Source organism: Loxodonta africana, chromosome 17, assembly GCF_030014295.1.
Source record: "Loxodonta africana isolate mLoxAfr1 chromosome 17, mLoxAfr1.hap2, whole genome shotgun sequence".
NCBI lineage: Eukaryota > Metazoa > Chordata > Mammalia > Proboscidea > Elephantidae > Loxodonta > Loxodonta africana.
Window position 1 is genome coordinate 63,199,623 of NC_087358.1, and position 72,089 is coordinate 63,271,711.

General features: G+C 40.9%; 1 long non-coding RNA gene across 1 annotated transcript; it reads right to left on the reverse strand.

Annotated features, from left to right (window-relative positions):
• Positions 1–19,444: 19,444 nt before the first annotated feature.
• Positions 19,445–43,718, reverse strand: LOC111751336 (uncharacterized). Its single transcript, XR_002786402.2, has 5 exons — positions 39,986–43,718; positions 26,753–28,348; positions 25,585–25,736; positions 20,330–20,514; positions 19,445–20,169 (listed from the first exon to the last, which is right to left on the reverse strand). It is a non-coding gene; the product is annotated as an uncharacterized LOC111751336 (long non-coding RNA).
• Between the last annotated feature and the right edge of the window lie 28,371 nt (positions 43,719–72,089).

Below are 72,089 nucleotides of genomic sequence, written 5' to 3' on the forward strand. Positions count from 1 at the left end.
CACTCTGTCTGAATTGACTCAATGGCAACAATACCTTAAACATCCTATATTTTAGCAACAAAGATTTGTAAAATTGTTTTATTTTAGTGACTTTAAAAATTTAATTTCTATATAGAAGTAGAGTATTGATTTAGAATCTAAGCAAAACAAAAGTCAACAAGGAATGGCTACTGTCTCTTGTAAATAATGGCCATTTTGATAACCTTGATTCAAGGTGTGACAAATATTATAATGAAGGTCATGCTAGGTTAATTATATGTCATGTTGCAGGCACAGAAAATTAGATTGCTTATTTACAGCCATTTATTACAGTTAGGAAGTACTGTCATCAAATTTGATTTAGATGGATTTTATTGACCAGGAAGGAGTTGGTTTAATTGAAAAAAGTTTCTATTTTAAAACACACTAGAGTTTTCTACTTGCTGGGTCTGGACACGTAAAGCCTGAATCTGCTGTCCCTACACCACTCCCTGCCCGAACTTGATTTAATTAAATTGAGTAATGAAACATTTTGACTTTTCAAATAATTGCGATATTTATGAATCTTTCTACTTTGAGATACTCAGAACAAAAGTTTGAAATTAGAAAGATTCATAAATATCACAATTTTTTGAAAAGTCAAAATTGCAGCAGTTGTGTATCATCCTATCCTTGGACAATATAATCTTCTACATTAAGTCATTTCCTATATTTGAGCAAAGGCCCAGATCTTGAGCTATCTCAAGGGGCCAAGAGAACACATTAGAAGAACTAAAAACTTTGCCTTCACGACTTAAGCCATGTAGCTCCCATCATTGCACACTGTGTACACAGCTTCATATTTCCATCAGTAACTGAGTCAACACCATGTGTCTGGCAGTGTAGGGTACCATACAGGGTGCACCAAAACCCAAAAGCCACCCCCACTACCGTTGAGTCAATTTCTACTCATAGCGACCCTATAGGACAGAGTAGAACTGCCCCGTAGAGTTTCCAAAGAGTGCCTGACGGATTTGAACTGCCGACCTTTTGGTTAGCAGCGTATCACTTAATCACTACCCCAGAAGGGTTTCCCAGGGTGCACCAGAGAATGAAAAAAAAAGTTGCCCTTGAGTCGATTTTGGCTCATGGTAATCCTGTGTGTGTCAGAATAGAACTGTGCTCCATAGGGTTTTCCATGCATGATTTTTTGGAAGTAGATCACCAGGCCTTTTTTCCGAGATACCTCTGGATGGACTCGACCCTAAACTTTTTGGTTGACAGCTGAGTGTGATAAACTTTTGGCATGACCTAGTACTGCCACCAGACGAAGTTGTCGTATGGCTTTGAGTTGATTCTGACTTGTTGCAACCCGACAGAGGCGGAAAATTTCACCTGAGCAGCCATTTTAGCTGATGAAGTCTAATTTAAATGACATTAAAGAACAGAAATCAGGAACAGACTTAAATCCAATGCGAAACTAGCTGCAAAGACTGCTCTACTTCACATTTATTTATCAGAGTGATACTTCTTATAAATGGCGTCAAAGGCCCTTCTTAATCTGGGCATTCTATTTCAGTCTCTTCTCTCATGGCTTCCTACCTCAAAACCTATGTTACTGCTCTACTGCGTTCTCAGGCCATGCCATACTTCATCATGCTTGGGCCTGGAATTGCTGTGGCCCCTCATTGTCTAACTCTGCCTGACGAATGCCAACTCATCTTATAACTCAATCTTCAGCTCATCCATGAAGGCTTTTCTGATAACTTTTACTCTTCATACCTCAAGGAGAATTTACCACTCCCTCTTTTATTCCATTTCTCCTATTTATGTTATAATAAATTATTGTGCTAGTGTATTTTTCCTGCCTGTCATCTTCCACCAAGTTGCAAGCCTTTACAGAGTGAGAACCACATTTGATTTTTTTTTTTTTTGTACCTCAAATTCTAGAATAATTTCTAGCACATAGAAGCTGCTCATTAAGTCAGTTGGTAGGTTTGCTGATTGATTGATAAATGAACAAAGACCCAAAATAATACTAGTAAAGTTTCTCCATTTAATGTACAGCAAAAACTATAGAAATAAGTGTCTGGGATTCTATATTCACTTTTTTTTTTTTTTTTTAAATAGGCCCATCTCCCCTACTAGACAATTTATTCTTTGAGGGCAGAACCCATGTTTTATGCTTCCTGGTTGTGACAGAAATCATTAATTACTGGTTTATCTGATATCTGCTCCACTCTTCCAGATTTTCTGAAGCAATGTATCTCAGACTCCCTTAGAGATAAGTGAGGGTATGTGACAGTTCTGGCCAATGAGACGTAAATGAAAGTGTGGGTGAGACTTCCCAGAAAAGAAGGTCAGACTCAGTTGGCATGTTTTTTTAGTCCTTTGCCATTTCCCTTTTTCTTAGCTGGAATGCAAAGGCAATACTCAGAGGTGAAGTAATCATTCTGTGATGACAAGGTAAATGGTACATAGTAAGGATGGCTAAACAAAAGGAAAGACAATATCTTTACTTCATCTCTGCTCTTGAAACGTGTTTTCTTAGTATAAAATTCAAAAATGATATTTATATTCTCCCAGCATTGCCATTGCTGCTGTTGAGAAACTAGTCACCACTCTAAACGCCTTTTCTTTCTAGGTAGATGGCTGGGTTTTCTTGCAAGTTTTTTTTTTTTTAAATCTCCTTTTCTTTGGTATTTTGATTCACTGTGATATGTTTATGTGTAAATTTCTCTTGTTTATCATACTTATGACTTATTGGCCTTCTTGCAAATGAGGATTGGAGTCTTAACAATTAGGAAAAATTTCCAGCCATTATCTCTTCAAATATTGCTTTTTTTCTCATCTCATTATTTTCATCTGGAACTCCCATTAGATGTATGCCAGGTATTCCTACCATATCCTTCATGACTTGAACCTCTCTTTCATATTTTGTATCTCTTGATCTCTCTAGATTGCATTCTGCATACCTTCATTAGATCTGTCTTCCAAGTGATTCTCTCTTCGTCTTCATCTATCTTACCTCCTGTTTACATTGCCTTATTAATTCAATTTGTGTATGTATATATATAACTTCTTGAAGTTCTAGAAGTTCCCTAGTGATTTTTTTATGTATATATCTTGTTCTTCTTCTAAAATTTCTCATTCTTGTTCATATCCTCAAGCTTTTCCTGTATTTCTTGAAGCATTCAATGTAGCTATCTTATCTTATCTTTAGTGTCTGATAATGTCAGTATATGAAGTCTTTGCAAGTCTGATTCCCTGTTTATTGTTTCTTCTGGTTTTTACTTATGGTGTTTTAGTTCCTTATACGTTTTGCAAATTTTGACCGTAAGCTGGTAATTTTCCTTATAACTTTATCAGTGGGAATTCTTTGAGTAGTGAGTTGAAATTCTTACAAAAGTATTTGTATTTGTTTTGCTTCTGTCATATACCTAGGGGCACCACTAACCTGGAACTACTTTAAAATATTTACTTTTTTTTTGAGATACAAAGGCATAATGAACTATATTGCAAGCCAACGTGAAGAAAGTTCTGTGGTTTTGAATTCTCAGAAGAGATTCCCCTCATCCCCTACCTAGGTTGAGACAGGAGAATTTCTTTGTTGCCCCTTCTGGATGGTGATTTTATTTCTTATTTACCCTTAAAATGAAGAATGAATGTAACGTTTTGGATCTCAGCTTTATGTTAGGTGTTTCCTATTGGCTTTAGCTCTTTGTGTGGACTATTAGCTTTACTCCCTGCGTCCTGCATTTCAACAACAGTAACTTAAATTTTCCAGGGCTCCACAGAAAACCTCAGAAATAAAAACAATTTTGGCAATCTTATGCTCCACAGGATTCCTGTTTTCACTTTATTTTTGGCCTCTGAGGATTCCTTCCTTATCTACTAGTTTATATATTGTATGTTGTATCCAGCATTCTGATAGTTTCAATTAAGAAGCCATTCGAGTTTATCTATTGGTCATATTACCAAGCCATAAATGAAATTTTTTTTTACTTTGGTAAAAAAATAAAAAATAACCTGAATATCTAGCAATAAAAAAATAATAGTGCATATATACTAAATGTCATTGTGATCATTAGGGTTATGTGTCAACTTGGCAGGGCCATGATTCTTGGTGGTTTGGTAGTTATGATATAATCTGGTGGTCATATGATGTTGGGATCACTTCCATGATGAGATTTGATATGGTGTGATCACCTCCATGAAGGGATCTGCTATGAGTAGCCAATCAGTTGAAGGAGATTTTCCTTGGGAATGTGGCCTGTATCCAATGTGGGTGGACTCTCTGGCAATGCTCGAGGGCTTTTGGTTGCTCTGAATCCTGCAGCTGGCTCCTGTTCACCTGACCTCTGGTTTTTGGGACTCGAACTAGCAGCTTATCTGCCGTCTTGCCTGCAGATCTTGGGGTTCATCTATCTTCACAGTCTGTGAGCAAAAGCCCTGCTCTCTAACCTGCCAATCTTGGATTTGCCAGCCCCTGCAGCTATGTGAATCAGGAGAAGCCTCTATCCTGACCCATGGACTTGGGACATTCTAGCCTCTACAGCCCCGTGAACAATTTCCTTGATATAAATCATTCTCTGTACATATTTATTTGCTTTTCTGGTTTTGCTGCTCTAGAAAACCCAACCTAATACATTTGGTACTGAAATTGGTTCTAAGGAAACAAAACTGTAAGGGTGAGTTTTCTAAATTTGTTCTCAAGTTTGGTTAGTTGATTAGTCTTAAAGATGTAGAGGGCACTGCTGATCCATGGCTTGAAGTGGCAATACAAATATGCATAATATAACCACCAATAGATCAGGTATTGGTGAAAGGTGAGGCTCTGGGTAATCACATGTGTGGTACCTTTCTACAATTTTGTCATAATGAGAAGCATAAGGAAGCTGGTTGGTTGGTCCTAATTTCACTAGACAAACTGGTGAAAGAAAAAGATGAGCTCAGGGTTTCAGAGTGAAACCTCAACTGCTGCACAAATGTCCACTTGTGCCTTGAAAGAAAGCTTTATTTCTTACAGTAACAGAGCTGATATTGCCGAAACCAAACTCAGTCTTATTCTAAGAGTGGCTGAATTACAACACCAAATCAATTCCCAACCTCGCGTGGTGTCTGAAGTTAAGGTGAGGGCATTGATTAGGAAGAAAGAGGATCCTGAAACTTGGGATGGGGACATATGGGCAGATAATCAGGAAGCTGGGGACACTGAGTCCCTAAATTCCACTGAACCACTCTTGGTAGCAGAACCAGCCCTCTCACTCCCATCTGAAGAGATTTCTCCATGTTTGTCAGCTAAGCCATCCTCCACAGTAAGACCATTAGCCTCTCCCATCTAATGAGATTAACCAAGGTATGTCTAAAGAGCCTTTGTCTGAGTCATTGCCTGGGGCATTACCTGAGGCAGATGGTTACAAGACAATGCTGAATGTTCTCAAAACACTTCTCCACCACTGATTTTGGCTTCTAGACCTATAAGTAGACTTCAGTTTCAGAGTGCCCCAAATGGTGAAGTACAAAGTGTGGCACAGGAGGAGGTATGTTACACTCCAAAAGAACTGCTTGCTTTTCTTATATGTACAAACCTGGGTAATATGTGTGGCAATGGCTATTAAGGGTGTGGGATAAAGATGCAAGGAACATAAAGATGGATCAGTCTAAGTTTATTGATATGGGTACACCAAGCACAGATTCTTCATTCAATGTTTCAGTTCAAGAAGTTAGGAAAGGGTCTTATAGTTTATTTGGTTGGGTTGCTGAAGCATGGATTATGTGGTAGCCTACACTAAATCAGGTTGAAGTACCAGACCTGCCTTGGTATACTGTAGAAGAAGGTATCCAAAGGCTTATGGAAATTGGCATGGTAGTGTGGATAAATCAGATTAGACTCACAGAACCACACATGGGTGCCCAGGGAACACACCTTTTGCCACAACTGTGAGGAACAAAGTTGTGAAGGGAGCCCTAGCATCCTTGAAGACTGCTGTGGTTGCTATTTTATATAAGTCACATTTGACATTGGGAGCTGCCCTAACTGAATTAAAACGCCTAAGTATAATGGGGCTGATTGGACCCTGTGGTAGTAGAGGCCAAGTGGCGGCACTCAATCGACAAAGACAAGGTGGGTGTAGTTACCGTAATGGCCAGCAGACCAGCAGAATCAAAACAGTACTCAAAACAATCTGACTTATATGGACTTATGGCATTGGCTACTTAGTCATGGTGTCTTTAGGAGTGAAATAGATAGGAAATCTATGAAATATTTACTTGATATATACAAGAGGAATAATTCTATGTCGAGTGAATGGCAGTCTAACTAGAATTTTCAGAACAGAGTCACAGCCCCTCAACAAATTCCCAGGCTTGTGCAAGTATAAAGACCCACAGCCCCTTGAATGAAGGAGAAGCCGGGTCCCCTTGAGGAAGGACCTCACTACATTGCCAAAAATTTATATTGTTAATCTTTCTCCCAGCCTTCCCCAAAGGGATCTACAGCCTTTTACTAGAGTGACTGTTCGTTGGAGAAAAGGAAATAATCATAATTTTAGGTGAGTACTGGATACTAGCTCTGAACTGACACTAATTCCAGGAGACCCAAAATGTCACTGTGGCCCACAAGTCAGAGTGGGGGCTTATGCAGGTAGGTTATTAATGAAGTCTTAGCCCATGTCCACCTCACAGTAGCTCCTGTGGGTCTCCAAACTCATCCTGTAGTGATTTCCCCAGTTCAGGATTGCATAATTGGAATAGATATACTCAGCAACTGGCAGAACCCACAGGTTGGATCCATGACAAATGGAGTAAGGGATATTATGGTAGGAAAAGCCAAGTGGAAGCCATTAAACCACCTCTACATAGGAAAATAGTAAACCAAAAGCAATATCGCATTCCTGGAAGGATTGCAGAGATTACTGCCACCATCGAGGACTTGAAGGATGCAGGGGTGATGATTCCCACCACAACCCCATTCAACTCGCCTACTTGGCCTATACAAAAAACATATGGGTCTTGGAGAATGACAATGGATTATCACAAACTTAACCAGGTGGTGATTCCAATTGCAGCTGCTGTCCCAGATGTAATTTCATTGCTTGAGCAAATTAATACATATCCTGGTACCTGGTGTGCAGCTATTGATCTGGCTAATGTCTCTTTCTTCATACCTGTTTTGAAGGACCACCAGAAGCAGCTTGCCTTCAGCTGGCTAGACCAAACAATACACCTTCAGTGTCCTACCTCAGGGCTATATCAGCCCTCCAGCCCTATGTCATGATTAAGTCCACAGGGACCTTGATTGCCTTTACCTTCCACAAGATGTCACACTGGCCCATTACACTGATGACTTCTTGCTGATTGTATCTGGTAAGGAAAAAGTGTCAATGACTCTGGACTTATTGGTAAAAACATTTGCATGCTAAAGGATGGGAAATTAATCGGGCAAAAGTTTAGGCTCCTTCCACCTCACTGAAATCTCTAGGAGTTCAACGGTGTGGGGCATGTTGAGATATTTCTTCTGAAGTGAAAGATAAGTTATTGCATCTGGCCTCTCCCACAACTAAAAAAGAGGCACAATGCCTAGTGGGTGTCTTTGGATTTTGGAGGCAACATATTCCTCATTTGGGTGTGCTAGTCAGGCCTATCAAGTGACTTGAAAATCTAGCTTTGAGTGGGGCCCAGACCAAGAGAAGGCCCTGCAACAGGTTCAGGTTGCCATGCAGTGACTCTGCCACTTGGGTCATATGATCCAGCTAATCCAATGCTCCTTGAAGTGTCAGTGGCAGATAAAGATGTTGTTTGGGGTCTTTGGCAGCCCCCAATTGGTAAATCACAGCCCAGACCCTTAGGATTTTGGAGCAAAGCCCTGCCACTCTCTGCAGGTAACTACTCTCCTTTGGAGAAACAGCTTTTGGCCTGTTACTGGACCTTAATAGAGACTGAATGCTTAACCATGGGCCACCAAGTCACCATGCAGCCTGAGCTGCCCATTATGAACTAGGTGTTGTCTGACTCACAGAGTCATAAAGTTGGACATGCACACCCGCCCTCCATCATGAAATGGAAGTGGTATATAAGAGATTGGGCCCGAATAGGACCTGAAGGCACAAGAAAGTTGCATGAGGAAGTGGACCAAATGCCCATGGCATCCACTTCTGTCACATTACCTTCCATCTCCTAGTCTGCACTTATTGCTTCATGGGGTGTTCCTTATGATCAGCTGACAGAGGAAAAGAAAACTCCTGCCTAGTTTACAGGTGGTTCTGTGTGATATGGACAGTGGCAATGCTACAACCCCTTTCTGGGACCTCCCTGAAGGATAGCAGTAAAGAGAAACCCTCTCAATGGTCAAAACTTCGAGCAGTGTACCAGGTTGTTGACTTTGCTTGGAAGGATAAATGGCCAAATGTGCAATTGTATACTGACTCATGGGCTATGGCCAATGGTTTGGCTGGATGGTCAGGGACTCAGAAAGAACATGACTGGAAAATTGGAGACAAGGAGGTTTGGGGAAGAAATATGTGGATAGACCTATCTGAATGGGCCAAAGAAGTGAAAATATTTGTTTCTCATGTGAATGCTCACCAAAGCGTGACCTCAGCAGAGGAGAATTTTAACAATCAAGTGCATAGAATGATGCGTTCTGTGGAAACCAGTCATCCTCTTTCCCCAGCTACTCCTGTCATTGCTCAATGGGCTCATGAAAAAAGTGGCCATGGTGGCAGGGATGGAGGTTATGCAAGGGCTCAGCAACATGGATTCTCTCATCAATGCTAGCTTCAGTACAGCCACTGCTGAGTGCCCAATCTGCCAGCAACAGAGATCAACACTGAGTCCCCTATAAGGCACCATCCCTCAAGGTGATCAGCCAGCAACCTGATGGCAAGTTGATTACATTGGACCACTTCCATCATGGAAAGGGCAGCATTTTGTTCTTACTGGAATAGGCAATTACTCTGGATATGTATTTGCCTTCCCTGCACTCAATGCTTCTGCTATAACTACCATACATAGACCTACAGAATGCCTTATCAACCATCGTGCTATCCCTTACAGAATTGCCTCAGATCAAGGGACTCACTTCATAGCAAATGAAGTGTGGCAGAGGGCCTGTGCTTATGGAATTCACTGGTCTTAACATGTTCCCCATCATCCTGAAGCAACTGGCTTGATAGAACGATGGAATGGCCTTCTAAAGACACAATTATGATGCCAGCTATGTGGCAAGACCTTGCAGAGTTGGGGCAATGTTCTCCAGGAGGCAGTATATGTTCTAAAAAGCATCCAGTATGTGGTGCTGTTTCTCTCATAGCCAGGATTCATGGGTCCAGGAATCGAGGGTGGAAATGGGAGTGGCACTACTCACTATTACCTCTAGTGACTCACTTGCAAAGTTTTTGCTTCCTGTCCCTGTGACCTTATGCTCTGCAGGTCTAGAGGTCTTAGTTCCAACTGGAGGAATGCTCCCACCTGGAGGCACATCACTGATTTCATTGAACTGGAAGCTAAGAATGCCATCTGGCCACTTTGTGCTCCTTATGACTCTGGATCAACAGGCAAAGAAGGGAGTTACCATACCAGCCGGTGTGATCGATCCTGATTACCAAGAGGAAATTCAATTGGTATTACATAATGGGGGTAAAGAAGAGGATGTCTGGAATGCAGGAGATCCCTTAAGGCATCTTTTAGTACTACCATGCCCTGTGATTAAAGTCAGGAGAAAACTACAGCAACCCAATTCCAACATACCTACTAATGGCTCAGACCCTTCGGGAATGAAGGTTTGGGTCACCCCACCAGACAAAGAACTATGACCAGCTGAGGTGCTTGCTGAAAGCAAAGGGAATATGAATAGGTGGTAGAAGAAGGTAGTTCTAAATACCAGTTATGACTACGTGACCAGTTGTAGAAACGAGGACTGTAATTGTTATGAGTGTTTCTGCCTTGTATGTGTACATCAATTATTTTTGTTTTCTTCACTATAAAATATAAGATGTAAACAGGGCTAGTGCGTATTTGGTTGTATGTGTGTTGTATCATGTTAGGTGCAAGTATGACTTTTTAATTGTCTTTATCAGAGATTTCATATGGTTTAAGGAGCTGTATACAGGTGCCAAGTTGACCAGAGGTAGACTGTGATCATTAGGGTTGTATGTCAACTTGGCAGAACCATGATTCTTGGTGGTTTAGCAACTTAGATGTAGTTTGGCAGTCATATGATGATGTGATCATTCCACGATGAAATTTGATATGGTGTGATCACCTCCATGATGGGATCTGCTTTGATTAGCTAATCATCTGAAGGGGAGTTTCCTTGGGGGTATGGTCTATATCCAATATGGGCAGACTCTCTGGCAAGGCTCGAGGGCTTTTGCTCATTCTGAATCCTGCAGCTGGCTCTTCTTCATTCGACCTGTGAGCAAGAGCCCTGTTATCTGACCTGCTGATTTTGGGTTTGCCGGCCCCTGTTGCTGTATGAATCAGGAGAAGCCTCTATCTTGACCCACAGACTTGGGACATTCCAACCTTTACAACTGTGTGAGCCATTTCCTTGATATAAATCTATACATATATTTATATGCTTTACTGGTTTTGCTTCTCTAGAGAACCCAGCCTAAGATGATCAGGGAGCCATTAAACAGAATGTGTTAAATATACATGCACTGACATAGAAATATCTCTAACACATAGCTTTAAATGGAAAAAAAAAAAAAACCTAGTTACATGACAGTATGCACAATATAATTCTGTTTATGTAGAAACATGAGAAATACAGATTTTTTCAAGGACAAATGTTTATATTTAAATGAGTAGGGAAAAAACTAGATGTTTACATGCTAAAATTAAAAGAATTTTACCTTTTTTAATTTAATTTTTGTAACGAGAATGTATTCCTGTATCACTTGAGTAATTTTTTAAATACACACTAATTTGAAGGAATAAATGAGATAAGGCATATCACAAGGACTTAATACATTATTTTCATTTTTTAAAAAAGTGATCGATGCATAAGAGTGCAGAACGGGATGCGACGGTGGCTTGTGAAGCAGTACAAATCAGTAGCAGATTCAGGTTATAAACTTCATTTTTTGATTAAAAATACTAATCTGGCCCCAAACTGTAATTTATAGGTCACTTTTTTCCGTTGCTGCTTTTAGGTATTATTAGGTGTTATTCCAAGAAAGGATCTGTGATGAAATGAATTTTTTAAAATGCTGGGTTAAAAAGTGTAATTTTTTGTTTGTTTTGCTTTTTTAACAGAAGGACTTGTCAGAGACGTAAACTCCTGTTATGCATTATGAGCCTAAAAGAGGTAGATCTTGTATAAAGCATTCGCCAAATTTACTGAACCCCAGAGCCTGTCCTTAAGCAGCTCCAGGGGCTTTTCTTCCATGAGACACCCTTTAGGAAATACTTAATTATCTGTTATGCGTATAACAGATACCACAACATCCATTTACTGACTCTGATCAAATTGTGTTTTTTACAGCCAGGTTGTCGCAATACTTAACGGATAGAGCATTTCTCTTTTGCCCTTTAATTTGTCTAAAACAGGTCCCAAGTATAAACACTGGTTTGTTTTGTAAGTGAAGGCAAGAGGCCTTCCCTGTCAGTGTCTCAGAGTACTGAGTGCTTCTTTGGATGGGCTTTGATTAATGGGTGGAAAATATGATGTGTTTAAAGCTGTTTCACGGCATCAGATAGGGGCAGGCATGGAAAATAAGAGGATACAAGAGCAAGGTCCCTGATGTCTTTGATCCCGCTGCCTGTTGCCACACAACCAAGGACCCTGCTGACTGAGAAAAAGTAAACGGTCATCTGTAATCAGAAGAAAAGTATTTGTTGCACACTCTTGGACTGCGTAAAGGGAAACTCAATAAGGTCAGAAGACATCAAAGCAAAATACGCAGTTTGTTAGCTGTAAGCTATTAAATAACGAATACGTATGTGCTAAAATCTCTCCTTCCTCCACATCCTACCTCTACCAATTGTACCAGGTTTGCAGAGAGCTGTTGTCTTGGCATTCTTTATCTCTTTGAAAATACACCATTTTAATGTGTACATTTGTTCTCACAGCGTACATACATCAAGGAAAGGGCGAGCAATGGAAAAGCAGGGGAGACAAGAACGAGTCTTTCAATGTCCTTATTCCTGCTGACGGTTACCACCTTCAGACACAGCCAGCAGGGCACAAACATTTTGCCCTGGATAGTAGATTAGGTAGAGAGAGATTACAAGCTGAGGCTTATGGGTATAATGATTTAGACAGAAAGGAATTGTTTCCATTTGCAACACTGGGAGTTAGCACAGCTTTGCTTCTGTAGTATGCTCAACCTGGTCTGACATTGAATATCCCAGGCTGCAGGGAGGCAAGATTCCTTACTTCCAAGAACCACCTGGAAAAAAAAAAAGGGGGAACCCTCTATGAGACATGATTATTTTAAAAACCTTTTTCAAAGGAGAAGAATTCTTTGGCGACATCAAGAAGGCTTCCATTCTCTAATCTCTATAGTTAGCTGCTGTGGAGTTGGCTTGACACACAGTGACCCCACGTGTAACGGGACGAAATGTTGCCTGGTGCTACACCAGTGGTTGTGGGTCAGACTGTTTATGACCCTTAGGGCTTTTGTTGGCTGATTTTTCCGAGCAGATTCCAGGCTTTCTTCTTTGTCTACCTCAATCTGAAAGCTCCACTGAAACCTGTTGACATCATAGCAACACGCAAGCCTCCACTGAGAGGCAGGTGGTGGCTATCCTTGAGGTGTGTGCGCTGGAAATAAAACCTTAGTCTCCTACAAGGAAGGTGAGACTTCTACCACTGAACCACTACTGCCCCCTCCGTAATCCCTGTTGTGTCGTTTCATGCCGTCAAAGAATCGGTTCCGACTCATTGTGACCGCACGTACAGCAGAATGAAACGCTATCCGGCCCTGCAGCGTCCTCACAATCATTACTATGTTTGAGCCCATTGTTGCAGCCACTGTGTCAATCCATCTCATCAAGGGTCTTCCTCTTTTTCGCTGACCCTCTACTGTAACGGAATCGACTCGACGGCACCGGGGGTGGGTTCTACTATCCCAAGGGACCGGTCCCTTCTGGTAACATGTTCAAAGTAAGTGAGGCAATGTCTCACCGTCCTCGCTTCTACAGAGCATTCTGGCTGTACTTCTTCCAAGACAGATTTGTTTGTTCTTCTGGCAGTCATGGCGTATTCGATATTCTTTGCCAATGCCATAACTGAAAGGCATCAATTCTTCTTGAGTCTTCCTTATTAATTGTCTAGCTTTCACATGCAAATGAGGCAACTGAAAATACCATGACTTGGATCAGGCACACCTTAGTCTTCAAAGCGACGTCTTTGCTTTATAACACTTTAAAAAGGTCTTCGCGGCACATTTGCCCAGTGCAATGTGTCGTTTGATTTCTTGACTGTGGCTTCCATGGGTATCAATCGTGGATGCAAGTAAAATGAAATCCTTGACAATTTCAATCTTTTCTCCATGTATCATGATGTTATTTATTGGTCCAGTTGTGAGGATTTTTCTTTCCTTTATGTTGAGGAGTAATCCACATTGAAGGTTGTAGTCTTTGATTTTCATCAGTAAGTGCTCTTCCCTTTCAGTAAGACTGGTATTGTCATCTGCATATCGCAGGTTGTTAATGAGTCTTCCTCCAATCCTGATGCTGTGTTCTTCTTCATATAGTCCAGCTTCTAGGATTATTTGCTCAGCAAACAGATTGAATGGAGCCCTGGTGGTATAGTGGTTAAGAGTTGGGCTGCTAGCCAAAAAGGTCAACAGTTTGAATCCACCAGCTGCTCCTTGGAAACCCTATAGGGCAGTTCTATTCTGCCCTATAGGGTCACTATGAGTCAGAATTGATTTGATGGCAATGGGGTTTTTTTTTTTTTTAATACAGATTGAATAAATACGGTGAAAGGATACAACCTGACACACATCTCTTCTGGTTTTAACCATGCAGTATTCCCTCGATCTGTTCAAACGACTGCCTCTAGGCCTGTAATCCCTAGAGAAATTGAAGTGAATAGAACTTCTCCTCAGTCTGAAACTGTACCATCACTTTTTTCTTCTCCATGATCTAGAAATGATAGGAATGATGATTTGGATTCTTTAATTTGAAAATGAAAGTAAAAACTAAATGTAGGTTTTGCTAAGCCTCGTCTCTGAGTGGGCGTGATGTGGTGAAGGCACTGGTGAGAAGGAGGCATATGGGTAACTGTGTCCAGGAAATTCAAGGCTCCTACAAAGCTGAATTTGATCATTGAATTAATAATAAGTGGTAGAGCCTGGGATATGTCTTCTACTGACCTGTATTTTAAGAAATAGAGAATCTCATTGCTCATCTGTGTTTTCTTGCTCCCCATGAAAATGACAGTGAAAAAGAGCTGGCCATTAACACAAAAGCAAAACATAATTCAGTAATGATGCTTGAAGCTCCCTGAAATGCTGAAGATTTTAGAAATCATTAATAATAAATTACCAGCAATGCCATGGGCAGCTGACAGCTCCTTTCTGTGGCAGATAAAACTCTCCATCATAAAACAATAATTTACGAGGTCATATGTCACAGCCTTCGTGATTTTCTTAAAGCAATTTTACTTTAAGATCAGTGTCACCAACATTGAATGCATTTTACAGGTGGGAGAACTGAGGCTAGTCTACCAAACGATTTGTGTCAGAATGAATCAGAGCGTTGTAACTGAGATCAGAGATTTAGTTCCATATTTGAAATCTGGAACTCTGGCATATTTGTTAAAATGACAGGCACAAATACAAACCACTGGTTAATGAATTTGGAGTTGGAGTGGAGTCGAGGCTCCATTAATCACAAACTGTAAGTCATTTGTTTCATCCATCAAATTTAATAACAAGCAACAAAATGATAAATTATTAAAAGGTAGACTTGGCTCATATTTCTCAACTCATGGTTTGGGGCCACATGAGGAGTAAACAAGGGTTCTATTAGAGGAATGGAAATAAACACAAAGTTTGCAAACAGAAAAGCCCCAAATCCAGTTGCTGTCCAGTTGATCCTGACTCCTGGTGACCCATGTGTGTGAGAGTAAAACTGTAGGGTTTTCAATGGCTGGTTTTTTGGAAGTAGATTGCCAGGGCTTTCTTATGAAGCACCTTCAGGTGGACTCAAATCTCCAACCTTTTGGTTGGCAGTTGAGTGGCTTAACTGTTTGCACCACCCAGGAACTCCCCTAAAGCCCAAGACCCTTGTTTATCTGCTTACAGGCTCTCTACGCAGCTATAATACATAGCAGGGCCCAAAGGAAGCAGCAAGTTCAGATAAGATCCAAGATGCTTCCCTCCTCTCATTTCCACTCAGCAAGTGTCCAAGAACCTGATGGCTTTCTCCTAATTGCAGAGTTTGCAGAATCCACAACAAGAAATAAAAATGGCCTAAACATATACAAAGCTCAAACAAAGTCCATAGAGAAGAATTTCATAAAGTCTAGTCCATGCCACTGCTATCATTTGAGGCTTTCTCTTTGCAATATGCCCAATCATTCTGCTAGAATAACAACTGACTCAAGCTCTCAGTTCTGTTCTCTGAGGAAAATTCATATAAATTGTGTGACTTTGAGCAAAACACTTCACCTCTGGGCCTTCACTTCCTTATGGGTAAATTAGATAAAAAATAAGTCAGGATCCCAAATTAAGGCCCTCCAGAGAGCCAGGACTACAAGATGGCTTAAGTGTTTCCCTGCTTCAAAATTCTATGGTGCTAACGTGACCAAGGCAAAGTTATAGAAGCTTCATAGACACATCCAAACACTTTAAGGGAACGAGTTACTAGGGCTGAGGGCTTGCAACCATGGTCTCGGGGACATCTAGGTGAATTGGCATAACATATTTCATAAAGAAAATGTTCTCCTACTTTGGTGAGTCGTGTCTGGAGTCTTAAAAGCTTGCAAGTGGCCACCTAAGATACATCTATTGGTCCCATCCAGTCTGGGAGCAAAGAGAATGAAGAAAACCAAAGACACAAGGAAAATATTAGTTCAAAGGTCTAACAGACCATGTGAACCAAAGACTCCACCAGCCTGAGCCCAGAAGAACTAGACGGTGCTGGCTACTACCACTGTTGGCTCTGACAGGGATCATAATAGAGGATTTCAGGCAGAGTGGGAGAAAAATGTAGCACAAAATTCAAATTCACAAAAAAAGACCAGGCTTACTGGTCTGACAGAGACTGGAGTAACCTCTTAGGCTATGGCCCCCAGACACCCTGCTAACACAGAAGTGAAGCCACTACCGAAATCCACCTTTCAGTCAAAGATGAGTCAGGCCTGTAAAACAATAACACATGTGAGGAGTGTGCTTCTTAGTTCAATTAAGTATAGGAGACCAAATGGGCAACACCTGCCCAAAAACAAAGACGAGAAGGCAGAAATGCGCAGGAATACTGGATGAATGGACATGGGAAACTTGGGTGTAAAGGGAAAGGGGGAGAGTGCTGACACATGGCAGGGATTGCAACCAATGTTACAAAACAATTTGTGTATAAATTTTTGAATGAGAAACTAATTTGTGCTGTAAACTTTCATGTGAAGCACAATAAAATTAAAAAAAAAATTGTGCTTTTGTGTTGAATAGCATTGGTATTAATCATAGATCCACTCCATTCCTGGCCAGATGTATATAGCCTGCTAATTTATAAATTCCTAAGACAAGAATCCTCCACCAAATCAGAAATACAAAAAGCCACATAAAATAACAAGGTCCTGAATATCTATCACCTTTTCTCCTTTGACAGTTGAATGAGAGTCAATAGCTTGTGAAACAGTTGTAAACTGTCTCTCTTCTGTCTTCTTTGTACTGTTAGAAAGCTAAGGATTCTATTTCAAGTAAGGAATCAGATCTTCCCTCTCATTCTCCAACTTTGAAACTTTTTTTTGTTAGGTGCTATCAAGTCAGCTCTGACTCGTAGCAGCCTTATGTCTAACAGAACTAAACATTGCCCGGTCCTATGCCATCCTCCCAATAGGAGATATGTTCGAGCCCATTGCTACAGCCATTATCTCAACCCATCTTGTCGAGGGTCTTCCTCTTTTTCACTGACCCTCTACTTCACGAAGCATGATGTCCTTCTGCAGGGACTGATCCCTCCTGATAATGTGTCCAAAGTAAGCAAGACGAAGTCTCACCATCTTCACTTCTAAGGAGCATTCCAGTTGTATAGGCAAACTCAATAATAATGATTCACTGCAAAGCCTTAAAATCCAAGCTCTCTTAAAGAAAAAGCACATAATATAATTTACATATAATCTCCAAACCTCATTCCAATCAGGTACCAGAACCAAATTTCTTATTAGACCTTGACGTTGTTCGTTGCCATTGAGTCAATTCCAACTTGTACAGAGTAGAACTGGCCCACAGGGTTTTGAAGGCTGTGGCCTTAGTATATATGTATTCGATTTCTTCTTTTAAGTTAAAACCTGAAAGAATGAAAGAACACGTGGGCCAGAAAGAGAAAAGAAAAATGTGTTAAATAAAAAGCCTGATACATGTTCTTAAGTTTACCAGCCTATGTCATGTAGTAGAAAAACAGCTGTGAATATATGTTCCTTTTTCCTGGAAGTAAAATGACTTTGCTCAGGCTATCACCTTCCCTAAGTCCTTTCTGATGGAAAAGGTTTCAAACCAGCTGCTCAACCATGCGGGAGCAAGGGAAATGGCATCTCCCATTCTGGAGCTTTAAGAGGAAATTGCTGCAGAAGTGTTGTTTGGCTTCTCTTTTCACGTACACCTGATTCAGATCCAGGACAGATTTATTTTTCAGTGAAGGGAGAGTTCATTAGTGCTTTCTCTAAAATGGCCTTTGTTTTTCAGAGCCAATTGCTTGCCCATCCTTGTGTGGCATCTCCTAGAAAAGCGATCCTGCCACCTTAGATGGCTTTTGACAACTGGAGCTAAGAAAGTTCTCTGACACATTTGGACTCTTACTTGGGTTAGTGTCCAACATCCTGCAGGCACTCCTGGGAATCTGAACAAATTTTCCATCTCTTCTCTTGTTTGTATTACTCCCTGGGAAGGTTTAAATTAGGCAAGGTCAATATTTTGATTGGGCAACATGATAAATATCCATAGTCAGGGTTTGTAATTGCATTTTTTTTGACATGTTAGAATGGAAGGGGTAAAACAAGCAAATAAAATAAATCTAAACACCACAGAGAGAAAATCAATTAAGAGCCTTGAGAAGAAGTCCTATAGAACAATCTCTAACAGAAGAACACTCCGTCTCAACATTTCTGAGGCTGAACTTAAAGATCTTTCAAAAATCTGGCCCTCTTCCTGTTTCTTGTTTCAGAGACTGGCATCAATATCAGATCCATTTGCACAAGTAAGGAACTGAAAACACAACCTGGATGCCTCCTTCGCCCTCAGTCACCATGTACTGTCCCTCAAGTCCTGCTGATTTCACCTTTTAAATATCTCTTGAATGTGACTCCTTTCCATCCACTGTCACCATCATCATCCCTCATTTCCAGTCACTGATAACAACTGCTGGGCTTGTGTAGTCTGTTTAGGCTCCTCTATTGACTCTGGCCTTCTACTATCCATTCTCCGTGCCACCGCTGGAATGATCTTTCAAAACATAAATCCAATAATAATATAAACCTGCTTTAACTCCCTTTGTTGACTTCCCATTGCTCTTTGGATAAAGTTCAAAATCCTTAGCGTGGTCTACAAAGCTCTGAATGTCTGGCTTTGCCCAGCTACTCTCCTTCATTTGCATACTGTGCTTTAGGTTGCTTGGCTTCCTTCCAGTTCCTCAAACTCATGTGCTCCCTCCTACCACATGATCAAGGAACCCTGGAGGCGCAAGGGTTAAGCACTTGGCTGCTAACTGAAAGGCCAGGAGGGAGGGAGGAAAGACCTGGTGATCTGCTTCGTTAAAGATTTTAGCATAGGAAACCCTATGGAGCAGTTCTACTCTGCTTTATAGGGTCATATGAGTCAGAATTGACTCAAAGGCCCACAACAACAATTATAAGTTCTTTGCAGATGCTATGCCTTAGGTCTACAATGCTCTTTGCTCCACACTTATACTTCCTATCACCTAATTAACCACTATTTACCCTTCAGATCTGAGATCCAGTGTCACTTTCTCAGAAAAGCCTTTCTTGATTCCCTCAGCCCAGGTCATGTTCATTCTTATAAAGCTGTCTTCCTTTCCTTTGGAGCACTCAGCTAAGTTGCAATTTTACATTCATTGGTGTACTTATTTGATTACCATCTATCTCCCTTACTGTAATACAAGTTCAATGTAGGCAGACACGTTGTCAAATTTTGCTTACAATTATATTTTTTGTTTTCTTATTGTATCAATTTCAGTGAAAATATATTTAAAAGCTTCTACTGTGATTCTGGAATTGCCTATTTCTCTTTTAGTTCTTTTTTTTTTTTTTTTTTGCTTCATATATTCTGAAGTTATATTATTAAATATTATAAATATAAGACTATTTTATCTTCCTAGTGGATTGACCCTCTTTCCATTGTAAAGGGTTACTTCTTACCTTACCGTTTACTTTGTCTGCTATTAGTCTAGCTGTATCAGCTTTCTTTTGGTTTGTGTTTGTATGCTTATCTTCTTTTTTTATGCTTATTCTATCTGTACCCTTGTATTTAAGATGTTTCTCTTACAAGCGGAAACCCTGGTGGTGTAGTGGCTAAGTGCTACAGCTGCTAACCAAGAGGTTGGCAGTTCAAATCTGCCAGATACTCCTTGGAAACTCTATGGGGCAGTTCTGCTCTGTCCTACAAGGTCACTGTGAGTCGGAATCAACTCGACGGCACTGGGTTTGGTTTTTTGGCTCTCTTACAAGCATTGTATTGCTGGGTCTTGTAGTTTTTAATCCACTAGCCAGCCACTGCTGTGTAGTTTTTAATACAGCCTGACAATATAAATTTTAAAAATTGTTTATGTTTAATATAATTGCTGAAATATTTGGATTTAAATCTACCATCATACTATTTTTTTTTCCTATTTGTCACATCTGTGCTGTTTCTTATCTTCTTCTTCTTACTTTCTTTTGAGTTAATCACGTAAGTTTTGCTATTTCATTTTTTCACGTCTTGGCAGTCACACAATCTTTTGACATTCTTTCAGAGGCCAGAGATTCCACATGCTGGATTTATTAAGGTATAATATAAATCAGTATTTTTTAATCAATTTCTGTAAAATGAAAAAAACCTTTGAGCGCTTTGACTGAATTTATCTTCTTTCTGACTTTTATGCTATCATTGTCATGTATTTTATTTGTACATATATTTAAACTCCATAAGATACTATTAGTATTGTTTTATATGGTCAATGTTAATTTAGACTAACTTACATTTGTACCTTTCCTTTATTCATTATTCTTTCCTACAATTTTATGCTGTCATTTAGCATCACTTTCCTTCTGCAAGGAGATCTCCCTTGTGGCTTTCCTTTAGTGTTGTTTGAGAATAGGTTGAGATTTAGTGTTGCACTGATGAAAATTCTTCCAGAAAACACAGTTCAAGGCCCTGGCTGCAGCTGAAATTTGCAAGAAACACAGATAAGAGAGGGTCATGCTGGACTGCACCGTAATGATGAGATTAACAAAATCCAGACCCTGAGAAATTCTATAGGTCAAATGGCCCAGGATCATCAACAGATAAGGTTTAAGGAAAAGCAGGGAATGGAGGGAGCTCCTGTAGTTTGGAAGAGAGTTACAAGGCATATCAAAAACTTTTTAATGGACAAGACTATACTATTCTGTCCAGTGATGCACACTGACATGCAAAAACTATAAAGAAACATAAGGAAGATTATAAAAAAGTATAATGAAAGAATAAAAGTTATTTTTAGGGAAGGCAGTGCATTATAATTGGGGTAGCACACAAGGAAGGGCTTCTGAATAGCTGGCAAAGTCGTATTTTTATATGGTGGTTGAAGAGTGTTTGCCAGAAAATAGTTAATGAAGCCATTTGTTTGGAGTAGTTTCTGAATCGGTGTTGTATAATAAAAAACCAAAAAATACATTAAAATTAGTAAATCTTATTTTCAGTATTGAATGAAAATTTTTCTAGTCATATAAGCCTAGTTTAGCAAGATATTTTTCTCCCTTAGAGATGGTATACCATTGTCTTTGACTTCCATAATTTTTTTAAAGTATTCAGTTGTCAATCTTATTGTTCTCTTTGAAGACAATGTGTCTTTTTTCTTCTAGCTGTTTTTGGATATTTTTCTCTGTGTTTTTAGTTTTCAACAGTTATATTATGGTGTGTTTTGTGTTTAAGATTTAATAGTTGAAATACTAAAACATTTTGTATTTGTCCATCAAGGGATTCATAGAGTTTCTTGTGTCTGTGTCTTTTCATCAGCTTTTGGAAAGTCTCTTCAAATATTGCTTCTGCCCCTTCTTGTTCTCCTTTCTGTCTTGCACTAAAATTACATATGTGTTAAACCTTTTTACAATGTTCTGGGTGGTGCAAACAGTTAAATGTTTGACTACTAGCCAAAAGATTGGAGATTCAAATCCACCCAAAGAAGACTTGGAAGACAGATCTGGCTATCTACTTCGGAAATACCGCAGTCTTGAAAAGCTTATGGAGCAGTTTACTCTGCACACATGGGGTCACCATGAGTCAGAATCTACTCAAGAGCAACAATGTATATATCCTACTGTCTTTTTCTCTATTTTGTATCTCTTTTTCTCTGTGTTTCAGTCTGGATATTTTCTACTGAGGATGTATTTTAGCTCACTTTTTCTCTCTTCATTTGTGTCCAATCCACTAATCTAACTATTGAATTTTTAATTTTAGTTATTGTATCTTCCAATGTGAGAATTTCTTCCTGATTCTTTTTATATATTGCTGTGGTCTACTGAAATTTTCCATCTCATTCTGCATTTTATTTAATATAATTAACACAGTATTTAAAATCTGTGTCTGATAACTCCAGTATCTTATAGTATCTCTATCCTTTATGGATCTATTTCTATTGCCTCCCAATGCTTTTCAATCATTTGGCTTGTCTACTGGTATGCTAGATTCCACTGGAGCCCTGGCGGTGTAATCGTTAAGAGCTTGGCTGCTAACCAAAAGGTCAGCAGTTCAAATTCACTAGCCACTCCTTGGAAACCCTATGGGACAGTTCTACTTTGTCATATAGGGTTGCTATGAGTCAAAAGTGACCTGACGGCAACTAACAACAACAACCCTGGCATGTTAAGATTTTTTCAATTTGAACACTGGTCATTATTATATGAAAAATTATAAAGATTATTTGAAGCTCTGGATGATGTTATCTTTCTTCACAGAGAATAGCTTGTCAAGTAATTAAGCAAGGCAAATCAGTGTAACTCAACCTGGCCTCGAGATGCTTAGAAGATGGGTTTTAGTGGTTGTGAGAGCTGGTCTATACCCCGTTTGCCCTTATTCTTAAAACACCACCTTTTAGAGGCCCCAACAGAAAACCTAGGGTATTTTCCATTGCCCTTCTCTCTAGCTGCCCATGAACTCCAATTTTGTCTCTTCAGCCACATATGAGCTGGCAAATGCTTTGAGGAGAAAGTAGAGTTGCATTTTTATCTCACTTCTCAGTATTTACCTTCTCTCTGGAATCTTGTCTACTAATGCCCTTGCTGCCTTGATAGCTCTCATATGCCTTCAAATTGATTTATTTTCTACTATTTCACCCAGTTTTTTCCCCAATCATTGTGGGTTTGTTGATAGGAACTAATCTTTCACAGTTGAAAAGAAAAGTCTGTCTTTAATTTGTTGTAGTTGTTGTTAGTTGCCACTGAGTCAATCAGACTCATAGCAAGCCCAAGTGTGCAGGGTAGAACTGTAATTACTATTTATTGATCACTTACTCAGAGACTCTGTTATTCTCTCAAAGCACTCTGAATTTTTCATTTATAGAACTCGCCGCAATTTGTAATTAACTATGTGTATTTTTCTTTTCTTATCATCTCTCTCCTTCTCTAGATTGTAAACTCCATGAGTCAGCAGAGATCATCCATGTCTGTTTTGCTCACCATTGAACCTTTGGTATCTAATCATATAAGGCACTCAATAAACATTTTTAAAGGATGAATGTGAGCTATTGGGCTGAGCATATTGTGTTATTGAATCCTCACTATAACCATATAAGGTAGGCATTGTTATCCCCATTTTAGAGAAAAGACTAACTGAAAATTAAACAGTTGAGTAACTTCCCAAGGTCACTATGCATTAAACCTATAAATCTCCAAATCCTGGACATTTAATTGTTATGCTTTTACAACCTTTAACGGTAGCCAGATTTTAGCTTTTCAATATAACTAGCTGAATCGAGTCGACTCTGACCCGTGGAGACCCCATGTGTGTCAGAGTAGAACTGTGTTCCATGAGTTTTCAGTGGCCAATTTTTTGGAAATAGATTGCCAGGCCTTACTTCCAAGGTGCCTCTATGGGGGCTCCAACCTCTCAGTTAACAGCTGAGTACGTCAACTATTTGCACCACCCAGGGACTGCTGTTTTTCAGGCCGTTAAAGTATCCTTTCAGTTGCTTCTCTTCATTTTCCTTTGTCTCCTTTTTCACATCCCATTGCTCATAAGTGTTTTATTAGTGAGTGAACTGGAGAAATAAAAGACAATGATGCTTACAATAACTAAGCAATGCATCTATGCTCCAGGACACCCAGGAAAGCACATTCACCCTCATGCCATGTGGTCAGCTTAGGTTCCTGGGCTCATTAATTTTTATTCTGCTGTATGAAACCATCTGAGATTATGCCTGATTTCAGCTACTTTGTGTTAAGAGTCCTCTTTTGACCTGAAGTTAAAATTTAAAAATCTCTGCCTTTTTGTCAGCATTTATTCTGTTGTTAATATGCTACAGCAAAGTTCTCTTACTCCTGAACTTGGGCCATTCTAGCACATTCCAGTGTTTACATACTCAAAACCAGGCAATTCACTTAAATATTGCATTCTTAAAGGGAATTGGGTACAACCTCTGGAAGACATAAATGATCACATTGTCACTTCGAGTCTGAAATACTTGTCATGCTGCTCACACTCAGGGCACTGTCTCCTCCTGTCCACCAGACCCAGACCTGGCTCAGCTCCCACCACATCTGTGAAGCCTGTTCAAACAAACTCCATCCCACAACAATGTATTTATTTTCCTCTCTGGCACCATATCTAGCATCAAACTGTCCTTGGAAAAGTTATTAAACATCTTTGAGCTCCAGTTTCTTCAATTAAAGTATGGATAAAAACACTTCCTTATGGGTTTGTTGGTAAATTTAAATGTCTCCAAATGTATCTATGCCCAACACAACAAGGGGCCCTGGTTGCATAATGGTTAAGCACTCAGCTGCTAACTAAAAGATAGGCAGTTTGAATCCACCAGTGGCTCCAGAGAGAAAAAGACCTGGTGATCTGCTACGTAAAGATTACAGCCTTGGAAACCCTATGGGGCAGCTTTACTCTGTCCTATAGGCTTGTTGGAAACCCTGGGGGTGTAGTGGTTAAGTGCTATGGCTGCTAAACTAGAGGCCAGCAGTTTGAATCCTCTAGGTGCTCCTCGGAAACTGTGGGGCAATTCTACTCTGTCCTATAGGCTCACTATGAGTCAGAATCGACTCGATGGCAGTGGGTTTTGTTTTGTTTTGTTTTGTTTTGTTTTGTTTTGTTTTGTTTTGTTTTGTAATAGGCTTGTTGGAGCTTGTGGTACAGTGATTAAGAACTCAATTGCTAACCATTTTGCCCAGGAGTATCTTACTTTATCTCTACCCAAGTGTGGACAAAGAGAAATGGAGCACAAAGTGATTGCTCATCAACAGAGGTAGATCATCAAATAGGCAAGGTAAATGAGCAATTTCACATTTTTCATCACATCATTCTGTTTCTAGGTATGGCTGGCATCTGCCTGTCTCCCAACCCACAGTGCCTTCCTACAGAATCAAAGCCTTTTTTCAAATTTGCAATCCCTGACAGGGATGGAAGACCCAGTAAGCAAGGTAAGCACAGGTTTACTTGTGCTTACTTACTAATCCGTAGTGATTAGTAAAACCCAGGTGAAATTGTTCACTACAGATGATCTGATAAGCAGGGTAAGCACCGTGCTTACCTTGGCTATTGGATAATCTGCCCCTGCTTATCGATATAGATATAGTCACTTGCATATCTAAGCAAAGACTGTGCTTTCAGCTGCAGTAGTTGGAGGACGTGGGTAGGATTTGGACACACATCAAGGATGAAACGAAGGTTGTCCAAGAGAGGGAACAAAAGGATCCATACCTCTAAGCACAAATCATCAACCACTGCCATCACCATTGCCGTCAATTCCAACTCATGAAGACCCTGAGTGTGTCAGAGTAGAACTGCTATCATAGGACAATTAGTAAACCCATTTGACAGCACTGGAGTCACTGGAAAGTCAGGAGGAGCCTGATGGTAAAGCACCTTTAGTGGAATGTATGTCATAGTGAGGAGCTCTTGGGAACATGAGTTGGCACGTGACATAATGATTGAGATACTTGAGCACATAAGCTGCAGGGCAAAGAGGCTGGAGGCTGAGGAACAAGTAGGAAGTTCTTACAACAGTCCTGGTATAAGCTGATAAAGGCCTCACCTCAAGTGACAGCAGTAAGAATGGAAAGGAAGGTATTTGTGTTCAGGCACTGTCTTCTAAAATATTTCTGTGGGCTCCACTTCTTTGGCTTCTTTCCCAATGCCATTATATGGCATATCGTAGTGTTTAAATATGCTTTTTAACTAGATGAGCTTAAAAAAAAAAAGAGTTAAAAACCAAAAGAAGATAATAAAATGGATTTAATTTTGAGGTCTATTAACAAAACATTGCGAGGGAATGAATGAATCAGCAAAGCCTCTGCAAAAAGAGACCTAGAATATAATATAATTGAGGGGAAGTGGAACATGAAAACTAGCGCTATTCTAATCACGAAGCAAAGAACATAACTATGGCAACCATTGTGATTTCTCTGGTAATGTAGACAGGTTCAGAACAGACAGAAAGAAGCAAATGCTTCTTAACATTAGTAAGAATGTTTTGTTCCCAAAAGGGCAAGGTGACAGCCATGGTAATAGGAGAAATAAAGTGAGCTGGTCAGGGAATTGGCCATGACTCTTTCAGGTGAGGAGACAGAAAAGGAGCTGGGAGACCTGTACCACCCTTGCTGGTGGAACCACATACCACTTCTCTCTTTGCCTGCCCTAGCAGGAACTAATCGAACAGAGCAGTGTCAATGAATATCCAGCTGAAGAGCTTGAGGAGAAATGTGTTGGGGTGTTTCAAGATACGGTAAAGATCAAGAGGTAAACCATCTACTTTTGGGGAAGCACAGAAATTTCTGAGGGTGAGGATTGGGTCGCTGAACTTAAGCACTTTGAGAGGATTCTGGTGCATGGTGAGGGGACCAGAAACAAAACGGTCTGGTCAGGAGTGCAGGAATTTTTCATGAGGGATGCTCTTCCTGAAGGCCTATTTCTAGGAAGCTCCTTTCCTTATGCTTTCATGGTAACAGCTTAACTAGCTAGCCTTTCCCTTTATCTACCAGCGATAGCCAAGAGAGTCATGGAGGGTTGGTCTCATCCTTCCCAGCCATTCCCATAGTCTAGACCAGAGCGTTGTGGAGGAGTTATCAGGAGGACCACTGATACTCCACTCCTACCCCAAGGAGACATGGGTATGAAGTCAGGGAGGCACCTGAGAAGATCCTGGGCCTGATTATGATGCATATGTCCCAATCCAACAGGCCCTAAAGAAGCAAGTGGCTTACCTTCAATGTCCTCAATGGTGAAGATTTCCGTTTGAGACTGCAAGGAGCATTTCATGCACAGATTCACAATTCTGGAAAATCATTGTATTTTGCTGGTAGGAAGACAGTGATCATTGAACCCATCGACCAGAATGGTTCGAAAAGCTTCCTAAAAATTTCGGAAGCCAGGATGGTGATGGAATTAATGGATGGGGTAGGAAAAATAATAAACATTAGATAACTAGAAACAACACTTACATATTTAAAGATGAGGGGGGAAATGAGGGAATCCTAAAGGCCAGGAAAGCCTCAAAGAAGGTAGTGAAGCTGCAAAGTGATCATGCTGATATCTGAGATTTTCCCTTATCCTCGGCCATCCTGCACTTTCCAAGAATTGCCAATGGAGAGATGGCACCACTCTGATACCAAATCGGTGTCACATTTGGAATAATATCATTGAGCAGTTCTCAGTACAGCATGAGGTTGGAGCTTTTTTCCCAATAGTGGTAAGGGGTTTATATTGACTCATCCTACTCTCAGCAGCACTGAGGCATATCACAGACATTTCTGAGAAGGACAGGAGAGGTTCCATTAATTAAAAGGCTTATTTGGGAACTTATAGGGACATTGGTGGGTCAGTGGTAGAATTCTTGCCTTCTATGTAGGAGACCTGAATTCGATTCCCAGCCAAAGCACCTCAGGCACAGCCACCACTGGTCTGCCAGTGGGAGCTTGTTTGTTGCTATGATGCTAAACAGGTTTCAGCAGCACTTCCAGACTAAGACAGTCTAGGAAGAAAGGTCTGGCAATCTGCTTCCAAAAATCAGTCAGTGGAAACCCTATGGATCACGGTGATCCAATCCATAATTGAATGGACACAACTAGGCAGCATTTCATTCCCTTGTATGTGGGGTCCTCATGAGTTGGGAGCCAACTCAATGGCAGCTAACAACAACAACATTTGGGGACGTAGCCTCATGACATTACTGTCTTTAGGCCCAAATACCAGTTCTCAAGAGAAATATTAAGCCAGCTGACATTGGCTGGCCCCTTCTTTGTGCCAAGCTCTGAGTCATCTCACCTAATTCTCACTCAGTAAAGCCTGGAAATCTACTTCTGAAAATTAGCCAGTGAAAACCTTATGGATTACAACAAAATATTGTCCATTATAGTGCTGGGAGATGAGCTCCCTAGGTTGGAAGGCACTCAAACTACACAGTGTCCTAAACAATGGACTAAAGTGGCTATTGGGGATGCCCTGAGCCCTATTTTACATAAAAAAGAACTTGACCCTCAGAGACTTGCAGTAATTAGCCCACCATTCTAAGTGGTAGAGCCAGGATTGAAATCCAGGTATGCTGGCTGCCCTCCAAAACCCTATCTAGTGGCCCTGTTATGACATTTAATACTACGAAACATAATGCTTACTGGGGGGGTGGCGGGGGTGGAGAGGTACCTTTATGAATTCCTCTGCTTTGTACATTGTTGGCCTCACCCGAGTCTTATCTTCTGATCCAAAAGACCACACTCCTCCCGCTGGGCAGCTGCACTGCCCAGCTCAGGTCTTCTTGGGAAAAGCTTTCTGGTGTGGCTGGCAGCCTTCTGAACTGCAGGCTTCTGCTGAAAAACAAAAAAAAAACAAAAATCTGAGTTGGAATTCAGTTGTACTTTGGACTCAGCCTTTTGGCCTGAACATCGAGAAGGGAGTCCAAGTCTCTGTAACCTAGAAAGAAAAGAGTTTCTGCAGCAAAGCAAATGTGACCTTTCAACAAGAAATTCTCCTTCATTGAGGCAAGGGGACAGGACCTCTGCTCCTTTGCTTAAGCTGCTCCATCACTTAGAAAACCACTGCCCCTGCTCTTCACCTGACTAACTTCTGCTACACACTCAGTAAGTCTCAAGTTAGGGGTTACTCCTTCCAGGAAATCTACCTTCTCCCCTCCTGACAGGATCCAGGGTCTCCCCCCTATGTCCCATCACACTCTGTCATTATGCTTTTTTCTTATGTGGCTTCTCCCCTGTTCAACTGTGAGCTACTGAAGGTTAGTGCTATGGATTGAATTGTGTTCCTCAAAATATGTACTAGAATTCTAACCCCTATATGGGTAGATACAATCCTGTTTGGGAATAAGGTTTTCTTTGTTATGTTAATTAGGTTATACCGAAGTAGGGTGGGTTCTAAATCTAATTGCTTCTGAGTTATAAAATGAGCAGAATAGACACATAGATGTCACACACAGGGAGGGGGGTGAAGGGAAGACAGATGCCATGTGAGGATCTCCAAGGAACCAAGGAACGACTGTGACTACCTACAAGAAAGGAATCAGCATGGCAAAGGCTCTGATTTAGAGCTTTAGCCTCCAATACTACAAGAAAATAAACTTCCATTCTTTGAAGGCACCGTCTTGTGGTACTTCTGTTACAACAGCACAGGTGACTAAGGTAGTCAGAAACAGATCTTCTTCCTCTAAGAATCCCTAGCACTATAAACTCTTAATGAATGTTGAGTAAATAAATGAATGAAGCCTTTGTGAGGACCGTAAGAGTAGCATTCATACCTGGAGTATAGGGGAGGCCAGGCACTTCCCATCTCAGATTCTAGAACTTACTCCTTCCTTCACCCCTTGAAGTTTGATTTTTCACAGCCACTCCTGAAGATGATATCAGAAATGCCTGGGAGATTGCCTTCAGCCATGACCTAGGTGGCTTAAGGAAGTTCAGCTCCTTGATTTGTGTCCACTATTCTAGGGAGGCCGAGAGCCAAGGGCCCTGTGCTGGTGGGTTCCCAGCTGCAAGGAGGAAAAGGGCAGCTCATGCTGTCGTTGTTAGGTGCTGTAGAGTCCATTCCAACTGACAGCGACCTTATGTGACAGAGCAGAACTGCCCCAAAGGGTTTTCTGGAGTATAATCATTACAGAAGCAGATCGCCAGGTCTTTCTCCCACAGAACCACTGGGCGTGTTTGAACCACCAGCCTTTCGGTTAGCAGCTGAGTGCTTAACTGTCTGTGCCACCAGGGCTTCTTTCACAATCCCACTTGACCACGTTTATTTCAGACAGTTATGGTTAAGGGTGCTTGCGGTTGGAGGGACAAGAATCAGAGGATGGTTCCATTCCATTCAGTGATGTGTCAATCAGTGTTGACTAAGCATTTGCCACCTTCTTGTGCTGATGCCTGTGGTTCACAAACAGTGCAAAGGTAACCCCGAGTACTGGGGCACCAGCCCGGAGCTAACACAGCAGGAATGAGGGGGCAGGGACTGGGGAAGGAAGCCCATCTCCCTGCAGCAATGTAGAACTAGGCAAAGGGTGAAACTAGCGTGCCTGAGGCTGCCTGCCCAGCCCAGCCACGCCCTGCCCAACTTCCGTGCCACCCTTGGGGCCTGGGTGGAGGCCAGGAGCTGCTGTAAGCATGAAGTTCAGTTATTAGCCCTCAGGGACTACTCTCCTTTATTAAGCCTCACCCCCACGCAGCCTCCATTGTGCACAGTTGGACTTGGGGGTTGGGGGTGGGGTGGAGGCCCTTCCTGCACTCCTTTTTCTCCCTCTGGTGGTGTAGCGGTTGAGAGCTCGGCTGCTACCCAAAAGGTTGGCAGTTCAAATCCACCAGCCACTCCTTGGAAATCCTCTGGGGCAGTTCCACTCTGTTCTATAGGGTAGCTATGAGTCTTTGCCTAAGAACTCAACCTGTGTCACCAGTATTTCAAATACCAGTAGGGTCACCCATAGTATACAGGTTTCGGAGGAGCTTCCAGTCTAAGACAGACTAGGAGGAAAGGCCTGGCAACCTAATTCTGAAAATTAGCCAGTGAAAACCCTATGGATCACAACAAAATATTATCCATTATAGGCTGGAAGATGAGTCCCCTAGTTGGAAAGCACTCAAAATACACAGTGGCCGCGACAATGGACTAAAGCATACAATGAAAGTGGAGATGGTGCAGGACAAGTCAGCATTTTGCTCTGTTGTACATGGGGTCACCACGGGTCAGAGTGAACTCAATGGCAACTAAAAACAACAAAATATAACGTGAATGATACAGTGCTTCAGAATATAATATACCATTAATAAATGATACCCATGTGACTATTATGGCTGCCCTTAATCTGACTTCTGCTAAGAAAGTAAGTCTGGCTAACATACCTGAATTGTAAAGAGCAGAGCGCAAAACACTTATGACAACTAGTCTCCAAGCTGCTCAGTGAGACCATAATGAGCGTGACTTGAAACAGCTCCTGAGCTGTGATGATCTGGGTTCAGGAAAATGCGTGCGTGCGTGCATGCTCGCCCTCACGTCCCAGTGGCGTGACCTCTCGTGGGGCACACTTCATCCAGCCTGGGTCTGTGCCAGTGCAAACACTTTCAGTGAAGGCCATTGCCCTCATTTCCAGGTATGAAGGTCTCCTGGGAAGCAGATGTGAACTTTTGCAACCCAAGTTACCTTTGCTCTGCAGTAAACAGATGAATCACGGTTGTTCCCAGAGGGTCAACTAATAAGCAGCCTTGGGCCACCCTGTCTGGTGACTTAGACGTTAAGACAATGCCCTTGGTGCCTACGAGGGAGGGAGTCATAAAGTTGGGCTTGAACGCTTTTTAAAGTTATCTTTGTTGGCTGATTGTTTGGCTAAAGGGACTGGTGTTGAGTTATTCCTGGCCTTTTAACAGCTTCTGTGATAAGTATAAGGAGCCCTGGTGGAACAATGGTTAAAGGGCTCGGCTGCAAACTGAAAGGTAAGCAGTCCCAAACCAACAGCCACTCTGCAGGCCAAAGATGTGGAAGTTTGCTTCCATAAAGATTTACAGCCTTGGAAACCCTATGGGGCAGTTCTACTCTGTCCCGTAGTTTCACTGTGAGTGGGAATTGACTTGACCGCCGTGAGGTTTTTTTTGTTTTGTTTTGTTTGGTGATAAGCATAATTAGGGTGAAAAGAGGGTGTTCCTTCTGAGGTAAAGGGTCAAGAAGATTAGCTGAGATAACTGACCTCAGTATACAGCTTAGCAAAGAGTGGCGGCTCAGTGGTAGAACTCTCCCCTTCCATGCAGGACGCTCAGGTTTGATTCTAGCCAATGAACCTCATTCACAGCCACCACCTGTCTGGCAGTGGTGGCTTGCAGGTTGCTATGATGCTGAACAGGTTCAGCACAGCTGCCAGACTAAGCAGACTACAAATAAAGGCCTGGTGATCTACTTCCAAAAATCAGCCAGTGAAAACCCTATGGCTCACAACACTCCAATCCACAACTAGTCACGGAGATGGTAAGGATTAGGCTTCATTTCATTCCGCTGTGGATGGGGTCACCACGAGCTGGGGGCCAACTCAGACAACCTCATAATAACAACGGACAACCTCCAAGTTCCACTTTTAGACATCACTTCTTTCCTTTTTCCAAGCTAAATATTTTCTGGGTGTTGTTAACAGAAGGGCAGACTAAAGGTTAAGCTTTCTACCTGGCCTATTCCTACCTGGATTTGGGAGGCGGTGAGAGTGGGAGAGGGGAACTAGCTTTAGTTTGCAGCCAAGTAGTTAAATATCACTTAAATCTATCCACTTCTTCACCTTCCCACCTCCAAGTCTGGGCCAGAATCATCAGAATATAATACATTTATACCTGCATATGAATGTCTTCACACCCTAGCCTCCTACTGGGCTCCCCACATTCCCTGTTGTCTCACAAAGCAGCCAGAAAGATCCTTCCTAATCTCAGATCTAATCATTTCAGTCCCTAACCTGAAACCCTTCAGAGACTCCCCGACATTCTGACATTCTGAGGATGAAGCCTCATCTATGACGTGAGCACCTTCACCTCCACTTGCTACAGACAGGTGAAGGTACCTCAGCCACTCTCAGCTCCTTTCCCTTCCAGGTCTTGGAACATTGTTCTTCCACCCCAGAGAATTTCTTCAATTGTAGCTAATTTTTAGAACCCTTCGACTTTCAGCTCAAACTTTACTGCTTTCAGGAAACTTTCCTTCCTCCCCCAGGGATGTTCTGACAAGCAAGCCCTTCTCATGCTGATTTTCAGATTCTAATGTTTCCGGGCTTTATTGTTACCAAAAATCAACCCGGTTGCCTAGACTCAATGGTGAGTCATGGCAACCGCATGTGTGTCAGAGTAGAATCGTGCTGTATAGGGTTTTCAGCGGCTGATTTTTTGGAAGTAGATTGCCAAGGCTTTTTTCCAAGGTGCCTCTGGATACATTTGAACCTCCAATCTTTTGGTTAGCAGCCAAGCATGTTAGCTATTTGTGCCACCCAGGGACTCTGGTTTTATCGTTGCTATTTGTTTAACCAGAACTTGAATTCCATGAAAGAGGGACCCCCCCTCTGTACTCCTCCCCAACTGCAATCTCAGTATCTAGCCAGGTAAATGCATTTCAAATGAACCCCAAAAGGACTTGTCAAAAAGAAGATACTTGCGATCCTTTCAACAGGTTCCCTGGGAAATCATCAAAGCAGTGGGGTTAAGAAAGGAGGAGAATGTTGTTCAGAGTAGGAGCCCTGGTGGTACAAATGATTAAGCACTGGGCTGCTAACCGAAAGGTTGGCAGTTTGAACCCACCCAGTGGCTCCAACAGAGAAAGTCCTGGCGATCTGTTCCCGTAAAGATTAAAGCCAAGAACTTGTGTTCACTGAAGGACTTTACCAAAAAAGTGAAAAGATAAGCTACCAACTGGGAGAATATCTTCAGAAGACCTATATCCAACAAGAGTATAATAACCAAAGTATATATAAAACTTCAACAACTTAACAACAAAAAGACAAGCCAATCATAAAATGGGTGAAGGACTTGAACAGACATTTCACCAAAGAGGACATTCAAATGGCCACCAACACATGAAAAGATGCTCAGCATCATTAGCCATCAGAGAGATGCAAATCAAAACCACAGTGAGATACCATTTCACTCCCACTAGAATGGTTAGAATTATATTAAAAAAAAAAAAAGATAATAACAAATGTTGATGATATGGGGAAACTGGAACTCTTATCCATTGCTAGTAGGAATGCAAAATGGTACAGCAGCTGTGGAAAACTGTGTTGGCTCCTCAAAAAACTAAAAATAAAACTACCAAATGACTGAGCAATACCAATCCTAGGTATATGCCTAAAAGACTTGAAAGCAGAGACTCAAAAAGAGACTTGCACACCAATGTTCATTGCAGCACTATTCAGAACAGCCAAAAGGTGGAAACAACCTAAATGGTCATCATCAGATGGATGAATAGATGAAATGTGGCACATACATATAATGGACTACTACTCAGCCAGTAGGAGAAATGAAGTCTGGATACAAGCTACAGTATGGGTGAAACTTGAAGACATTATGCTGAGAGAAACAGGCCAATCACAAAATGACAAATACTGTATGTAAAAATTACAGCCAAGAAAACCCGGTGAGGCTGTTCTACTCTGTCACATGGGGTCACTATGAATCAAAAACAACTCGGCAGCACCTGACAACAACAACAGAAGTAAGACATATTAACTCTTCTCAAAGCAATCAAAAAGCCACCAGTTACCTGAATCACTATGTGTAAGGTACTGCTAGATATTTAACCTATATGAAATATGCATTTTGTTGGAAATTGCAATTTTTTCAAAGAATTCTTTGCTAGGCTATCAAAGCTATTGTTAACAGCTCAGAAGAATCGGCATACTAGCTGACATTCCTTTAGCAGCTACAGTGGGCCAGGCACAACAGCCCTTTGAGGTAGACACTATCATTACTCCCATTTTATGGATGAGGAAACTGAGGAGCACAGGGAATTAACGAATGTGTCCAGTGCAATAGAGCTTAAGTAGAGACCATATATAAAACCAAGCACTGGTTTCCAGGGCATGCATCATGTCATACCGTCTCCCTGTGGAACTGCCTGGCATTTCTCAAAAGTTGTTGTTAGATGCCATTGAGTGGGCCCCCAACTCATGGTGACCCCATGCTCAATGGAACAAAATGGGGCCTGGTCCAGTGCCATCTGCAGGATCAGTTAAGCTTAGACCACTCTGGTCTACAGGGTTTTCATTGGCTAATTTTCAGAAGTAGATTGCTGGGCCTTTCCTCCTAGTCTACGTTAGTCTGGAAGCTCCGATGAAACCTGTTCAGCATCATAACAACACTCAAGCCTCCACTGACAGACAAGTGGTGGCTGTGCATGAGGTACATTGGGGGCCAGGAATCAAACCCAAGTCTCCTACAAGAAGGAGAAAATTCTACCACTGAACCACTACCCTCTTCCAAAAATTAGGGTACCTTTTATTTACAGGAGGAACCCTGGTGGCTTAGTGGGTAAGAGCTACAGCTGCTAACCAAAAGATTGGCAGTTTGAATCCAGCAGGTGCTCCTCGGAAACTCTATGGGGCAATTCTACTCTGTTCTATAGCGTTGCTATGAGTTGGAATCGACTTGAATGCAACGGGTTTGGTTTTTTGAGTTTTTGTATTTGCAGGAAAATACCATGTGCTGAGGATGTGCAATAGGTTTTATTCCCCATCCCAAGAGGTGGAGCTATTGGTAATGTCTCAGGACATAAAAGGGTGGGGCTTGATAAGTGAATTATTTCTGGAAAGGGCTTGTTATATCGTCAGTGACTAAGTAATTGTAGACACGAGGCGATGTAAAGATTACAGACTGTATAATCTTTAACTTCATCTAAAGGGCCTGGAGCTCTGTGACTTCCCGCTTGTTTTGTGGACTCAAATTGTGCAAATCTGAAAGAGCTCTGAGACTTAGGGGAAGTTATTATCAATTTCCCTGGCTCAAGTCTCTTGGCATATGGGTTCAAGGAAGCCAAGAGTGTCTGGCTGTTTATGCTTCAGTGCCCTAACCTGGAGAACTGACAGGATTCCCTGACTGTCCGCGTTAAGTGAAGACTACTGTGGGAACTTCATTGCAGGCCCAACTGCTGTAATAAAGTTTCATGCAAGGGGCATCTGCTGGTTGTTCCTAGTTTTGCACAGTGCCTTTTGTATTACTAAGTCCCTGGGCAGCACAAATGGTAACCTAAGAAGGTAAAACCCCCACACGTCTGTCGGATTATACTACCTGAAGGATGTTTACCGGTGTTTTATTGACTATGCAAAGGCATTCGACTATGTGGACCATAAAAAATTACGGATAACATTGTGAAGAATGGGAATTCCAGAACACATAATTGTGCTCATGAGGAACCTTTACATAGATCAAGAGGAAGTTGTTCAGATAGAACAAGGGGATACTGTGTGGTTTAAAGTCAGGAAAGGCGTGTGTCAGGGTTGTATCCTTTTACCGTACCTGTTCAGTCTGTATGCTGAGCAAATAATCCAAGAAGCTGGACTATATGAAGAAGAAAGGGGCATTAGAATTGGAAAAAGACTCATTAACAAACTGTGTTATGCAGAGAATACAACCTTTCTCTCTGAAAGTGAAGAGGACTTGAAGCACTTACTGATAAAGATCAAAGACCACAGCCTTCACTATGCATTACGCCTCCCCATAAAGAAAACAAAAATCCTCACAACTGAACCAATAAGCAACACCATGATAAGCGGAGAAAAGATTGAAGTTATGAAGGGTTTCATTTTACTTGGATCCACAATCAATGCCCATGGAAGCAGCAGTCAAGAAATCAAAAGACTCATTGCATTGGGCAAATCTGCTCCAAAGGGCCTCTTCAAAGTGTTGACAACCAAAGATGTCACCTTGAAGACTAAGGTGTGCCTGACCCAAACCATGGTGTTTTCAATTGAATCATATGCATACAAAGCAGGACAATGAGTAAGGAAGACTGAAGAAGAACTGACACCTTTGAATTGTGGTGCTGGCAAAGAATATTGAATATAACAAGGACTGCCAAAAGAACAAACAAATCTGTCTTGGAAGAAGTACAACCAGAATTCTCCTTAGAAGCAAAGATGGTGAGACTGCATATTACATACTTTGGACATGTTGTCAGGAGGGATCAGTCCTTGGAGAAGGACATCCTGTTTGGTAAAGTACAGGGTCAGTGGAAAAAAGGAAGACCCTCAACAAGATGGATTGGCATAGTGGCTGCAACAATGGGCTCAAGCATAACAACGATTGTGAGCAGGACCAGGCAGTGTTTCGTTCTGTGGAACATAGGGTCACTATGAGTCAGAATCCACTTGACAGCACCTAACAACAGCAACATTAACCTAAAGGTTGGCAGTTTGAACTCACCCAATGAAACATTATGGCCAAGAAAACTCTATGGAGCAGTTTTACTCCATAACACATGGGGTTGCTGTGAGTCAGAAACAAGTTGAAGGTAGCAAGTTATGTGTTTTTTTTTTTTTTTTTCTCTTGTTTTATTAGCCCAGATCCACTGGGCAGGGACATTAACCTAATTGTTCAAGACAGGTAGAGGTCCTGAGGTCTTAGCTGTCAACAATATTTCCATTACTACTATGTATTGGCACATGTCCTCTCTCCCTTATGCTTTGTAAGTTATTGGAGTCCTCCTGACTTCCAGTAATAAAATCATTTGCTCTATCTCCATGCCTGAAGGCAATTCCTGGCCTGTTTAACTCTTTCCCAGCTTCTTGAGCCTGAGAAATAATTTTTTTTTTTTACTACGTGAAACTCAAAAATGCTACAGGTATTTCCTCCTTTTGATAATAACAAAGTTTTGACATGTCAGGCAGTTTATGTGTACTTTTTCATCTAATCCTCACAACACTCTATGAGTACTTACTATTAGTAGCACATTTTGCAGATGCGGATACTGAACAGAGAGGGTTTGTTTGTTGTTTTTAAGGTTCTGGTGAAATTTTACTGAAGGTACCTGTTCAGTATGCAACATGCAGGAAATTACATCCTTTGCCACTATTTACATTCAGGACGAAAACATTTAGATGCAAACTAAAAATGGGTGTGTGAAGGTACATAGATTTCAAAATTCTCTTAGGGTATATATGTGAGGCCCTGTCCCCTTTTTTGTGCTTTAGGTGAAAATGTACAGCTCAAGTTAATTTCTCATACAAAAATTTATATACATATTCTTTCATGACATTAGTTGCAATCCCCACAATGAGACAGCACACTTACCCTTTTCACTCCAGGTTCACTGTGTCCATTCAACCACTTCCTGTCCCTTCCTGCCTTCTCATCCTGCCTCTGGACAGGAGCTGCCTATTTGATCACGAGTATATGACTGAACCAAGAAGCACGCTCCTCTCATGTGTTATTTTTTGTTTTAGAGTCCTGTCTAATCTTTGTCTGAAGAGTGGGCTTCCAGAACGGTTTCAGTTCTGGGTTAACAGAGCATCTTGGGGCCATAATTTTGGGGATTTCTCCCACTCTGTCCAGACTCTCTGTTGTGTTCCCTGTCAGGGTAGTCATTGGTGGTAGCCAGGCACCATCTAGTCCTTCTGGTTTCAGGCTGGTGGTTGTTTGTTTGTTTTTAAGTGACCTCTCAAATGTCACACAACTAATAAGCAGCAGAACTGGGACGTAAATTCAGGTTACTGGCTTCAAGAGCTCTTGTGCATAACTATTATGCTATGCTATTCTACTTCACTTACCTGAATTATTTATACTTTGAACCATTTTCTCCATTACAATTGTAGCCTTGATTTGGTGTTTGCTTGTTTATCAAAAATATAGTCCTGAAACTAATTAAAAATGGGTCAAAGACCTAACTATAAAACCAAAAACTAAAGATCATGGAAAAAAAATAGAGTCAATGCTAGAGGCCCTAATATATGACATGTGTAGGATGCAAACCATAACTACCAACACACAAACACTAAAAGATAAGTTAAATAAGTGGAATCTTCTAAAAATTAAATGCTTATGCTCACCAAAAGACTTCACCAAAAGAGTAAAAAGAGAGCCTACAGACTGGGAAAAAAATTTGGCTAAGAAAAATCTGACAAAAGTGTAATTTCTAAAATCTATAGGAAAACCCAACACCTCTACAACAAAAAGACAAATAATCCAATTTAAAAATGGGCAAAAGATATGTGAACAGTCACTTCACCAAAGAAGACATTCAGGTGGCTAACAGACACTTGAGGAAATCCTGGTGATCACTAGCCATCAGAAAAATACAAATCAAACTACAAAGAGTTATCATCTCACCCCAACATTACTGGCACAAATCAAAAAACAGAAAATAACGAATGTTGGAGAGGTTGAGGGAAGATTGGAACTCTTACGCACTGCTAGTGGGAATGCAAAAGGGTACCACCATTTTAGAAAACAATATGGCATTTCCTTAAAAAGCTAGAAGTAGAAATACCATACATGCAATCCAGCAATCCCACTCCATATTACCCTAGAGAAATAAAATCCACCACACAAATAGATATATACACACCCATGTTCACTGCAGCATTATTCACAGTAGCAAAAAGATGGAAACAACCTAAGCACCCATCAACAGATGAATGGATAAACAAACTATGGTACATACACACAATGGAATACTATGCAACCATAAAGAACAATGATGAACCTGTGAAACATCTCACAACATGAATGAATCTGGAGGGCATTATAGTGAGTGAAATAAGTCAATCACAAAAGGGCAAACACTGTATGAGACCACTATTATAAAAACTCATGAAAAGGTTTATAAACAGAAAGAAACTATCTTTGATGGTTAAGAGGGAGGGGAGTGGTGGGGAAGGAAAAACACTAACTAGACAATAGATACGTGGTCACTTTGGTGCAGGGTAAGACAGTACACAACACTGGGGAAGTCAGCACAACTTAACCAGGGCAAAGTCACAGAAACTTCATAGATACTTTGAAACACCCTGAGGGACCCATTTACTGGGCTGAGGGCTGGAGACCATAGTCTCGCGGGACATCTAGCTCAATTGGAATAACATAGTTTATAAAGAAAATGTTCTACATCCTACTTTGGTGAGTAGCATCTGGGGTCTTAAAAGCTTGTGAGCAGCCATCTAAGATACATCTACTGGTCCTACCCTGTCTGGAGAAAAGGAGAATGAAGAAAACCAAAGACACAAGGGAAAGATTAGTCCAAAGGATTAATGGACTACAACTACCACAGCATTCACCAGACTGAGTCCAGAACAACTAGGTGGTGCCCAGCTACAATTACCAACTGCTCTGAAAGGAATCACAATAGAGAATGTCTTAGGCTGGGGTCCCTAGAGAAGCAAAACCAGGGCACTGTATTAATACATATGTAGTGAGGATTATATAAAGGAAATAGCTCATGTGGTTGTAGAGGCTGGAAAGTCCCAAGTTCATGGGTCAGACTGGAGGCTTCTGCTGACTCACATAGCCACTGGTGCTGGTGAATCCAAGATCAGAAGGTCAGAGAGGAGGCCGCTGGCTCAAGGCTGTGGAGGCTGATGAATCCCAAGACAGCAGGTAAGTTGCTACCTCAGGGCCCAAGAACCGGAGGTCAGACAAACAGGAGCCAGCTGCAGGATCCAGAGAGAACAAAAGCCAGGGAGCTTACATTGTCCACCTACATTGGATGCAGGCCACACCCCCAAGGAAACTCCCTTTCAACTGACTGGTTGCTCACAACAGATCTCATCATGGAGATGATCACAGTATATCAGATCTCATTATGGAGGTGATTACATCATTAAAACCTGCAGACTACATCCTAACTACCAAACCACTGAGGATCATGGCCCAGCCAAGTTGACACACAACTTTAACCATCACTGAGGGTCCTGGGCAAAGAAGGATAAAAATGTAGAACAAAATTCGAACTCACAAAAAAAAGACCAGACTTACTAGTCTGACAGAAACTGGAGAAACCCCAAGAATATGGCTCCCGGACGCCATTTAACTCAGCACTGAAGTCGCTCCCAAAGTTCACCCTTCAGCCAAAGATTAGACAGGCCTATAAAACAAACAATAACCCTCATAGTTCAAGCATGTTTACTAGACTAAATGGACACACAAGCCCAAAAGCAAAGGTGAGAAGGCAGAAAGGGACAGGAAAACTGGACGAATGGAAACGGGGAACCCGAGATCGAGAAGTTGAGAGTATTGATACATTGTGGGGTTGGCAACCAATGTCACAAAGCAATTCGTGTATTAATAGTTTAATGAGAAAATACTTTTCTCTGTAAACTTTCACCTAAAGCACAATAAAAAAAAAAAGTATATGTATAATCCTGAGAAATTACGATGTACTTTTCATCGTTACTCATTTGCTGTTACACATATTCTCCCCCTCCCCAACATTTGACCACATTTACCGCAAATCAGACACATAAATTTAGATGCATTCTTTCTTCTTATGAGATCAAATTGTTCTCTTTCTCATACACAATCACCTTACCAGTTCTTACCAAGGTGATCTAGTACCTATTATTTATAAGCCTCTTTGGAAATTAAGGGGATCTTCTTGAAAAGAGGTAGTGTCCCTAATAAGTGTGGACTCCAAGGAAGATATAGGGGCCCTACACCTGGGCAGGTGATGTTGTTTCTCTAAATGAGAATAAAACAATGTCTGAAACATTTTGGGATTTCATTTCACCTTGGATATTACCCACATGACAAACTGGGTTGGATAAATGCATCCTATGCACCTCTTGGAACAGAATGAACGCAGAATGTCCCTTCTAAAACTGATGCCTGGCTGTGACAATAACCAGATAGTTGTATACAATGTGACAAACAATGAGATTGGAGGCAAAAGACCTGGGACAAATCTCAGCTCACCCCTTACTCATCTTATGACCTACTTTGAGTCTTGGATTTTATTTCTTCAAAATGAGCCTGAATATCTATCCTTGGTCTAGACTGTTCAGAGAGCTAAATAAAATAACATGGGACAGCTGCCTAGCATGGTGACTAGCACACAGTTATCAGCTGACATCAAGTCATAGCAACCTCATGTGTGTCAGAGTAAAACTGTACTCCACAGAGTTTTCAATGGCTGATTTTTTTGCAAGTAGATTGCTAGGCCTTTCTTCCAAGGTACCTCTGGGGGGACTAGATCTTCAACTTTTCAGTTAAAAGCTGAGTACATTAAACATTTGTACCACCCAGAAACTCCAAAAACCAGTTGTTATTTAGTAGATTCTGACTCATGGAGGCCCCACAGGCTCTCACTAAATGTGGAAGTGAAATGTGACATGATAGAGTGAGTGGCTGAGTCAAGAATGCGCCATGAAAAGCATCTAAACTTTTTTCTGTAAGATAATTTGTTAAAAATGAGCATTTTTCTCCATCTGAGATCCCTAAGCTTCCAGAGGTATAACAGAAGTGAAGTTTCAGCCACTTAACATGAAACAGCAAAGAAACAAAGCGGAAAATAAGTGATTCGAAGACTATCAGAGAAACGGGGTTGTAGCCTCTAAGAATAATTTTATTTCTTCTAGTTTCTGGCTCGGGGCAGAGGAGTTGCTAGAATATCCTTTTTGTTAATTTAGTTAATTTTTTTAACATTGGAATTCTTCTAAAGTTTTTTTTTATTGTGCTCTAGGTAAAAGTTTATGCTCAAGTTAACTTATCACTCAAAATTTATGCATATATTGTTTTGTAACATTGGTTGCAATCCTCACAATGTGATAGCATGCTCCCCTTTCCACCCCAGGTTCCCTGTGTCCATTCATCCAGGTTCTGTCCCTTCCTGCCTTCTCATCCTGCTTTTGGACAGGAGCTGCCCATTTGGTCTTGAATATTCAAATGTACTAAGAAGCACTTTTCTCATATGTATTATTGTTTGTTTTATAGGGCCATCTAATCTTTGTCTGAAAAGTGGACTTCGGAATGGTTTCTGTTCTGCCTTAACAGAGTGTCCAAAGGCCATAGCTTCAGGAGTTCCTCCAGTCTCAGACCAGTAAGTCTGGTCTTTTTACATGAATTTGAGTTCTGTTCTACATTTTTCTTCTGGTCTTTCTGGGACTCTCTGTTGTGATCCCTGCCAGGGCCATGGTTGGTGTAGCCAGGCACCATCTAGTTATTCTTGTCTCAGACTGGTGGAGTCTCTGGTTCATGTGGTCCTTTAGTTCTTTGGGCTAGTATTTCCCTTATGTCTTTGGTTTTCTTAATTCTCCTTTGCTACCAATGGGGTGGGACCGATAGATGTATGTTAGATGACCACTCCCAAGCTTTTAACACCCCAGACACTACTCACCAAAGTGGGATGTAGGACATTTTCTTTATAAGTGATGTTATGCCTGTTGACCTAGATGTACTCTGAGACTGTGGTCCCTAGGCCCCAGCCCCAGATACTCAGTCCTTCAAAATGTTTGGATGTGTTTACGAAATGTCTTTACTTTTACTTTAGTTTAGCTGTGCTGTCTTCCCTGTATTGTGTGTTGTCCTTCCCTTCACTGAAGTTGACACTTGTCTACTATCTACTGAATGATTTCTCCTCCCCACCACTCTCCGCCCTTGTAACCATCAAAGATTTTTTTTTCTGTGTGTAAACCTATTCTTGGGTTATAATAGTGGTCTCATACAATATTTGTCCTTTTGTGACTGACTTCTTTCACTCAGCATAATACCCCCCAGATTCCTCCATGTTATGAGATGTTTCGCAGACTCATCGTTGTTCTTTATCATTGCATAGTATTCCTTTGTGTGTATGTACCATAATTTCTTTGTCCATTCATCTATTGATGGACATTTAGGTTGTTTCCAGCTTTTTACTATTGTGAATAGTGCTGCAATGAACATGGGTATGCATATGTCTATTCGTGTGACAGCACTTATTTCTCTAGGGTATATTCCTAAGAATGGGATTGCTAGATCATATGATATTTCTATTTCTAGCTTTTTTTTCCTTTCTTTTTTAAATTGTGCTTTAGATGAAGGTTTACAGAACAAACTAGTTTCTCATCAAACAGTTAGTACACAAAGCTGTATGACATTGGATAATAACCCCAAGACATGTCAACGCTCTCTCTTCTCAACCCTGGATTCCCTGTTACCAGCTATCCTATTCCCTCCTGCCTTCCAGAGCCTGCCCCAGGGCTGGTGCACCCCTTTAGTCTTGTTTCGTTCCATGGGCCTGTTCAATCTTTGGCTGAAGGGTGAACCTCAGGAGTGACTTCATTACTGAGCTGACGGGGAGTCCAGGGGCCGTACTCAGGGTTTCTCCAGTCTCTGTCAGGCCAGCAAGTCTGGTCTTTTTTTTTTTTTTTAGTTGGAATTTTGTTCTACATTTTTATCCAATTCTGCCCTGGACCCTCTATTGTGAACCCTGTCAGAGCAGTCAGTGGTGGTAGCCAGGCACCATCTCATTGTTCTGGACTCAGTCTGGTGGAGGCTGTAGTAGATGTGGTCCATTAGTCCTTTGGACTAATCTGTCACTTGTATCTTTAGTTTTCTTCATTCTTCCTTGCTCCCAAAGGGGTGAGACCAGTGGAGTATCCTAGATGGCCACTCAAAGGCTTTTAAGACCCCAGACGCTACTTAACAGAGTAGAATGTAGAGCATTTTCTTTATAAACTATGTTATGCCAATTGAGCTAGATATTCCCCGGGAACATGGTCCCCACAGCCCTCAGCCCAGCAATTTGGTTCCTCAGGGAGTTTGGATGTTTCTATGGAGCTACCATGACCTTGCCTTGTACAGGTTGTTCTGGCTTCCCCAGTATTTTGTACTGTCTTACCCTTCACCAAAGTTTCCACTTATCTATTAAGTGTTTTTCCATCCCCATCCTTCCCTTCTCTTGTAACCATCAAAGATTGTTTATTTTTGTATGTAAATCTTTTCACGAGTTTTTACAGTAGTAGTCTCATACGATATTTATCTTATTGTGATTGACTTATTTCACTCAGCATAATGCCCTCCAGATTCATCCATGTTATGAGATGCTTTACAGATTCATCGTTGTTCTTCATCATTGTGTAATACTCTATTGTGTGTATGTACCACAGTTTGTTTATCCATTCATCTGTTGAAGGGCATGTAGGTTGTTTCCATCTTTTTGCTACTGTGAACAATGCTGCAATGAACATAGTTGTGTATTTCTAACTTTTTAAGAAGGCACCATATCATTTTCCATAGTGGTTGTACCATTTTATATTTCCACCAACAATGCATAGGACTTCCAATCTCCCCACAACCTCTCCAACATTTGTTATTTTGTGTTTTTTGGATTAGTGCCAGTATTGTCAGGGTGAGATGGTATCTCATTATAGTTTCGATCTGCATTTCTCTACTGACTAATGATCATGAGCATTTCATCATGTGTCTGTTGGCTGCCTGAATGTCTTCTTTGTTGAAGTGCCTGTTCCCATCCTTATTTTTTAATTGGATTATTTGTCTTTTTGTTGTTAAGGTGTTGCAGTAACTTGTAGATTTTAGAGATTAGACGCTTATTGCATATGTCATAGCCAAAATTTTTTCTCAGCCTGTAGATTCTCTTTTCACTTTTTCGGTGAAGATCTTTTTTTTTTTCTTTAATTTTTATTGTGCTTTAAGAGAAAGTTTACAAATCAAGTCAGTCTCTCGTACAGAAATGCATACACACCTTGCTATATACTCCTAATTGCTCTCCCTCTAATGAGACAGCACACTTCTTCCCTCCACTCTCTATTTTATGTCCATTCGGCCAGCTTCTGACCCCCTCTGCTCTCTCATCTCCTCTCCAGACAGGAGATGCCAACATAGTCTCATGTGTCTACTTGATCCAAGAAGCTCATTCTTCACCAGTATCATTTTCTATCCCATAGTCCAGTCCAATCCCTGTCTGAAGAGTTGGCTTTGGGGATGGCTCCTGCCTTGGGCTAACAGAAGGTCTGGAGACCATAACCTCCGGGGTCCTTCTAGTCTCAGTCAGACCATTAAGCCTGGTCACCCTATGAGAATTTGGGGTCTGCATCCCACTGCTCTCCTGCTCCCTCAGGGCAGTCATCGGTTGTAGTCGGACACCATCTAGCTCTTCTGGTCTCGGGCCGATGCAGCCTCTGGTTTATGTGGTCCTTTCTGTCTCTTGGGCTCATAATTACCTTGCGTCTTTGGTGTTCTTCATTTTCCTTTGCTCCAGGTGGGTTAAGACCCATTGATGCATCTTAGATGGCTGCTTCCTGGCATTTAAGACCCCAGAAGCCACTCTCCAAAGTGGGATGCAGAATGTTTTCTTAATAGATTTTGTTATGCCACTTGCCTTAGATGTCGCCCAAAACCATGGTCCCCAAACCCTTGCCCCTACTACACTGGCCTTCGAAGCATTCAGTTTATTCCGGAAACTTCTTTGCTTTTGGTTTAGTCCAGTTGTGCTGACCTCGCCTGTATTGTGTGTTGTCCTTCCCTTCACCCAAAATATTTCCTATCCACTATCTAACCAGTGAAAACCTCTCTCCCTCCCTCCCTTCCTCCCTCCCACTCTTGTAACCATCAAAGAATATTTTCTTTTCTCTTTAAACTATTTCTCCAGTTCTTATAATAGTGGTCGTATACAATATTTGTCCTTTTGCAACTGACTAATTTCACTCAGCCTAACGCCTTCCAGATTCTTCTATGTTGTGAAATGTTTTGCAGATTCACCATTGTTCTTTATTGATGCATAGTATTCCATTGTGTGAATATACCATAATTTATTTATCTATTGATGGGCACCTTGGGTACTTCCATTATTTTTTGCTATTGTAAACAGTGCTGCAATGAACAGGGGTGTGCATATATTTGTTCGTGTAAAGGTTCTTAATTCTCTAGGATATATTCCAAGGAGTGGGATTGATGAATCGCATGGTAATTCTATTTCAAGTTTTTTTAAGGAAGTGCCAAATCTATTTCCAAAGTGGTTGTACCATTTTTCATTCCCACCAGCAGTGTGTAAGTGTTCCAGTCTCTCCACAACCTCTCCAACATTTACTATTTTGTGTTTTTTGGATTAATGCCAGCCTTGTTGGAGTGAGATGGAATCTCATTGTAGTTTTGATTTGCATTTCTCTAATGGCTAATGATTATGAGCATTTCCTCATACATCTGTTAGCTACCCGAAAGTCTTCTTTAGTGAAGTGTCTGTTCATATCTTTTACCCATTTTTTAACTGGGTTATTTGTCTTTTTGCAGTTGAGTTTTTGCAGTATTATGTAGATTTTAGAGATCAGGTGCAGATCAGAAACGTCATAGCAAAAAACTTTTTCCCAGTCTGTAGGTAATCTTTTTACTCGTTTGGTGAAGTCTTTAGATGAGCACAGGTGTTTGATTTTTAGGAGCTCCCAGTTATCTAGTTTCTCTTCTGCATTGTTATTAATGTTTTGTGTACTGTTTATACCATGCATTAGGGCTCCTAGCATTGTCCCTATTTTTTCTTCCATGATCTTTATCATTTTAGATTTTATATTTAGGTCTTCGATCCATTTTGAGTTAGTTTTTGTACCTGGTGTCAGATATGGGTCTTGTTTCATTTTTTTTGCAGATGGATATCCAGTTATGCCAGCACCATTTGTTAAGACTGTCTTTTCCCCAATTAACTGACTTTGGGCCTTTGTCAAATATCAGCTGCTCATATGTGGATGGATTTATGTCTCCCACTTTGTTCTTCTTCTTCAGTAATGCTTTACTTATCTGGAGCCTCTTTCCCTCCCATATGAAGCTGGTGATTTGTTTCTCCATCTCATTAAAAAATGTTATTGGAATTTGGATTAGAATTGCATTGTATCTATAGATGGCTTCTGGTAGAATAGACATTTGGCACAATAGAATGTTGAGTCTTCCGATCCAAGAGCAAGGTATCTTTTTCTGCTTATGTACGTCTCTTTTGGTTTCTTGCAGTAGTGTCTTGTAGTTTTCTTTGTATAAGTCTTTTACATCTCTCTGGTAAAATTTATTCCTAAGTATATTATCTTCTTGGGGGGCTACTGTAAATTGTATTGATTTGGTGATTTCCTCCTCGATGTTCTTTTTTTGGTGTAGGGGAATCCAACTGATTTTTGTATGTTTATCTTGTATCCTGATACTCTGCTGAACTCTTCTATTACTTTCAGTAGTTTCCTTGAGGATTCTTCAGGATTTTCATAAGGTCATGTCATCTGCAAATAGAGATTTTTACTTCTTCCTTGACAATCTGGATTCCCTTTGTTTCTTTATCTAGCCTAATTGCTCTGGCTAGGACCTTGAGCACAGTGTTGAATAAGAGTGGTGATAAAGGGCATCCTTGTCTGGTTCCAGATCTCAAGCGGAATGCTTTCAGACTCTCTCCATTTAAGATGATGTTGGCTGTTGGCTCTGTATAAATGTCCTTTATTGTGTGGAGGAATTTTCCTTCTATACTGATTTTGCTGAGAGTTTTTATCATGAGTGGGTGTTGAACTTTGTCAAATGCATTTTCTCCATCAATTGATAAAATCATGTGGTTCTTATCTTTTGTTTATTTATATGATGGATTATATTAATTGTTTTTCTAATGTTGAACCATCCCTGCATACCTGGTATGAATCCCACTTGGTCAGGGGAAATTATTTTTTTGATACGTTGTTGAATTCTATTGGCTAGAATTTTGTTGAGGATTTTTGCATCTAAGTTCATGAGGAATACAGGTCTGTACTTTTCTTTTTTTGTGGTGTCTTTACCTGGCTTTAGTATCAAGGATATAGTGGCTTTACAGAATGAGTTTGGGAGTATTCCATCCTTTTCTATGCTCTGAAATACCTTTAGTAGTGGTGGTGTTAACTCCTCTCTGAAAGTTTGGTAGAACTCTGCAGTGAAGCTGTCTGGGCCAGGGCTTGTTTTTGTTGGGAGTTTTTCAATTACCTTTTCAATCTCTTCTTTTGTTATGGGTCTATTTAATTGTTCTACCTCTGTTTGTGTTAGTTTAGGTAGGTAGTGTGTTTCTAGAAATTCATCCATTTCTTCTAGGTTTTCAAATTTGTTACAGTACAATTTTTCATAGTAATCTGATATGATTCTTTTAATTTTGTTTGGGTCTGTTATGATATGGCCCATCTCATTTCCTTATTCGGGTTATTTGCTTCCTGTCCTGTTTTTCTTTTGTCAGTTTGGTCAACGGTTTATCAATTTTGTTAATTTTTTCAAAGAACCAGCTTTTGGTCTTGTTAACTCTTTCAGTCGTTTTTCTGTTTTCTATTTCATTTAATTCTGCTTTAATTTTTTATTTGTTGTCTTCTCGTGCCCGAGGGTTTCTTTTGTTGCTCTCTTTCAATTTGTTCAAGTTGTAGGGATAATTCTTTGATTTTGGCCCTTTCTTCTTTTGGTATGTGTGCATTTACTGATATAAATTGGCCTCTGAGCACTGCTTTCTCTGTGTCCCAAGGATTCTGATAGGAAGTGTTTTCATTCGCATTGGATTCTATGAGTTTCTTTATTCCATCCTTAATGCCTTCTATAATCCAGTCTTTTTTGATCAGGGTATTGTTCAGTTTCCAAGTGTTTGATTTCTTTTCCCTGCTTTTTTTGTCATTGATTTCTACTTTTACGGCCTTATGGTCAGAGAAGATGCTTTGTAATATTTCGATGTTTTGGATTCTGCTAAGGCTTGTTTTATGACCTAATATGTGGTCTATTCTAGAGAATGTTCCATGTGCACTAGAAAAGAATGTATACTTGGCTGCTGTTGGGTGGAGTGTTCTGTATACGTCTATGAGATCAAGTTGGTTGATTGTGGCATTTAGATCTTCCTTGTCTTTATTGAGCTTCTTTCTGGATGTCCTTTACTTCACCAAAAGTGGTGTGTTGAAGTCTCCTACTACAATTTTGGAGCTATCTATCTCATTTCTCAGTGCTGTTAGAGTTTGTTTTATGTATCTCGCAGCCCTGTCATTGGGTGCATAAATATTTAATATGGTTATATCCTCCTGGTATATTGCCCCTTTAATCATTATATAGTGTCCCTCCTTGTCTTTTTTAACTTTAAAGTCTATTTTGTTGGAAATTAATACTGCCACTCCTGCTGTTTTTGATTGTTGTTTCCTTGATATATTTTTTCCATCCTTTGAGTTTTAGTTTGTTTGTGTCTCTAAGTCTAAGGTGTGTCTCCCATAGGCAGCATATAGATGGACCATGTTTTTTTATCCATTCTGCCACTCTCTGCCTACTTATTGGTGCGTTTAGTCCATTTACATTCAGCATAATTATAAATAGGTATGAGTTTAGTGCTGTGATTTTTATATCTTTTTTTGTGTGTTGTTGACAGTTCCTTTTTCCCACTTAATTTTTTGTGCTGATAAGTTTATATATTGTCTTTTTCTCTTATTTGTTGTTGTTGATTTTGTATCTGCTGAGTCTCTATTTTTTTGTATTTTATTTTGATAAGTAGGATAGTCTCCTTTCTGATTATGTTAATATTTACCCCATTTTTCTAAATTTAAACCTAGCTTTTATTTCTTTATATCACCTTGTCTTCTTCCCCATATGAAAGATCTATGACTACATTTTTTAGTCCCTCTTTATTGTTTTAATGTTGTCTTGTTTTACATAATAACATCACTGTTTCCTGTTTTGAGCTTTTTTTTATCTTGATTTATTTTTGTGATTTCCCTGTCTGGGTTGACCTCTGATTGCTCTGTCCAGTGTTCTAGTCTTGGGTTGGTACCTGATATTATTAATCTTCTAACCAAAAAACTCCCTTTAGTATTTCTTGTAGTTTTGGTTTGGTTTTTACAAATTCTCTATACTTCTGTTTATCTGGAATTGTCCTAATTTCACCTTCAATTTGAGACGCAATTTTGCTGGATATATGATTCTTGGCTGGCAACTTCTTTCCTTCAGTATTTTATATAAGTCATCCCACTGCCTTCTCGCCTGCATGGTTTCTGCTGAGTAGTCTGAGCTTATTCTTATTGACTCTTCTTTGTAGGTGACTTTTCATTTATCCATAGCTCCTCTTAAAATTCTCTCTTTATCTTTGGTTTTGGCAAGTTTGATTACAATATGTCTTGGTGAATTTCTTTTAAAATCTCCCTTATGTGGAGTTCAATGAGCATCTTGGATGGATATCTTCTCATCGTTCACAATATCAGGGAAGTTTTCTACCAACAAATCTTCCACAATTCTCTCTGTATTTTCTGTTATCCCTCCTTGTTCTGGTACTCCAATCACTCGTAGGTCATTTCTCTTGATAGAGTCCCACATGATTCTTAGGGCTTCTTCATTTTTTTTAATTCTTTTACCTGATTTTTCTCCAAATATACTGGTGCCAAGTGCTTTATCTTCAAGCTCACCAATTCTGCCTTCCACTTTCTCAGTTCTACTCCTCTGACTTTCTACTGAGTTATCCAATTCTGTAATTTTATTGTTAATCTTCTGAATTTCTGATTGCTGTCTCTCTATGGATTCTTGCAGCTTATTAAATTTTTCATTATGTTCTTGAATAACCTTTTTATTTTGTTCGGCTGCTTTATCTGTGTGTTCCTTGGCTTGTTCTGCATATTGCCTGATCTCCTTCCTAATCTTATTCCTGATGTCTTGTAGAATTCTGTGTATTAATCTTTTGGATTCTGCATCCGATAATTCCAGGAAGGCACCTTCCTCCAGAAGATCTGTTGATTCTTTGTTTTGAGAGCTTGTTGAGGCAATCATGGTGTGTTTCTTTATGTGACTTGATATTGACTGTAGTCTCCTAGCCATCTATAAGTTACCATATTAGTTTATTTTATATTTGCTTACAGTAACCTAGCTTCCTGTTTTGCTTTGTTTTGATATGCCCAAATGGGTTGCTTGAGTGAGCTACCTTGATTATTTTTGCTTTTGGAGCTCTGACATCCTGTCCCCAGGTGGCTAGAGCTGTTACCAGGTATATCAGTCTAGGAGTCCATTGACTTTTCTTGTATGAGTTCAGCTCAGGTGTCCAGATAGCTGATCATCAAGTGTGTGGTACAGGCTCTGTCCTACAGTCTTAGAGGGGCAAGGGTGATTTGTGTAGGTACCAGTATTTGGTTGCAACAGAGTTCACACTATGAACAAGGCAGGGGCTGAGAACTGTCCCCTGAGTGTCTGTGAGGAAAGCATGTCCCTGTTCTCTAGAGTGTACAGGTGGGTGGGTTCTGCAGATGGGCCATTGGCGCCCAGTGCTTTTGGTCGTAAGGATTGGGAGGTACCAGTTATCCTTGGGCCCCTGTCATGGGTTGCTTGGTGACCTGAGTGGAGTCACCAGTCCTTAGGCCCCTGATGTGGGTAGGTTAGGACCCTGTTTAATAGGCAAAGCGGTATCAAATATCAAACACCCACCTCTTCAGTGCACAGTTGAAATGGTTGCAGTCTGCCAACGAGGGCCTGTTCTCCTGAAATAGGTCCACAGAGGTCCATGCAGTGCAGAAAGGTATTCAAAGCCCACAGACCATTTATGCCTGGACAGGAGCCACTTCTGTCCTGAGGTTCCCCAGTTAGTGGAGCTGGCAAATTATCTTTTCCCCCTACTGTGAATTTATTCCTATTCCAAGGCCAGGAGGATGGCTCCAGGCATTTAACAGGGCCTCTCAGGCCCAGGGAAATCAACAGCCCCTGAAGCTGACTTGGGGGCGGGGGGGGGTGGTGTGTGTGTGGTAAAATATACGCAAGTACTTAGCTTTCACTGAGAGCACCATTCTTCTCTGGTTCCGGAGGTATGAGTAGGCTGTGCAGCTGGCTGCTTCTCCCTGAGGAAACTGCAGTTGAAAGCTACTACCAGCCTATTTCAGCCACTCCTGGGAATGGTGCCTGAGGGATCCTGGAAATTCAGGTCCGGCAACCCCTCTCCGCTTCTGAACTGTCTCTCCCTCCCCCTGCTCCTCAGTCTGTTTTCTAACTTTGCCTTTGATGTTCTGGGCTCCTAGCTTGTCATAAACATAATTGTTTCACTTGTTTTTTGGGGTCTTTGTTGTAAGAGGGATCGCAGGAAGCATATGGCTATTCTGCCTTCTTGGCCCCACCTCTCTTGGTGAAGTCTTTGAATGAGCTTAAGTGTTTGATTTTTAGGGGTTTGTAGTTATCTAGTTTCTCTTCTGGTGTTTGTACTTTGAAAGTTATGGTTTGTGTACTATTTATCCCATGAATTAGGGCCCCTAGCATTGTCCTATTTTTTCTTCCATGATCTTTATCATTTTGGGTTTTATATTTAGGTCTTTGAGCCATTTTGAGTTAGTTTTTGTGCATGGTGTGAGGTATGGGTCCTGTTTCTTTTTTTTTTTATAGATAGATATCCAGTTATGCCAGTACCATTTGTTAAAAAGGCTGTCTTTTCCCCATTTAATGGACTTCAGGCCTTTGTCAAATATCAGCTGCTCATAGATGGATGGATTTATGTCTGGGTTCTCAATTCTGTTCCATTGGTCTATGTGTCTATTGTTGTACCAGTAGCAGACTGTTTGACTACCATGGTGGCATAATAGGTTCTAAAATCAGGTAGTGTGAGACCTCCCATTTTGTTCTTCAGTAATGCTTTACTTGTCTGGGGCCTCTTCCCTTTCCACATAAAGTTGGTGGTTTGTTTCTCCATCTCATTAAAAAATGATGTTGAAATTTGTATCGAGATTGCATTTTATCTGTAGATTACTTTGGGTAGGACAGACATTTTTACAATGTTGAGTCATCCTATCTATGAGCATGGTATGTTTTTCCACTTATGTAAGTCTCTTTTGGTTTCTTGCAGTAGTGTTGTATAGTTTTCATTGTATAGGTATTTTAGGTCTCTGTTTAGATTTATTCCTAAATTCTTTATCTTCTTGGGGCCTATTGTAAATGATATTGATTAGGTGATTTCCTTTTTGGAGTTCTATTTGTTGGTGTAGTGGAATCTTGCTGATTTTTGTACGTTAATCTTGTATCCTGCCACTTTGTTGAAATTTTCTTTTAGTTCCAGTAGCTTTTTTTGTGGATTATTTGGGATTTTCTGTGTAAAAGATCATATCCTCTGTGAATAGAGATAATTTTACATCTTCCTTGCCATTTTGGCTGCCCTTTATTTCTTTTTCTTGCCTTATTGCTCTAGCTAGGACCTCCAGCACAATGTTGAATAGGAGTAGTGATAAAGGGCATCCTTGTCTGGTTCCCATTCTCAAGGGAAAATCTTTCAGTCTCTCTCTGTGTAGGACGATGTTGGCTTTATATAAATGCCCTTTATTATGTCAAGGAATTCCCCTTCTATTTGTATTTTGCTAAGCATTTTAATCAGGAATGGGTGTTGCACTTTGTCAAATGCCTTTTCTGTGTCAATTGTTAAGATCGTGTGGTTCTTTCCTTTTGTTTTATTTATGTGGTGGGTTACATTCACTGATTTTCTAATGCTGAACCATCCCTGCATACCTGGTATGAATCACACTTGGTCATAATTTATTATTTTTTGATATGCTGTTGAATTCTATTGGCTAGAATTTTGTTGAGGATTTTTGCATCTACGTTCATGAGGAATATTGGTCTGTAGTTTTCTTTCTTTCTTTTTTTTTTTTTTTTTTTGGTGTCTTTGCCTGGCTTTAATATCAGGGTTATGCTGGCTTCATAGAATGACTTCTGGCGTATTCCATCCTTCTGTATGCTCTGAAATAGCTTTAGTAGTATTGATGTTAACTGTTCCATGAATGTTTGGTAGAATTCTCCAGTGAAGTCATACAGGCCAGGGTTTTTTTTGTTTGTTTGTTTGTTTATTGTACTTTAAGTGAAAGTTTACAAATCAAGTCAGTCTCTCATACAAAAAGTTATACACACCTTGCTATGTTCTCCTAGCTGCTCTCCCCTTAATGAGACAGCACATTCCCCCTCTCCACCCTGGATTCCTCATGTCCATTCAAACAGCTCCTGTTCTCCCTCTTTCTTCTTATCTCAGCTCCAGACAGGAGTGGCCCACATAGTCTCATGTGTCTACTTGATCCAAGAAGCTCACTCCTCTCCAGTGTCATTATCTATCTTATAGTCCAGTCTAATCCCTGTCTGGAGAGTTGGGTTCTGGAATGGTTCCAATCTTGGGCTAACAAAAGGTCTGGGAACCATGACCTCCAGGGTTCCTCTAGTCTCAGTCAGACCATTAAGCCTGGTCTTTTTATGAGAATTTGATATCTGCATCCCACTGTTCACTGGCTGCATCAGGGATTCTCTGTTGTTTTCCCTGTCAGGGCAGTGATTGGTGGTAGCCGTGCACCATTTAGTTCTTCCTGTCTCAGGCTGATGTAGTCTCTGGTTTATGTGGCCCTTTCTGTCTCTTGGGCTCATCTTTACTATATGTCTTTGGTGTTCTTCATTCTCCTTTGTTCCAAGTGGGCTCAGACCAGTTGATGAATCTTAGATGGATGCTTGCTAGCTTTTAGGACCTCAGACCCCTCTCACCAGAGTGGGATGCAGAATGTTTTCTTAATACATTTTGTTATGCCAATTGACCTAGATGTCCCCAGGGATTTTTTTGTTGAGAGTTTTTTCATTACCTCTTCAATCTCTTGTCTTATTTTGGGCCTGTTCAGATTTTCTATCTCAATTTGTGTTAGTTTAGGTAGCTAATGTATTTCTAAAAATTGTCCACTTCCTGTAGGTTTTCAAATTTGTTGGAGTACAGTTTTTCATAGTATTTTCTTATGATCCTTTTTTATTTCAGTTGGGTCTCTTGTGATATCACCCATCTCATTTCTTCTTTGGCTTGTTTTCCTATTCTACTTTTCTTTTGTCAGTTTGTTGATTTCATTGATCTTTTCAAAAAACCAGCTTTTGGTCTTCTTGATTCTTTCAATTGTTTTTCTATTCTTTATTTCATTGTTTTCTTCTCTAATCTTTACTTTTTCCTTTCTTCTGGCACCAGAGGACTACTTGGCTACTCTCTTTCTATTTGAGTTGTAGGGTTAATGTTTTGATTTTGATCCTTACTCCTTTTTGTATGTCTGTGTTTATTGCTATAAATTGACTTCTAAGCACTGTTTTTGCTGAGTCCCAAAGGTTTTGATAAGATGTGTTTCCATTCTTATTTGATTCTATGAATTTCTTTATTCCATCCTTGATTTCTTCTATAACCCAGTAGCTTTTCAGCAAGGTGTTGTTCAGCTTCCGTCTATTTGACTTTTTTCCTTGCTGTTTCTGTTATTGATTTCTACTTTTATGGCATTATGATCAGAAAAGATGCTTTGTATTATTTCATTGTTTTGGATTCTGTTAAGGCTTTTTTGTGGTCTATTCTGAAGAATGTTCCGTGTGCTTTGTAAAAGAAGGTATACTTTGCTGATGTTGGGAGGAATGTTCTGTATATATTTATGAGGTCTGTTGATTGATTGTGGCATTTAGATCTTCCGTACCTTTACTGAGTTTCTTTCTAGAAACTCTGTCCTTCACCATAAGTGCTATGTTGAAGTTTCTTACTATTATTGTAGAGCTGTCTATCTCTCTTTTCAATGCTGTTAGAGTTTGTTTTATGTATTGTGGAGTCCTGTCATTGGTGCATATATACTTGTTATGGTTATGTCCTCCTGCTGTAATGACCCTTTAATCATTACGTAGTGGCCTTCCTTATCCTTTATGGTGGATTTTGCTTTAAGGTCTATTTCATTGGAGATTAATATTTCCACTCCTGGTCTTTTTTTTTTTTTTTTTGGTTGTTCTTTGCTTGATATATATTTTTTCCATCCTTTGAGTTTTAGTCTGTTTATGTTTTTGTGTCTAAGTTACGTCTCTTCTATGCACTATATAGATGGATCATGTTTTTTTTTTAATCCATTCTGCCACTCTCTGTCTCTTTAGTGGTGCATTTAGGCCATTTACATTCAGTGTAATAATTGATAGGTATCAGTTTACTGCTGTCATTTTGATGTATTTTGTGCGTGTGTTGACAGTTTCTTTGTTCTGCTTAATTTTGTGTGCTGAGTTCTTTTTGTTTATTTCGTTTCATCTTTTTCATTATTGTTGATTTTGTGTTTGCTGAGCCTTTATGTTTTTCTTCTTTTTTATTTTAATGGGTAGATTTGTTAGCTTCCTTTGTGGTTACTTTGAAATTTACCTTTATTTTTCTAAGTTTAAACCTGTCTACTGAGCTGTCTAATTCTGAAATTTTACTGTTAATCTTTTGGATTTCTAGTTTCTGTATGGTTTCTAGCAGCCCGTTTATACAGTCATTTTGTTCTTGCATTGTTTTTCTATTGCTTTGTCTGTGTGTTCCTTGGCTTGGCCTGAGTTTTGCCTGATCTCCTTCCTGATCTCTTGCAGAGCTCTGTATATTAGTCTTTTGAATTCTTTCTCAGGTAGTCACATTGCCTTATCTTCCTCTGGAAGGTTTTCTGGTTCTTTATTTTGGTTGCTTGCTGAAGCCATCTTGACCTGCTTCTTTATGTAATTTGATATTGACTGTTGTTTTTGAGGCATCAATAAGTTATTATATTTATTTATTTATGTCTGTTTGCTGAATCCTGACTTTTTTACTTTGTTTTGTTTTGATATGTGCAGGTAAGCTGGGCATGTGAGCTACTTTGCTGTTGGTGTCTTTGAAGCTTTCATGTCCTGCGTCCAGATGGTCAAAGCAGCTACTATGTGTGTGAGCCCAGGATTCTGTTCACATTTCTTGTGAAAGTGTGATTATTCAAGGCACAGGTGTCCAGATCATCAGTCACCGAGTGTGTGGCACAGACTCTCACCTACAGTCCTGGGCAGGCAAGGCTGTATGGGGGTGTCTGGAGCAGGCACAGATGTCTAGGTGCAGTGGAAGGCTATGTGTGGGGCAAGGCAGGGTGCTGACACCTGCCCCCAGGTGCCTGGATGGAGTGCGTGTCCCTGTCCCCTAGAGTGCATAGTGGAGGGGTAGTGCACCTGGTCCTTGGGCTCCTGGTGCTGTTGACTGGAGGGACTGGGAGGTACCACTAATTCTCAAACCTCTGTTGTGGGTGGCTATATGGAATGGGTGGTACAGTCAGCCCTCAGGCCCCTGGTGTGGGTGGGTGAGGCCCTGCTTAAGGGAGAGGGGCCGTGTAGGATGTCATGAATCTGCACCTCCTCCTTAGCTGCTGGTGAAAACGGGCTTCAGGTATACACCCTGCTGTTTTATGCTAATGAGAGCATGAGGTGTCGAATCCCATGCAGTAGGTTAGAAGTTTGCACTTAACTTTCTGCTTTAGATGTTGTTGCTTACCTCAGACTGTGTGTGCTCACAGACTCAGCTAGCAGGGCACTGGTGATCCTGTGATCTGACCTTTCCCATTTCCACTGCTTTTTAATTATCTCTCCTACCACCTGCCACTCAGTCCAATTCTTCAGCTTTGTCTTTGATGATTAGGGTTCCTAGATTGGAACGTTGGAATTTTTAAGGTTAGAAGAAGTGAGGATGGACAAATGTCAACAATTTTTTGTGATAGAACAAAAAAGTATAAATCATAGTCATTATAACAAAATAAAATCTACTTTCCCCCCTTAGGGACAGTGACTATTATGTGGACAGAACCCAGATAAAACACTTTAACAGCATTGTTGTTGAATGAAATATCTGTAACTAAATCAAAAACATTATTTTCATGAGCCATCTACCAGGATTTAGAAATAATTTTGTTATTACAGGCTCATCTTTGTAGAGATAATTTTGTGAGAGGATTTTATGGATGGCCACTATTGTCTTTTAAAGATAAATGTTCATTGAATACATCGAGTAGTCACCTATAATCTTCATGGCATATGTTAGTCTCAGACTCAACACCTACAGGATTTGTTCATTTTCCCCTGAGAAATAGGCATTAAAAATAAAATTTACACAAGATTAAATTTGTGTCTGAACTCATAGATTTTATTTGCAATTCATGAATTGGGGGTGCCTGATCTGAGAGTCAGACAAGAGCTCTGAAGGGCAAGTGGAAGAGACCAAATTTACATAGGCAAAGCGGTGTACAAACAAGGAAGTAACACTGGGAAGAAAGTGATTGGTTAGTTCTAAGTTACTTTCTATATATGGCATATTGGAAACTTTTGTAGCCAGGTCGTATACTGTAGCTAAGTGGTAAACGTGGATTGGTTGACTTTGGTTTTGGCTCCTGAGAAGATCAGACATTTACAGGAAATGGAAACTAGCTAGGTTTCGGTTTTCTGACATGGGATTTAGCATAAGTGACTTCATCTTGGACCTGGTATAGTCAGGTTAACATAGGAGTCTCTCCTACATGTCATGCTATTGTGGAGAAACAACATTTTATTCTCTGACAAGCTGGGTAGTGTACTTGGGAGAGGCGGACCCTATCATACTTGGTTTTTCAGCCCATTGCTTACTTTTTCTCCCTAGAAGCATTGAGAACCCCTGCAGAAATCCATTGACAGACCCTGCACCCAGTATTTTGGGACTTCTGAAGAGGTTATTTTTGTTATTAGTGGTTTGCAACTCACCAGAAGAAGGTGAAAGATGATTCTGTACCTCTGTGGCTATCTGGTTTCTTGAGAATTGTTTATGACATAAAGAAAAGCTGTAAGGGGTGCCCTGTGCCAGTCAAAGGTCCAGTCTCCATTGTTTTAATTAGTGGAAGTAATGCTGACCTTTACTCCAGGTGGCCAGTTGAGGCTGATACAGCTCCCCTGTGTGGCCTGTCTAACTACTGTTAGATGCTGTATTAGGTGTTGTTATGGATTGAATTGTGTCCCCTCAAAATTTATGTTGAAGCCCTAATCTCTGACACCTATGAACTTAACCTTGTTTGGAAATAGGGTCTTTTAAGATGAGCTCATACTGGAGTAGGGTGAGTCCTAATCGAATCTGAGGGACGTCTTGAAAAAAGAAGAGACATAGACAAAGGGAAGATGGCCAGGCTAAGGCAGAGTGATGCTGCAGCTGCAAGCCAAGGGATGACTTGGGATCCCAGAAGCTGGGAAACAAAAGGAGCCATTTTCCCTTAGATCTCTCAGAGGCAGCATGGCCTTATAGTCTGAATTCAGACTCCTTAGTCTCCAGGACAGTGAGACAAAAAGTTCTGTTGCTATAAGCTGCTCAATTTATCATACTTTGTTATGGCAGCCCCGGGAAACTAAGGTGGCTTTGTTCAGTGCTGTTGAGTTGTACAATATTTGTCCTTTTGTGACTGACCTATTTCACTCAGCACAATCCCTCCAATTCATCCATGTTGTGAGATGTTTCTCGGATTTATCATTGTTCTTTATCATTGTGTAGTATTCCATTGTGTATGTTGTTTGTTGTTGTTAGGTGCCATCGAGTCAGTTCCGACACATAGCGACCCTATGCATAACAGAAGGAAACACTGCCCGGTCCTGAGCCATCCTTATAATCGTTATGCTTGAGCTCATTGTTGCAGCCACTGTGTCAATCCTTCTTGTTGAGGGTCTTCCTCTTTTCTGCTGACCCTGTACTCTGCCAAGCATGATGTCCTTCTCCAGGGACTGATCCCTCCTGACAACATGTCCAAAGTATGTAAGATGCAGTCTCACCATCCTTGCCTCTAAGGAGCATTCTGGCTGTACTTCCTCCAAGACAGATTTTTTCATTCTTTTGGCAGTCCACGGTATATTCAATATTCTTCTCCAACACCACAATTCAAAGGCATCAATTCATCTTTGGTCTTCCTTATTCATTGTCTAGCTTTTAAGAAAGCAGAATATCATTTTCCAAAGTGGTTGTACCATTTTACATTTCCAACAGCAGTGCATAAGAGTTCCAATCTGCTCACAACCTCTCAACATTTGTTATTTTTATTTTTTTAATTAGCACCAGTAATGTCGGGGTGAGATGGTATCTCATTGCTGTTTGGATTTGCATTTCTCTGATGGTTAATGATCACAGGGATTTCCTCAAGTGTCTGTTAGCTGCCTGAATGTCTTCCTTGGTGAAGAGTCTGTTCGTATCCTTTGCCCGTTTTTTAATTGAATTATTTGTTTGTTTGTTGTTGAAATGTTGAAGTATTCTATAGATTTTAGAAATTAGACCTTTGTCAAAATTGCCTTAGCAAAACAATTTTTCCCAGTCTGTAGGTTCTCTTATTACTCTTTTAGTGAAGTCATTTGATGAGCATAAGTGTTAAATTTTTAGGAGGGCTACTTATCTAATTTATTTTCTGGTGTTTTTGCATTGTTAATTATGTTCTTATTTTTTCTTCCATGATCTTTATTGTTTTAGGTTTTATATTTATATTTCTTTGATCCATTTTGAGTTAGTTTTTGTATATGGTGTGAAGTATGGGTCCTGATTCATTTTTTTAAAGATGGGCATCCAGTTTTGCCAGCACCATTTGTTAAAAAAAGACTATCTTTTCCCCCCTTTTAATGGACTTTGGGCCTTCGTCAAAGATCAGCTGACCATAGGTATATAGATTTCCATCTGGATTCTCAATTCTGTTCCATAGGTCTATGTGTCTGTTGTTGTATCAGTACCAGGCTGTTTTGACCTCTGTAGCTGTATAGTAGGTTCTGAGAACAGGTAGTGTGAGGCCTCCTACTTTGTTCTCTTCCTTCAATAATGCTTTGCTTATCGGAGGCCATTTTCCTTTCCGTATAGAGTTGGTGATTACTTTTTTCCATCTCATTAAATAATACTGTTTGTATTTGGATCAGGATTGTATTATATCTGTAGATCACTTTGGGTAGAATGGACATTTTCACAATGTTGAGTCTTCCTATCCATGAGCATGGAATGTTTTTCCATTTATGTAGGTCTCTTTGGTTTCTTGCAATAGTGTTTTTTAATTTTCTTTGTAAAAGTTTTTATGTCCCTGGTTAGATTTATTCCTAAGTATTTTATCTTTTCAGGGGCTATTATAAATGGTATTCTTTTCCTGATTTCCTTTTTGAAATTCTCTTTGTTAGTGTATAGGATTCCAACTGATTTTTGTATGTTGATCTTGTATCCTGCTACTCTGCTGAATCTTTCTATTAGTTCCAGTAGTTTTCCAATGTGGATGCCCTTTATTTCTTTTTCTTCCCTTATTGCTCTAGCTAGGACTTCCAGCACAATGTCAAATAGGAGTGGTGATAAAGGGCATCCTTGTCATGTTCCCATTCTCAGGGGGATGCTTTTAACCTCTCTACATTGAGAATGATGTTGGCTGTTGCTTTGGTATAAAGATGCCCTTTATTACGTTGAGGAATTCCCCTTCTATTCCAATTTTATTGAGAGCTTTTTATCAGGAGTGGGTGTTGGACTTTATCAAATGCCTTTTCTGTGTCAACTGAGATAATCATGTCATTATTCTTTTGTTCTATTTATGTGGTGACATGATGGGGGCGGAGGGCATCTGGTGCAGCAGCCAGCCAGCACACTGATGGCACTCTATCTGTGGTGGCGTGACAGGGGGTTAAGCAGAAAGGGGTAGGGAAGGTGGTGTACAGGGCTAGGTAAGAGGGTGAATGAAAAGTAAGAAAGAAAAAAAAAGAAAAAAATTTAAAAAATCTAAAAAATAGGTGGTGCAGTGGTGGCTGGCCAAGTAGGGGCAGAGGTGACACTGAGGCTGGTGGGAAGGTAAGGGAGATGACCTACTGGGCTAGGTGGGAGGGAGAAAGAAAAGGAAATAATGGCAGCACAGTGGGGGGCAGCAGATGGGGACAGGGCAAGCCCAGGGCAGTGGTGGGTTGGTGCACCGGTGGCTCTCTAGTCAGGTTGGCAAGGTGAGGGCCTGTGGCAAGAGGCGGGAAATGGCATACAGGGCTAGATGGAAGAGAGAAAGAAAAGGAAGAAAGAGAACAAATAAATAAATAAATAAACTGGCAGTGCAGTCGTGGCTAGCAAGTGGGTTGGGGCAGACCCAAGGGCCAGTGGGAAGGGAGGAAAGGTGGTGCACCGGGCTAGGTGGGAAAGAGAAAGAAAAGAAAGAAAAAAAAATGGCAGCTCGTTGGGGTTGGCAGGGCAGACCTGGGGCAATGACATGCTGGTGGCTCTCTAGCTGCAGCAGCAGTGCAGAGGCTGGCAGGAAGGGGTGGAGGTAGTATACAGGTCTAGGTAGGAGGGAGAAAGAAAAGGAAGAAAGAAAAAATAAGTAAAAAATATAGAAAAAAAAAACTGGTGGTGCATTGGGGGCTAATGAGTGTGGGCATGTGAGAAGGAAGGGAAGGTGATATAAGGGGCTAGGTGAGAAGTAGAAAGAAGAGAAAGAAAAAAAAAGCAAAAAAATGGCAGGAAGGCAGGTGGGGACAGGGCAGACCTGGGGTGGAGGCAGGCAGGTGGCAATGTAGCAGGGGCAGGCCAGTGACAATGTAGAGGGGGCTGGCAGGAAGCGGGGAAGGTGGCATATGGGGAAGGAAGAAAGAAAAGGAAGAAGAGGAAAGAAAAAAATGGCTTGATGGGAGCCGGCAGGTGGGGGCAATGCAGACCAGGGGTGGCTGCCCCAGGGCTTCTCTAGACTCAGCAGCGTGGCAGGTGCAGCAGGAATGGGGGGAGGTGACGTATGCGGCTAGGTGGGAATGAGAAAGAAAGAGGAAAAAAAAAATTCGGCATGGTGATGTGAGGTGGGCCCAGGGGGAGGGGAGCTTGTAATTTGGACCCCAGAGTGTAGGTTGCTGGGATGGGGAGGTTCTTGCTTCTACTCATCAGAGGGGTGAGGGCTGGGGAAGAGTGTTTCCCTGGTTACCGGGGTCTCTGTCTCCTGTTGGGATCTCTGTGAAGTTGCCTTCCCCTACTTGCTGTCCAGGGTCCTTGTTGGCTGTGCTTCAAGATGGCCATGCTTATTCACATTAGTTGGAAGGTACCTCCACTCCGTATCTCTCCTCATTCTCTGTTTTCCATCAGTTTCTTCTTCCATTCAGTGTTTGATCTAGTTCTTTATTCCTTCATTTAGTGCTTGGATTCCTGGATTGACGTTTGTTACCTGTTTTACTCAGTTTTTCGGGTCTTCACTGCAGAGGGATGGCATGGTGCATCTGTTGAGGGCACCATGCTGGCTTCACCCTCAAAATGTTATTTGTCTTGACTGTTTTTTGGGGGGGCCTCTTACATGTTGCACCTGAGGCAAGTGCTTTTATCACCTCACCTAGTTTTGGCCACAGTATAGAAATCCTATCCTTAAAGAGTTTATAGTACTAATGGAAATGTTAAGTGTTCTATACAAATTACTGTAATACAAGGTAAAATGTGATCCATGCAAGGAGCAAGGTTACAGGTAAAATGTTATAGGTGCTCAGAGGAAGGAGAGAGCATTTCCAGCAGTGAAGTTTTTGGAAGAGATTCTGTTTAAATATTACCTGGCCATGCTCTGGTGGAGGTTTATAGAGAGAAGATTGCAGAAAGCCCATCCAGCTTTTAAGTGAAGATAGAAACATTACTAGGTGTTATGGATTGAATTGTGTCCCCTAAAATATGTGTTGAAGTGCTAGCCCCTGTACCTATAAATATGGCCCTTTTGGAAACTGGGCTTTTCTTTTGTTATGGTAATGAGGTCATACCAGAGTAAGGTGGATCCTAAATCTCAGTGGTGTCTTATAAAAAGAGCAGAAGAGACACAAACACACACTGTGGGAAGACAGACTCAGTGGGTGGATTGTCTACAAGCAAAGGAATGCCAAGGACTGCCAACAGACCCAGAAACTAGGAGAGAGGCCCATAGAAGGAATCAACATGGCTGAGACCTTGATTTGGACTCTTAGCCTCCAGAACTGCAAGAAAATAAGTTTCTGTTTTTTAAAGCCTCCCACTTGTAGTATTTATGTTATAGCAGCACTAGGAAACTAAGATACTTGGACAGAGTGTTGTTGTTGTTAGGTGTCTTTGAGTTGGTTCTGACTCATAGCGAACAGGATGAAACACTGCCTGGTCCTGCACCATCTCCACAATGGTTGCTATGTTTAAGCCCATTGTTACAGACCCTGTATCAATGCATCTCATTGTGGGTCTTCCTTTCTTTCACTGAACCTCTACTTTACCAAGCATGATGTCCTTCTCCAGGGGCTGGTCCCTCCTGATAACATGTCCAAAGTACATGAGATGAAGTAGCTCCATCCACACTTCTAAGGAGCATTCTGGTTGTACTTCTTCCAAGACAGATTTGTTCAGTCTTCTGGCAGTTTGTGGTATATTCAATACCCTTCGCAAACACCGTAATTAAAAGGCATCAATTCTTCTTCGGTCTTCTTTATTCATGCATATAACATGCATATGAAGCAACTGAAAATACCATGGTTTAGGTCAAGCGCACCTTAGTCCTCAAAGTAACAGCTTTGCTTTTAAACAATTGAAAGAGGTCTTTTGCAGCAGATTTACCCAATGTGCTACGCTGTTTGATTTCTTGACTGCTGCTTCCATGGGTCTTGATTGTAGATCCAAATAAAATGAAATCCTTGACAACTTCAGTCTTTTCTCCATTTATCATGATGTTGCTTATTGGTCCAGTTGTGAAGATTTTGTTTTCTTTATGTGGAGATACATATACTATACTGGATGCTATAGCCTTTGATCTACATCAGTAAATGCTTCAAGTCCTCCTCACTTTCATCAAGCCAGGTTGTGTCATCTGCATAACATAGGTTGTTAATGAGTCTTCCTCCAATCCCGGTGCCATGTTCTTCTTCATATAGTACAGCTTCTCAGATTATTTGCTCAGCATACAGATTGAATAAGTATGGTGAAAGAATATAACCCTGATGCACACCTTTCCTGATTTTAAACCACAAAAAACAGTATCCCCTTGTTCTGCTCCAATGACTGCCTCTTGGTCTATGTACAGGTTCCGCATGAACACAATTAACTGTTCTTGAATTCTCATTCTTTGCAACAAGGGAAGGGAATTTATGGACTATAAATGGAAAAGGTGTGCTAGGTGTTTATGAAAGGGTGTGTTTTTGTGGTGCAGGGTGGGTCTCTGTGTTCTTACCAAAGGAGGAGGCCTCGTGAGATCTGATTCATTTTACAACCACCTTACATAAACAAGACTCTTCTTTCCAGGTCTGTGGATGGTGACAGAAGCCAGTGTGTGGAAACGTGTGGATAAAACATATTTGTGAATAGTAAAGGAGATGTCTTGATCCTAAAAGGCATCTTCATTCTCCAAGTTAATTCCTGCCTGGAAGACAGCGTGTGACTCAGCAAGCAGGATTCTATAGTGGTCAAGGTCTGGGTGAATGCCAGTAGCAATGGCAAAATCCTAACATGCAAAACCAAACTGTTAGAAGCCACAGTGATTAAAAACAGAGTATGAATTCAGATTCTCCTAAAAATGAGTACCTGAAATGGAATCAGGGCATAGCTAGAGGTTTTGATTCTAGATCCTGTAATTTACTCAGGGCCCACCATACTTTATTTACTACTAACTGTCGTTCATTTATCGGGTTCAGACTGACCCAGTTCTCAGCTTTGAACATGCTGTATCTTCTGTGAATCTATGAAAACCTAGCTTGCGGGACCGCGGTGCTGGCAGAGACAAGGTGTTTGATATGCAGGGTGAATGGTGGTGTTAACAATAATTAGTGGCGGCCTTCTGTTAAGGGTATAGAAAATTTTAGAAAAGGATGATGGTGATGGTGGCCCAATATGAACTCAATTAATGTCACTGAACTGTATATGTGAAGAACGCTAAAATGACAAATGTTTTGTTACATATATATTCACCACAGTAAGAAACAAAAAAGAAAAAGTAACTAGTAGAGATCACCTGATCCACAAAAAGGATAACCTGGACTTTTTGTGGGAAAAATGGACATATGGTGGCCCTAAACAAATTATTTCTTGAATTAATATATGAATAGCACACAATCTGGAGGCTGTATTTTTCTAAAGTTAGTTCACAATCACATAATACTTCGGAGGGAGAGAAATAAAACACCTGAAGCTTTAATGTATGGCTTTTTATGCCCCCAAAGATATCCACATTCTTTTTCCAGAAGGAATCATAGTTGCCTTCGGTGGCTGGATTTACATACACATCATTAAATCTTTTTACCTCACCCAGGGGCTCTATTTTTTCAGAAGACTAAATGATCAAGTTACCAGATCAGAAAAACAAACGGAAAGTAAGAGTGAAAAAGGTTGGGCCTAAAATGTATTAATTTATTTACTTTAAGCAGGGTAATTGTTGTTGTCGTTATGTGCCGTCAAGTTGACCTGACCCGTAGTGACTCTACAGGACAGAGTGGAACTGCCCCATAGGGTTTTCTAGGCAGAAATCTTTACAGGAGCAGGTCGCCAGGTCTTTTCTCCTACAGAGCAGCTGGTGGGTTTGAACCGCCAACCTTTTGGTTAGCAGCCGAGCACTTAACTAATGTGCTATCAGGGTTCCACAAGCAGGGTAATAGGACCCGTTTTTCACAGACTTGGAAGATTGGAGGAATTGTGGACACTACCTAGTCCAGTGGCTTTGGACACTTCACAGTGGTGGAAGACTTTTTCCAGTAGAATTCTGTCTGCTCCCCAAGTATTTAAAAGAGACCAAAGGGAGCAGCCCTGAGTCGAGTGGGGGATGGGGCTGGAATCTTCAAATAATGGCTTTTGTCTAACCCCCAGTAACCCAAAAAAACCAGTAAAAAAAAAAAAGGGAGTTAAAAAAATCTGCAAGAAAAACAAGCTCGGGAAGTTAAGGTGGTTTGCTGAAAGTAACACCAACGTAAGGGGTGGGTTTGGGCTACAGCTCCTGACTCCAGGCTTTCTGCTGTGCCCACGGAGAGCATGCGGTTTCCCACTGCAGTGTGTGTGTGTCCACGTGTTCGTGGTTTTGTCCTGCTTTGAGGAAGCCCTAGTGGCATAGTGGTTAAGTGCCGGGGCTGCTAACCGAAAGGCAGGCAGTTCAAATCCACCAGGCGCTCCTTGGAAGCTCTATAGGGCAGCTCTACCCTGTCCTGTAAGGTTGCTACGAGTCGGAGTCAACTTGATGGCAATGGGTTTGGTCCGGTTTTTGACTAAGGCCAGTGCTCGCCAACCTTTGTCATAACAGAACCCACGCATACCATCTGTCAGGCACAGTGGGGTAACATTCAGAGGCTCAGGGGTTCCGGGTTCCAGCCACCTGAGGGTGAGGGGAATCTCTCTCTCCATACAACAGTAACCATTGCCCCGCTCACTACTCCTCCAGAGAAAATTGAAAGAAAAATGCCTTGGCCTGATCGTGTTCCGGCTATATGCTTAGAACCTATCAGGTAATGTTTTTTTTTTTTTTTTTTTCCTTTTTTCTTTTTTGCACTTGCTCAGAAGTGAGATCTTTGCACATGGGACGGGACTATGCATTATGTGTGGCCAATATAGAGTCTGTCTTAGTCTCCCCGGGCTGCTGTAACAACATACCACAAAGTGAGTGGCCTTAAAGAGCAGAAGTTCATTTTCTCACAGTTCTGGATGCTGGGGGTCTGATTTCAGGGCACTGGAAGGGCCATTCTTTTTCTCCTCTTCCCTCTCTCTCTGTTAGCTGTAGAGTAAAAGCCTTCCTTGTCTCTTTCAGCTTCTGTAGTCTCTGGCATTTCTTGGTATTCTTTTGCTTCTTACAGATGCACCTTACTCCATTGTCACATGGTATCTTCTCCTTGTCTGTGTGTGACTCTATTTCTATGTCCATCTTCTCTTTTATGATATCACTCAGAAGGGATTAGAGTTAGGACCCATGCTACTCCAGTGTGGCTTTGTTAACTGCAAAGAAAGGTGCTATTTTCCCCCCAAAATGTCACATTCACAGGTACAAGGATTAGGACTTCAGCATATCATTTTGAGGGACACAATTCAATCCATAACAGAGCCCTGCTAAGCAGTTTGCACTCAACTACAAACCTAAAGTTTGGCAGTTTGAGCCTGCACAGCAATGCCACGGAAAAAAAACCTTGGTGATCTGCTTCCAAAAAAATTATAGCCAAAGAGTGCAATTCTACTCTGCACATGGGTCACCATGAATCGGAATTGATTTGAAGGCAACGGGTTTTGTTTTCTGGTTTTGTAGCCTTATTATGCAAAATGTTCTTAGCACCGATTTGGCTGAGTCTCCGACCTATAGGCTGTGGTGGAAGTGAGTGTGAATGAGGTCACAAAATAAGTATCTGATAAATGCTGTAAAAGACAGATCAACCAGGTGTTTCCAGAGCATGAGGAAGCTTCATGGAAAGGGATACCTGAAGAGTAGGGTTTCAACAGTCAGAGGAAGGGAGAAGGGTTATCCAGCTGAAAGCAACAGACTGGGCAGAGCTATCAAAGTGGAAAATTCAAGACTTGTTTGTTAAGGTTGCTTTGTGGTTTAGAGAGAAGCCACAATGACAAGGCATACTGGAGAGCTGGGGCGGGGGGCAAGATTATGAACGGCCTTGAGTGCTGTATCAAGGAGGATAGACTATCTTGTATTCGTCCCTAAAACAAGGTGTTAGGCACCTACTGGGTGCTAGGTGCATTCCCGGGTAGGCGCAAACCACCAACCACCAACCAAACAGCCAAAAGCGCTGGCTGATTGTGCCATAACGGTTGCTTACAGAAAGGTTGTTGGTTTGAACCCACCACCGGCTCCATAGGAGAAAGATGCGGCAGTCCGCTTCTGTAAGATTTACAGCCTTGAAAACCCTATGGGGCAATGCCACTCTGTCCTATAGGGTCACTATGAGCTGGAATCGACTCAACAGCAATGGGTTTGGTTTGGTTTTGGGTGTTAGGCACTACAATAGGTGTTCAGGATGCAAATGTAAAATTACAGTTTCGAAGATAGAGATGTAAAGAAATGGACTGTCATGAGTACTACGATCAAAGTCTATATCAGAAATAATGGGTAAAAAATTTTTTTTCTTTTCGTCTAGTCAATTTCAATCTATGGGTACTCCATGTGTATTAGGGTAGAGCCATGCTCCGTAAGGTCTTTCAGTGGCTGATTTTTCAGAAGTAGATCACCAGCCTTTTCTTCTGAGGCACCTCTGGGAGGGGTCAAACCTCCAACCCTTTGCTTAGCAGCTGAACTTGTTAACTGTTTGCACTGCCTAGAGTCTCAAGTAAAAAGTATGAGTGGTCAACTCTGTATGGGGCTCAGGAAAGCCTTCAGGGAAGAGGTGGGAGGAAGCACTGAAGGTTTTTTTAAAACAGGGCTGTTGGCCCCCAAACATGATTATAGTTACATTTTAGAAATATTACTCTCACTGCATCACATTTCATGGCTTGGAGGGGGAGCAACTGGAGACAGGAACCCTAGTTGAGCTGTCATTGCTATGATTCAAGACAGAGACAATGAAGGAGAGAAGGAAGGTCATGGCTTAGATATATCCTTTGTGTAAATGGAAGAACAATGCTTCTTGCCTCTGACCCCCAGTAAATGAATAAATGGAGCCTGATTATACAACTCACCTTGGCCTGGAATTTGATTCAATCTGGGTCCATCTTCAACCAACGAGGACAAGTTACTAATATCAGGAGCATGAGCTTTACAGTTAAACAGTCATGGTAGCAGGGACGGGAAGTGAGACATTGATGAATTTGACTGGGCCATATGTCAGATTAGTTCATGTATTACATAGCAACTACCCACAACAAAAGTCTAATTCACATAATTCATCTACGAGACCAAAGTGAGGTCCATTCCTCTACCAGATACAAAGGAGTACCACTAAGGACCAATATAATCCAGACCCTGTGACTCAGAAAACTCGCCCCATTCCTGTAATGATGCACTGTCATACAATGCACTCAGTCCTAAATAAATGACTCCTCTTTCTAAACATACCGCTTTTAAGCCCATCTCTTGGTATTTCAACTAAAAACCTTGACCAGTCCTTCTGCTCTTTGTTCCCAGAATAACTAACTCTCTCCAAAGGAGATTTAGAGAAGGTAGGGTAGTAATCTTCAAATATTTGAAGATTTATCTGATCATGAGGCTTAGATATACCCTTTGTGTAAATGGAAGAACAATGCTTCTTGCCTCTGACCCCCAGTAAATGAATAAATGGAGCCTGATTATATAACTCACCTTGGCCTGGAATTTGATTCAATCTGGGTCCATCTTCAACCAACGAGGACAAGTTACTAATATCAGGAGCATGAGCTTTACAGTTAAACAGTCTTGAGTTTGAAGCCTGGTGCAACTTAGAAGCTGTAAGAACATGAGTAAGTTACCTAAGCTCTCTGTGCCTCAGTTTCTTTATCTTTAAAAAGAGGATAACATTAGCACTCTCAAATAAAGTTTGTGAAGATTGAAAAGAGTGATGTATGCCAAGCATCTAGCATGGTGCTGACAATAGGAGGTGTTCAAGGAAAGACGATTCTCTCTAACCTCTCCTAACCCACTCACCATCCCACATACGCTATGTGTAGTCCCCAACTTACAAAGGGGTTCCATTCCTACAACTCCGTCGTAAGTCGGTTCTAATATAAGTTGAATACCTCATTTTTTAAAATTTTCATTAGTATTGCCTTTTATTATCAGTATCTTTATAAATTCAATCTTTATTTGTCTTTGGGGGTTGGAAAATTACGTATAAACTTATAGATATGTTTTAATACATTTATACATGCATAAAAAATACACATCCATAAAAAAATAGATGAAGTAGAAATTTTGTCATTTATGATAATAACTACCTGTGGAAGGTTTTGGATCATCTGAATTATCTCTGGGAATCTCTAGTCAGAGATTTGTCTGTATGGTCCTTTTATGCACTGCAACATTGTATGTAGTACATATTACTAATGATAAGATGTACAAAAACAAAAAACAGATGGTTGTAAAGTGCAGTTCATCACAACTCATATACATCATAAGTCAGGGACTATGTGTATATGCAAGTATTTAAAACTTCAGTAAAGCACACGTGGTGGGTATACATTTCAACATATTTCCAAAACAGCAATTCTTCTGCATTTTCCCTCTTTTTCCATGCTTTCCCCCTCCCCACCTCCATTATGATCCTTTCTTTGTTTTATTTGTGTCAGTAGAATTGTCTTCTCTGAAGTTACCCAGACTTGGCATCTCAGGATCAATCAACCCTGTTCTGGATTGAATTGTGTCCCCCAAAAATGTGTATCAACTTGGCTAGGCCATGATTCTGAATGTTGTGTGGTTGTCCATCATTTTGTGATCTGGTGTAATTATCCTATGTGTTGTAAATCCTAACCTCTATGATGTTAATGAGGCAGGGTAAGAGGCAATTATGTTAATAAGGCAGGACACAATCTACAGGATTAGGTCGTATCTTTAGTCAATCTCTTTTGAGATATAAAAGAGAGAATCGAGCAGAGAAGATGGTTACCTCATGCCACCAAGAATGAAGAACCAGAAGGGGAGCACATCCTTTGGACCCGGGGTCCCTGCACTGAGAAGCTCCTAGACCAGGGAAAGATTGATGACAAGAACCTTCCTCCAGAGCCCAAAGAGAGAGAAAGCTATCCCCTGGAGCTGACGCCCTGAACTTGGACTTCTAGCCTCCTAGACTGTGAGAGAATAAATTTCTCTTTGTTAAAGCCATCCACTTCTCTTTGTTAGAGCCATCCACTTATTTCTGTTATAGTAGCACTAGATAACTAAGACAAACCCCATACTGTTATCAACAGCAAGCTCTAAGCATGGACCACTAGGATGACAGGAAGGCCACGAACCAGACTTGCCCAAACTGCTTATTGGAGCAAAAGAAACTTTTGCTTTAGACATAGGTTTAAGGAGAAAAATTGTTTCTCGTTCAACAAATACTAATACATTCAGTAACTGAGATGTTATCTAAATCC